The sequence below is a fragment of the Podarcis vaucheri genome, assembly GCF_965113315.1.
Source record: "Podarcis vaucheri genome assembly, chromosome: 2".
Taxonomy (NCBI): domain Eukaryota; kingdom Metazoa; phylum Chordata; class Lepidosauria; order Squamata; family Lacertidae; genus Podarcis; species Podarcis vaucheri.
The window spans coordinates 44,601,131-44,672,766 of NC_138760.1; the positions used below are offsets into that span (position 1 = coordinate 44,601,131).

The 71,636-nt window shown below is 45.3% G+C and overlaps 2 protein-coding genes and 1 long non-coding RNA gene across 5 annotated transcripts in view; 1 reads left to right on the forward strand and 2 right to left on the reverse strand.

The window, feature by feature from the left end:
- Positions 1-2,662: 2,662 nt before the first annotated feature.
- PMP22 (peripheral myelin protein 22) lies at positions 2,663-32,136 on the reverse strand. Of its 2 annotated transcripts, none has more exons than XM_082213903.1 (5): positions 31,917-32,136; positions 28,491-28,591; positions 27,294-27,393; positions 9,949-10,089; positions 2,663-4,358 (listed from the first exon to the last, which is right to left on the reverse strand). In XM_082213903.1, exons 2-5 carry the CDS (start codon positions 28,566-28,568, stop codon positions 4,192-4,194), a joined length of 486 nt encoding a protein of 161 aa, XP_082070029.1. In that variant the 5' UTR covers positions 28,569-28,591; positions 31,917-32,136; the 3' UTR covers positions 2,663-4,191. The 2 variants fall into 2 exon arrangements, with proteins under 2 accessions (XP_082070029.1, XP_082070030.1); XM_082213904.1 differs by lacking the exon at positions 31,917-32,136 and adding an exon at positions 30,284-30,427.
- Positions 30,462-34,503, forward strand: LOC309527249. Its single transcript, XR_014217151.1, has 3 exons — positions 30,462-31,072; positions 32,209-32,408; positions 32,927-34,503. It is a non-coding gene; the product is annotated as an uncharacterized lncRNA (long non-coding RNA).
- A 22,844-nt stretch (positions 34,504-57,347) lies between these two features.
- Positions 57,348-71,636, reverse strand: part of TEKT3 (tektin 3) — an 18,392-nt gene continuing 4,103 nt past the window's right edge. For both annotated transcript variants that reach the window (XM_082213858.1, XM_082213857.1), the window contains exons 2-8: positions 70,698-71,321; positions 69,726-69,809; positions 65,769-65,839; positions 63,576-63,719; positions 62,468-62,690; positions 60,215-60,369; positions 57,348-57,725 (exon numbers count right to left, since the gene is read on the reverse strand). In XM_082213858.1, the coding sequence (XP_082069984.1) occupies positions 57,509-57,725; positions 60,215-60,369; positions 62,468-62,690; positions 63,576-63,719; positions 65,769-65,839; positions 69,726-69,809; positions 70,698-71,276 (1,473 nt within the window). In that variant the 5' untranslated portion in view covers positions 71,277-71,321 and the 3' untranslated portion in view covers positions 57,348-57,508. The remainder of the gene's footprint in view (positions 57,726-60,214; positions 60,370-62,467; positions 62,691-63,575; positions 63,720-65,768; positions 65,840-69,725; positions 69,810-70,697; positions 71,322-71,636) is intronic.

Below are 71,636 nucleotides of genomic sequence, written 5' to 3' on the forward strand. Positions count from 1 at the left end.
TCCCATGGGCATCTGTTGGCAGAAGCAGATTTAGGGCAGTGCAACTGGTTGTGCCACACTGGGTGCCAAGCCTAGGGAGCACTGCAGGGCATTGCAACTATGACACATAGTGAACTGAGCAGAACATAAGGCGACAGGCAGGGGCCCTGAATATTGGTGTTGTGCAGGGCACTGCAGAAATTTGAAAGACCAAAGTCTGTAAAGGAGTGGATTCCTATTTGCAGAAAGCTTAGACCATTTCCCTGTGGTCTTATAGCTCCCCCCCAAAATATGCATTAAAAACAAAATTGTTGTAACGTTTAAAAGCTCAAAAGCAAAACCCATAACTTTTCTTCCCATTTCAAATTACATCAGAAAGAGGAATTGCTGATAGTGCCACCTTTCACCACGAGATGGCAGAGTTTCACCATCTTTCCCATTGATAAATAAAGACTTAAAGAGTTGCTAAATTGCTACAGCCAAGCATAAAGGGTTTTGTTTGCTTTTTGCTCAAGCATAAACATGTTTTTTCTGAGACACCAAACACAATTTTCTTCAGTGTAGCAATGTCTGTAATCCAGTCTAGTGCCTGCAAAAGGTGTATTGAATATCAGCCAAGCTTTTCCTCTGTGGAAATTCACAGATCAAACATTTCTGAATGAAAAGGGAGCATTTGAAAAGCTTCCCTCAAATACATGAGGCTCTATAATTTCCAGGAGTGTGCATGTAGGGCAGAGATTATGAGGAAGAAAGCTAGAGTTTCAGGAATTCCAAGTTCAGCCAAGATTTAAAGAGCAATTTGAGTGCATTGTGGGAAAATCATTCTTTGCCCAATCCATTATCAGATGTTTCAAAAACCAAATGACATATTGAATCTCCAGTATTTGACTCATAATTTGCCAGGGGCTGACAGGAGTTATAGTTCAGTAATATCTGGAAGGCCAAATGTTCCACATACAACCTGTTAACCTTATTTCTGCCCATGTGATGTTGAGTACACGCTTACTTTTTCTGATTGCCTTATAATAATGCCAGCCAGCCACTTGGAACATCAAAGTTGAAATCCAGCTTTCCCCAACCAATTAACTCCACATATGTTGAGCTCCCATCAGCCCCAGCCAGTAATGCCAATGTTAAAGGGTGTTGTAGTCCAACATATCCGGTGGGAACTAGGTTTCAGCAAGGCTTATCAAATCCATTAGTGTTAACCACTGTGAGGGCAACAGAAAGGCCAAAGGCCAAATGGAGACTCTTCGCATAAAGGTAAAGGTAAAGGGACCCCTGACCATTAGGTCCAGTCGTGGCCGACTCTGGGGTTGCGGCACTCATCTTGCTTTATTGGCCGAGGGAGCCGGCGTACAGCTTCTGGGTCATGTGGCCAGCATGACTAAGCCGCTTCTGGCAAACCAGAGAAGCGCATGGAAACGGCGTTTACCTTCCCGCCGGAGCGGTACCTATTTGTCTACTTGCACTTTGATGTGCTTTCGAACTGCTAGGTTGGCAGGAGCAGGGATCGAGCAACGGGAGCTTACCCTGTCATGGGGATTCGAACTGCCGACCTTCAGATCGGCAAGTCCTAGGCTCTGTGGTTTAACCCACAGCACCACCCGTGTCCCCTAGACTCTTCGCCTAGCACACCCCCCCAAAAAAAACCATCTTAAAGTGTTCCATGCTACCTGTACCACAGCAGATTGTAAGAGAGCCTGAGTGGGGAAAGTGCTGGCATTTTGGTGGAGCAATGTTCTTTCCATTTGGCCTCTTAAGTCAGCTGCCCCAATTTAAGCACAAAAACAGTGAGTGGAGCATCACCAGTTTTATTGACCCAACTCCACCCAGGCAGCCTGGTTCACAAAGATGTAGGAGGAGCCCAACCAACCCCATGTGGGATTTAAGTCATGACCTCTTGGCCCCCAACACCCCCCAGAGAGGTAGCCTGCATCAGCGGCCATATAAATTTCCCATTAAGATCCAGCATCACAAAGCAAAAAGACTACAGTCGTCTTTAGGCCTCTGATGAAGGCTATGGCTCAGAACGCAAAGGGTTACAGCAGGGGTCAGCAAACTTTTTCAGCACGGGGCTGGTTCACTGTCCCTCAGACCTTGTGGGGGGCTGGACTATATTTTGAAAATAAAAATGAACGAATTCCTATGCCCCACAAATAACCCAGAGATGCACATTCTACTCATGTAAAAACACGCTGATTCCTGGACCATCCGCGGGCTGGATTTAGAAGGCAACTGGGCTGGATCCGTCCTCCAGGCCTTAGTCTGCCTACCCATGGACAAGAGAATCATCCCATAGGGAAGGAAAAGAGGTCATACTATAAGCAGCCCTGAAATGTCTACCTTGTGTATCTCTTCTACCTGGCTTGTTTATTGCTTGTCTTCAGTATTGGGGAATGCAATGGGTGAGAGAGAGAGAGAGAGAGAGAGAGAGAGATATTTCCCTACGGAATGATTCATTGCAGGCAGCTAGTGGATATGCTAGCCCCAAATGGGGGTAACCAACAGGTACCCTTCAGATTTTGCTAGATGCCCATTTTCATCATTCCTGGTGATTGACCATCATTTGGAGGGTACCACATTGGTTACCCCTGCCTTAAATAAATACATACAGCATCTTATTGTTCTAACCACATATACTTGCGTCCTTCCCAAAGATATACAACCAAAGGCCAAAGCATGTGAGTTATTCTGACTTTTATTTTGTTGCTTCTTAGTCCACACAAGTTGGTATAAAATCAGAAAAGCAAAGCAAAATAATCATATAATAATGTCTGGAGTCTTAGCATCAAAAGGCACCGCTTACACATCTACACACGGCTGCCAATACAGTTCATTGCCAGACACACTTTGGGGGGGGGACACACAGAAAAGGGTTACAGAGGAGCTGGAAGGAGGGAGGGATCCTCAAGGGGCTAGAAGGTTCACTTACTTCCCTCCCGACCATGAAGTAAAAGGAGTGGGGGAGAGAAATACCTTGGTTATAAATGCTTTATTAAAAAATAATAATAGTAATAATAATAATGATGATAGCAACTTTCCTAAGTACAAAAGCAGTTACAGGCTGTATATATTACACAAGAATTATTTATCATTCCTATTCCTTGGTTTATCTCAAAATCGTTATCTGACTTTCCAGTGAGTAAGGTTAAATGGCTTAGCGATATAAGGAATGGTAAATAGATAGCACCATTTCACAGATTTGGTATTCAATTTTGTAAAAGGGGTTATGGAGAGGGGTGGGGTGGGGTCTGGAACTTAGAAGGGTTCCTTGCTTTCCCCTACTTTAGCTTATTCTTTCTGCCTATTGTCCCACAGCGGGCAAGGTTGGGGGGCGACACACCAGTGGGTAGTTACAAACCAACATGGCGGACTTCTTTTTCGTCCCGTGTCTCCCTCCAGTGTTTCTTCTTAGCATCAGTGCTCATCTTGGCCATCTCAAAGTACGGAGGAACGGACCTGATTTAAAGAGGGATTTATGAAGGACTGGTGACATTTCTGTGCTCCCAGGAGCTCCAGTTGTCATACGAAGAGGGGGGTGGGGAAGGTGGTGATATTATGCAGCTTCTGGTTGCATTGGTGGGACTATCCTTCACATACGACACCACAGCTTGACTAGCATTCCAAGGGGTTCCAAAGCTGGGCTCACCCAGCCATGCGTTCCTCATCGTTGACATTCCCCTCCCCTCTACGTGGCCATTGCAACCCATCTTTTAGTTAACGTGAGCATATGAGGGGCATAAGCAAACATCAGTGCAGTGGGCGGCATATCACACCTATCTGAGGACCAAGTTTATGGCTCCTGCCTTGTCATGTGGCTTGGGGATTGGAAGTGGAGAGCTATGGAGGAGGGATCCATTTGCTTCCACAGCAAGAGGGGAGGGGGAACGGCACTCTGATTATGCTGTTAGGAGTTAAAGAGTCCTTAGGCACTTTCTTTAGGCTTTAAACATGGCGGCAGGTCAAACAAACAAAAGCAAACAGTACTATGTACATATATGTAAAAAGTGTTATAAATAGGTTTTTTTTAAACCATAGATACTATATACATCTTCAATGAACACAGTAACCCTTCTTTCAGTTTGGTTGTTTTTTTCCTTGTTGATATTGTTTTGGTTAACTTCCTTTTTATTTGTTTGTTTCCATTTCCTAACTCATCAAGGCCCCCTTGTCCTGAGTGCTGTAGTCTCAGCGGCCGCCCTCGACACATCATTCGCGCTTCCTCAGGATGACGTAGATCACCCCACTAATGACGGCCAGCGGGAAGGCCACCCAGGCCAGGATGTACGAGAAGCCAAAGGAGATGCTGTCTACAGGGGGATGCCAATCTGTATGTCTCGCCGTGAAGATGGTGGCCCCGGACATCACGCATAGACCTGCGAAAGAGAAGTCAGCAAAGAATGTAAGCAAGCCAATCCAGGTCCAACATGGAAGATCAAGCTGGGATGTATCTGTTATAATGAACATCTCTCCTTCCCCACCTAACTCCTTCTGGACTTCCCTACCACAATATTTAACAAGATCCATCAGCTTGGGGGCCTTTAAATAAATTCATGGAGGACAAAGCACTCTCAATGTCTGCTCGCCACAGACCTTGACAAGATACGCCTCCGAATGCCAGTGGCTGGAGAAAGAGCTGTTGTGCTCATACCCTGCTTAGGAGCACCTCAAGACACCTGGTTTGCTACTGTGAGAATAGGATACCAGACTAGGCAGGCCTTTGGCCCAATCCGGCAAGGTTCCTCTTATGTCAAGAAATTTCAGGCTGCAAGCGGGTGTGAGCAGCCTTTTTGCCCCCAAGGGCCAACTGGGCAAGTGCTTGAGCATGTTTGCATGTGCACACATGCTCTTCTGGCTTTCAACGTATCTCCCTGTTGAGGAAGAGAAACCCAATAGGAAAAGAGACTTTGAAAGCAGGATCACACAGGTGCCTGCCAAAAAGAGCCTCACTTTCAAAGGTTCTTCAAACTCCAAGGCATCACTATCTTTTGCAGTTTTGTATTCTTCAATAGAAGGACCTTAGTTTTGTTTGTTTTTAATCAGCTTTGAGAAGTGAATTAAATTCATGCAGGATCAGCCTATCCTTCTATCTCCAGAAACACCACATCTTGGATTTACTGTGGTATACAGTACCTAAGTTTTCCTATTACAACTGCCACCTTAAAAGTTCCTCTTAACTGAAATAAATGGCCACCAATCCTCTTTTTTGAGCTGGGAGGAGTCTGCAATGCCCAATCGAGGAAATTGGATCAGCCCTCTCTTCCTATGAAGGACTGCTCCATTGCATTTCAACAGGTACGCTGGTCTGGCTGAGGCCCTACTCTATAATGTACTAGGGAATAATTAATCCTGCCTTGCTGCTAATAATTAAAGCAGAAGTTTGTCTTCTTTTTTTCCACTCTGCTGCCTCCAGTGCCCTAAGCCCCTGTGATCAAAGCGTGAGCAGGTCAAACCAGGCCCCCTTCCTGCACTAATGCCTCTAAGTTCAGCATCTTTGTATTGCCACCTCAGCAATACCAGCTCTAGAACTATTTCCTCCCTCCTCCTGAAAAGCTCAGCACCAGCGACTGCCAGGATTACACAATGGCTCTTCTATTCAGTGCCCAGAACAAGGCCTTTTCATTGATCCCAGCAATTCCACAACCTGCTCAATGTGCCACCAGAGTAGTCTCTGTTCCAAAGCCCTGTGACCTCAGGACCACCTACACCTAACCACAGTGATATTTGAGCTGTTCTTTCCCTCCACACTGCCCCCTTTGTTTGCACAAAAGTGCAGGAGTGGGAATGTGTTGAATTCAGAAGCTGCTGATGCAGCTCCCATTCTCTGGGCCATCGAGAGGACACCCACAGCCACAGCCACCAGCCCATGGACTGGGAGCATAAGCAATTGTCTCTCACTTTGGGTGGGATGGGGTGGAAAAAAAGAGCAGAGCAGTCGTGCCACAAATCACCTACTGGCACTAGACAAGAGAGTGTGGATTGTGCATGGGAAGAGCTGGGAAGGAGGAGATGATGATGGTGGTGATTTTGTTTCTGCTTGAAGTAACCAAATTTTTTTCACTGGACCTCCAACAAGTGTGGAGGGTAGGTGGAGAGAGAAGGCACTTAAAGGGGTAGGGAATTAATACAAATGTCTTCTGTTCCCATCTTGCAAAAGAAAATGGAAAGTCCGTTCCTAGAGACAGTATCTGATGCAATCTCCATGGGAGAACACCCACTGGTGGAGCAAAGGCCACCGGGTTCATCTCTGAACCAGAATAGAGTTGAAATTCCAGCACTCATTTGCATCTCTAGCAAAAGGAGGGCACACACAGAAGAAGTTGGAAGCACTATCCTATAGGATAGGAGAGGAAGATGGCACCAGTCAATTGATTTGGGCCTAACATAAAGTTTAGCCGTCCCAAATAATTCCCCCGCCCTCCAACTTTGAGCGTTGGAAGAAACTTCAAAGCAACATATTTGAGCCACTGGAAACACCAGGATAAGTTTTGTATGACTGAAACCTGGTGCTATGGAACGTTTGCATTCAAAGTCTAGAACTGGGAACCCAAACACAAGTGTTATTTTGAAAGTCAGTATCTGTCATGCACACAAATTGATCTTGTAATCTGATCTACTTCTGCATGTCTCTGCAGAAAAAAAACAAGCCCTTCAGATTTGATAGATTCATAACATGCTGTATTCAAAAGCTGATGGCATCTATCGGTCATTATAAAAGTAAAAAAAAAAATCTGCATGAAAGTTGCTGAATTTGGCATGATAAACCTATTATGAAAGCATATGCTCAAAACTCAGATTTTGTTTTCTAGTTACAATACTGTGTAACCATCATGTACTCTGAGACTGAGTTCAGTTTTAATTGCATTTCCTGGATAGTTCACTTGGTTAGAGCATGGTGTTCATAATGCCAAGGTTGCAAGTTTGATCAGCTGCATATTCCTGCATTGCAGGCGGGTGGACTGGATGAACCTTAGGGTCCCTCTCGCTGAAAGACTCACACAAAGAACAGAAGTACACCTAATATTTCCCAGACAGTTCCCGGTGATCAGCACCCTGCTCCTTCCAAAGATGCTGGAAAGTTACACATTAAAACCAGGCATATTTAAACTGCAGTTTATAAGCAGCACAGGGCTGAGTCACAGGAAGGAAGGTTGCCTTGGGGGCAAGATCATCTGCAAAGAAAGTGATTGACGGCTTGGAAAATGCTTTCTCATGGACTGGAGAGCAGGGCTGGCTTCCAAATGCTCCACCCAACAGAAAGAGAGTTTCCAATTGCTCACACTGAATTGGCCGGAGAGAATCAGGAAAAACACGAACAGGAGCTATCTTTATGCTGGCTGCTGAGGCTCCTAAATCTTCACAGCTACCAGCAATGGTATATACAAGGTATGGATTAATGTCCATAAAGCCCCAGGAATGTTATGAGGAAATGCAACCCTGACTTTGAAAAAGCAAGCCTTTTTGGAGGAATGCAAATTAATCTGAGCACAAGCCAAAACAGCTCCCACTCTGGAGGCTCTTAAACAGACTCCATCTCTCTCTCCCTAGGAGCCAGGGTGTGGAATGCTCACCCAATGCTAGGCTGAAGTGCAGTGAGATGAGGGACAGGAGAAGAAGCTGCTGACACAAGAACTATTCAGAAGCACACAGCAGCTCCCTTTCAAGCCTGGTGCTACAGCAGTCAGAACTGTGGACTGAGTGGGTGAATGGCGGTTGATGGTACTTCAGCCCTGGGAAAGTGGTTGGCAAGTGTGCCACAAAACAAGTCCAAGAGATGGTGCCATTGTAGAAGGCAGTACATAAGGCAATCCTGATTATCTTAGGACAGTGATGGCCAGACTTGGCCCTCCAGCTGTTTGGGGACTATTGAAGAGCATTCTTCTCTTCAAGGATCTGTGCCGGCTGGGATTGTGATGAAACATCAATGAGTTGCTTCAGGTTTTCAGTTTCTAAATGATACCTCTTCAGAAGGGCATCCTCATCCATAACTTCATTTATTATTGGGTGGTTTTTCATTTTTTTTGGCTGTACTAGCAAACTGGAGGGTTCTAAGAGTTTCTTCAACGGATGTCAGAGTGACTGTGCAGATTTCCACCCAGTGATTTGTGGAGAATCCATGTTAACGTACTGTCTCTGTAGTTAATGTTGTTAGAGGGTTTTTTTTCCTCTGGTGGCAGATGACAGAAACTATGACACCACGAGACCGGTGTAAAACAAATCAAATAACGGCTTTATTACAAAAACTACAAACAACAAAGCTTGTGGGTGTTTTCTCCCTGCAGGCAAAGTTCAAAGTGCAACTTTTCCTCCTTTTGTAGTCATGACCAGCTGTACCCAATCTGCCCAGAGCTCACAGAAACAGTTCTTAAAGGTACAAACATCTTTACTGTTTTTTGGCAGAATGATTCCCAAGAAATGTAGGTTCCAGTCTGATCTTCACAAAGTTTATTGATAATTTGGCTCAAGATGGAGAGGCTCCGGTTTACAGGTGAAACTCGAAAAATTAGAATATCGTAGAAAAGTTCATTTATTTCGGTAATTCAGCTTAAAAGGTGAAACTAATATGTGAGATAGACTCATGAAATGCAAAGTGAGATGTGTCAAGCCTTTATTTGTTATAATTGTGATTACGGCATACAGCTGAAGTCAGCCTCCCCATAAAGCTCATCTGTGGAAGAAAGCATGAAGTGCTCCAAAATCTCCTGGTAGACAGCTGCATTGACCCTGGACTTAATGAAGCAAGGTGGACCAACACCAGCTGATGACATGGCTCCCCAAATCAACACAGACTGTGGAAACTTCACACTGGACTTCAGGCATTTGGCATTGTGTGCCTCCCCATTCTTCCTCCAGACTCTGGGTCCTTGGTTTCCAAATGAGATGCAAAAGTTGCTCTCATCAGAAAAGAGGCTTGGGACCACTGAGCAACAGACCAGTTCTCTTTTTCTTTAGCCCAGGTAAGACACTTCTGGCCTTGTTTCTTGTTCAGGAATGGCTTGACAAGAGGAATACGACATTTGAAGCCCATCTCCAGGATCCGTCTGTGTGTGGTGGCTCTTGATGCACTAACTCCAGCCTCAGTCCACTCCTTGTGAAAGTCCCCAACACGTTTGAATGGTCTTTTCCTGACAATCCTCTCCAGGCTGTGGTCATCCCTGCTGCTTGTGCGCCTTTTTCTTCCACACTTTCCCCTTCTGCATAACTTTCCATTAATGTGCTTCAATACAGCACTTTGGGAACATCCAACTTCTTCTGCAATTACCTTTTGAGGCTTTTCCCTCCTTATGGAGGGTCTCAATGATGGCTTTCTGCACAAATGTCAGGTCAGCAGCCTTCCCCATGATTGTGCTTCCTACTGAACCAGACTGAGAGACCATTTAAAGGCTCAGGAACCCATTGCAGGTGTTATGGATTGAATAGCTACTGCACCTTTTCACAATATTCTAATTTTCTGAGAATGCTTTTTCCAGACAATGTTCCCTTTCTCAGCAAGGTCTGCATTCTCTCTGGCAGGGAGCAGGTGCACCCGCATGCAGACAGTTACAGCACCTTCCTCACACCATGCATAATGTTGTTCAATACAACCAGAGAATTCTTGTTGCTTACAATAGTAACCGGCCTTTTTCAATAGTAAGCATAATTATTAAATTATTAATAATTTAAATTATTAAAATTTAATTGCTAAATGTGCTGTGCTGTCATCTAAATGATTTTTTAAAAAATATTAAATATCCTGTAGTCTTTTAAGTTGTCTTGCCCTTTCTTTCTTTAGAATGTTGTGTAAGAAATTTAAGAATAATCCTACATACATGCAGAGCACATGACAGGTTAGAAAAAATCATGTTCTGCATCTTAACTTTGCTATTCTGGAGTCTCCCTTGCTTTCCATCATTAACCAATGCTCCATCTTGGACAATTTCCCATGGCAATGTTCCAGGATATGCAATTCCACTCCCCTTTACTTACCAGCAAGGATCTGGAAAATGCCAGTAAGGTAGAACCGTCCGCCCTTAGTGAGAGTGAAGAGCTGGCAGAAGAACAGGAACAAAGACAATACGCTGAAGATGATGGAGAGGATCATCAGAGCTTGGACACCCTGCAGCCATTCTGTAAAAAAAGGAAGACACACACAAAAAACCATTAGGGCAATGCAGACCAGAGGTAGAGGTTCTACAGATTTATCTGTGCAAGGGCAGAAAATTCCCTTCTCTGGCTGCTGAACATGTGATAGCAAAGCAGTAAAAAAAAAAAAAAAGATCCAGTGATTCTCTTTGTATGAAAGCTACAGTAGAAATTGATTGACTATCATAAACATATATATCAATCGTAGCCAACATGGTGCCTCCAGATACTGTTGGACTACAGCTCCTCAAATCTCTCACCATTGGCCATGTTGGATAGGGATAATGGGAGTCCAAAAAACATTTGGAGGGCATCAGGATAGCTACCCCTGCTATGTGTTAATAGAAGCCAAGCACTTTCAGACTCAGCTGTTGGGGCACATGTTTTTTCCTAGGAAGGTAACCAAGCAGTTCCAGAATTAAGGCACCAATAGAGTCTCTTGCAAATCTCACCTCAAGCATACAAGGAGGAAATTCAAGGGTGTTTTATAAGTGCTGTTTCTGGGATGAGCAGGAACTGAGCAATTTTTCTGGCCATTTGTGCCATCTCCAACCAAACCTTCAGTGTTTTTTATCCAATTTTCAGAGGATAAACACGGAAAGTACGACAAGGAGACCACAACTTACTCACTGGCTCACAACTCTCCCAGAACCTAATAACGAAGCAGCTGTTCATAGCCCCCTTTCTATCATTTCCAGAGCTAGCTTGCCTGCAGCTCTTGATATTTTACCCATTTGGCAAGGTTTGGAAGTTCCTGGCTGAGTCAAACAAAACTAATTGACACGATTGCCCTTTAGGGCTGCAAAGCAGGGCCAGCTAGAGAGAGTTAAAGGACCAGATTCAGCCTGCATTCCAGAGGTTCCCCACCCCAATTTTGTCACATTCCACAGTCATTTGCTAGGCGCTATGCCCATGACCCAAGATCGCTAACCACAGCACTTCATCTGAATGACCTGCAGTTGCTGGGAGAAGAATTGCAGTTTCCAGACCACTGATCTTATCAGTGGCTTGAGGAACCGAACATTTGCAATTTCTCCATGGCAGCAGTGCTTGCAGCAATATGCTGGCAAGAGGGTTTAGAGAAGCAGCTGTGCAATCTCCAGAGGAGGTAGAACAGCAGCTATTTAGAAAGGCCCCGACATGGCTGCTGCTGCTTTGACCGGGGTGCTAAGAAAGCTGCAAAAGTCTGAAATAACCAAGCATCGTTAAGTGACAGTCCTGTCCCCATTTGGAACCTTAGGCGAGCCACTTGCAGCCCAGCTGTCAAAAGTCAGGAGACTTACAACATGAGCTCAGTCAAAAGGCCATCCTTGATGTCTGAGTCAGAGCTGAACTATTTGCATGCCTTGTGGGTGGGTAAGTGTCCTTGCAAAACAAACACTACAATGAGCACTCCAAATACCACAACAGCGCACTGCTTCACCCCAGGAACCTTTAAGTTTCTCTATAACACAGTTTACTCCTGCAGGCGTAAAAGGGAGACGGCAGGGTTGGCTTAACCCAGTGGAACAGCTCCACCTATTTATAGCCCCCTGGAAGTTAGCAGACCAAGCAAAAAGATTGCTCGACTTGCACATGCAACAGACGGCCTTTCAATGACTAGGGCTCTTACTACTGCTGCTTTGTCTAGGAGGCATGGAAACCTGCAAACTGGTGGTCTAGCTATTCTAAGGCAGGCTCTGAGAATTTCATCAGAGCCCTAGCTTTGCATATTTTGGAAGCAAGAGGGGCTTCAATGGAACATCCTTTGGATGAGAGGCTTGTGTGCTGTCAAGTCTGTACCATCTACTGTTTCTGTTTATGGTGCCCAGGTCCTCTCTGCCTTAGAAGAGTTCCATCCTGACCCACAATGTATCCCATCTTCCTTAGCAAAACATGAAAGATTTGGGCATTGGGAATCTGGGTACATATTTTATCTAATATTGCCATGGTTCTTTTGAAATCACAGCTTTTAAAAGAGGTTTTGGCCGTAGCACTTGATTTCTTAAGCAGAAATTTACAATATCCTGATTATTCCCATGCAAACACCATATTAACTTTCATTTTAATTTACTGTAATCATCTCTCTCTTCCAGCCCCCATTTCAGCTACAACATAAACTTCTGCAAACAGAAGTCCTGAATATCCCCAAAGCTCAGGTTTTTAAAATTCTTTTCAATAAATGCATTGTTTATTAAGAAGGAACATAGTAATATTTACTCAGTATATTTAGGCCATAATCCCAAGAGCATTTACTTGGAGGCAAATTCCAGTGTTTCAGCATTGAAACTTTTGTATGTTTTCAAGAAGGCTTGTAATTTTTTTCTTGATTTTACTGTTTTATCATTTGTGAACTGCTTTGAGGGTTTTTGTTTTTTTACAATCAAGCAGTGTATAAATTTTATGAAATAAATCCATAAATATTTCCATTTCACCACTAGAGATACTGCTATGGAAAGAAGTTAGCCGGCAGCTCAGAAGACAGACTTCAATTATGTAGCAGTGGGAAAAGTAGGGCTTGTACTACTAGATAAGTCCATTAATAGGGTCAGATAAAAATGGTGAATATTGGGCATTCACTGTTCTTGGTGAGTCACTCACGTTCCCATCCTATGCACGCTTATTTGGTTTCAATGAGTCTTATTTCCAACCTAAGTGTGCTTAGGATTTTGCCCCAATCATGTTAGATATTTTACAGAAGCAAGGGCCAGCTGTCATTCCAGTATCCCAAATAAATCTCAACTCCCACACGTACATCCTGCTCCCTTAGAACTTCATCTGGAGTCATTCATCCAAGCAGACTGTCTATCACAGGAGAACGGCCCACACCAAAATTAATGGAAGCCAATTCAAACACTACCGAGGACAAATATAATTCGCTCTTCCAACAATACCCACTTTTCCAAAAATGTGTACAAACCACAGGGATGTTTCCTATGAGATTTCACATATGATTGTATATCTGAGGCTTCTGAAACTCTTGAAGCTATTTCACCATAAAATGGAGGATAGAAATATATGAAGTAGTTCCATACTGAGCAAGCACATTGGTCCATTAAGCTCAGCTTTGTCTAGACTTAGTGTCAGTGGCTTCCAAGGACATGTGATCTACCACTGAGCTTCATCCCTTCTCCCAAAAGATGTGGCACAATGCTACCTCTGATGGAATCCCAAGTCTTCCCACGGGCTCCCTTTTTATTGAACAGGAGCAGTCACTCTGCTGCTATTGCACAGCCAAATGCTGGCGGGTGGGTGCCTCGGCTGGTGAAAGAGAAGTTCTGGAAGGATTACAAAGTGCTGAAATGCAGAGTTTCCATAAGGGATTGTGACTCGATTCATGCACACTACTTTTCCATGATGTGATGGGGCAAGGGGAGTGTGAGAGAATGATGCAACAGGGTGGGTGGAGCGGATTGTGTGGGGCTTTCCTACAACTTTGATGCCTGAAGGCTGGGTGCCCATTTTATGAGAAAGTCCCACATGATCTGCCCCACCCACAAGTTGCAACTGAACCCCACAGCAGTCAGGGGGAGAGCTTTTACTCTTCACACACAGACACACACACCCTTTGAATAAAACTATCTGAGAGGAAGATAACATTTTGGAGATCATTTAGGTGGTCTAATGAGAAACCCACATGAAGGGTTTCGAATGCCTAATTACTTTATTTCTTTTAGATTAAAAAGAAAGAAAAAGGAGGAATAAGAATGATATGCACTGTGCAGGTTCTTTCAAGCCCTTTATCATTGTAGGAGCTTTCAAGAATGTAGCCCCAGGCAGATAAGAGCTATTACAAGTGTCACTAGTGTAAGCAACTAATAAATAAATGCAGCCGTCTCCAGATTGCAGGCTCTCAGAGGAAGAGAGCTGCAGTTGGAGGACTTTACAAGTGGCCCAGTTCATTTACTGACATGGTGTGCTTATTTCCCCCCGGGCACCAAGGGTCAAACACAGAGTGGAGCAGCAGCAATAGCCTAGTGGGAGCCAGTGTGGTGTACTGGTTAGAGCAGGGGTCAGCAACCTTTTTCAGCCATGGGCCAGTCCAGCATCCCTCAGACCATATGGTGGGCCAGACTAGATATATATATATATATTGGGGGGGGTGAACGAATTCCTGTGCCCCACAAATAACCCAGAGATGCATTTTAAATAAAAGCACACATTCTACTCATATAAAAACATGATTCCCGGACCATCCGTGGGCGGGACTGAGAAGGCGATTGGGCCGCATCCGGCCCCTGGGCCTTAGGTTGCCTACCCCTGGGTTAGAGTGTGACCTTGGTCCAGTCACTGCCTCCCAGCCTAACCCCCTTTGCAGGGTTATTGTGAGGGATAACTGGAGAGGGGGAGAAATGTGTATGCCACCTTGAGCTCCTTGGACAAAAAGGTGGGGTGTAAATGCAAGAACTGAACTAAATGCTTTGAAAGCATGAAGGCACATGAAAGATAGACTCATCCCTTATATACCCAATTGATCACTGAACTCTGCAAGTGGGGGGGGGGTTCTCCTGCAGGCATCATCTTATCAGGAGGCCCATTCCTGATTCCTCGGTGTAGGAATCTGGCCTTTAGCATGGCCACACCTACCCTATGTAATCCCCCCCTATGAACAGTAGACAGTTGGCGACTGTGTTGCCTTTTCACAGCCCCTGCTGAAGACCTTCCTCTTCCAAAAAGCCTCTTAAATAGAGATATTCCCCAGTCTGGCTCTGCATGGAATTGTTTTTCTAAAATATGGGTAGGCAAACTAAGGCCCAGGGGCTGGATCCAGCCCAATCGCCTTCTAAATTCAGCCCGTGGACGGTCCGGGAATCAGTGTGTTTTTACATGAGTAGAATGTGTCCTTTTATTTAAAATGCATCTCTGGGTTATTTGTGGGGCATAGGAATTCATTCATCCCCCCCACCCCAAATATAGTCCAGCCCCCCACAAGGTCTGAGGGACAGTGGACCGGCTCCCTGCTGAAAAAGTTTGCTGACCGCTGTTCTAAAATAAGTTTTTTTTCTGGTTTTATCGCTTGTTGCTTGCTACCCTTGGCTCCCTTTTGGAGGAAGGGCAGAATGTAAGTCAAATAAATGAAGTACAATGGTCTTGATTTCATTCCCTAGCAAATCTGATCCAAGCAAGACCTGAAGTGGGAGAAGGTCTGGGGGGAAACCTCTGCCGGAGAGCTCAGAAAGCCTAAATTAACTAAAGTCAACAATACTGAAATGGCAAAGTGCAGCTAATTCAGAGCATGACCCGCAGAGCGAGCAGCTTCAGTTGATGTACACCAGTGTGCCAGCTGACTGCAGCAAATGACAGCGAAAGAAAAACTCCTCTAAATCTTTAGGGGCAGAATAATAAGACTGTCAGAGCCAAAGAACTGGCCTCGGAAGATATAAGAGGCATGTTGATAAGATAAACACAGTACAGCGGTGAGGCAACGGCAGGTGGAAAGAATGTGGCATGCTTGGACTGATGGGGATGTCAGAGCAGCCCACTAACAATGGATAGAATGTGACATATGAATGGAAAATACATAGTAAAAATTGGCATAGACTACATCCGGTAGCCCAAACAGGCTTTTTTTTGGGGGGGGTAATAATATTAACACAAATGTGACAATATGCAGAAAAGAAGTAAACACAATTCCACAGCTAAGCTATTCAGAATGAGATAAGTAAGGATGCAGTGAATTCTCTCCAGGGCTGGATGATCTGAGAGGGTTTGGGACATTACTCTGCCTGAGCATCTAAGCCATCACAAGAAGGCTTCAAGAGGAGTTATGAAAAGAGACCATTTTGATGTTGTATGGTCTCCATTTATATGCTTTATAAATAAAAATTGTGCACCGCACAGGCCCCCAACAACACGTGCCTCTGTGTGGTGTGGAAGTTCTTAACCTGAAGCACTATTTCTGGGTTAGCGGAGTCTGTAACCTGAAGCGTATGTAACCCAAGGTACCGCTGTATATTTAAAAAGAAAAGAAAGTCAGACCGATAGACAGAAAGCTTGCAGTGAAGATTTTCCTCACCTTTGCATTAAGAGGACTGCTTTTTCACCACTTTTAACCACACATTGTTAAGGTTGCTAGTCCTGTACGCCTTTCCCCCATTCGTGGAACACTGAGAGAAGTGTTGTCAGCAGCATGTTTTGCATACAAGGTACCAGGTTCACTCCCCAGCATCTCCAATTAAGACTGGCCAGAAAACCTTGGAGAGCAGCTACCAGGCAGCATCAACCATACTGGGATAGAGGGAGCATTGGTTTGGCAGCCTTACATGTTCTTGACTGAACTTGCAGCCTTGCGGAAGCAAATGAAAATGCACCGTTTGATGAGTGGGCTCATACATGTTATTTGCCCCCCAGCAATCCAGTTTTGAGATTAGCACTTTCAAGATTGCCAAGCAAAAAGATCACTCACACACACAGCCCATATTCACAATGTAACATGTACTGTAATGACGCTAAGTACATGTGTTAACTGAAATACTATTTCCCTGTTTTCTAGGGGTGTGTAGCAGCTTCAAATGAATCCCAAGCCAAACCCAAAGTCTTTGGTGGAGTTCTGGGCTTGGCAAACATAAAGATAAGGTGCCCCAAGTTGAAGTGGGAACCCCACCCCTAAAGCACCTTGTGATGAGCCAGTAACTTGGGCACCACCATCACCCAAGAAATAGAGCCAGCCACATTAAGGAAATTGCAGGGAGGGAAGAGGGAGGAGACAGAGTTCTGTTGTCAAGCAAGGAATAATCCAAGGAAACAATTTTACCCAGACCCTCCAATCCCAGTATTTTGGCGGAGGAAACCAAATCCATTTTAGTTTTCCTCAAATCAATTTTAAAGATGGAGCACAAAAACCAGTGGGCTAATTTGTCGGCAATTTGGCAGCTTTCTTATTTAGGGGCACCCTCTCTCCTGCCTGTTCTTTTCAGACCAACTGTCCACAAAACACTAGAGAAGCAATTTAGACCAAGGCAGGTTGTTTTCCAAAGTGCACATTAGTGCTCCAGTTCCCTCGCTTGTCTCCCCTGCATTATAAGCCCACTGGAAAAACCTGGCTCTCTTGCACTTGCAAAACAAAAGAAAATGGCAAGTTGCAGGAATCTGTCATAACTAACTGGTGTGGTCTAACCTTGTGGATTTGTGTAACCCAATCTCACAATGGTGCCACTGAGCTAATCTTGCACAGGGCAGCATCTGACTATAGTTGGGCGGCTGGATGGGGGTGAGATGAATTGAGAGGAGGCTGCAACAAAACAGCTGGGAGGTCTTTTGCCATGGAGGGACTGAGTCACGGACAGGGGTCCCATTTTTCCTGGACTGCGCCATTTTGACAGCAGGTAGGGCACCACATATTTCAGGGATGGGGAAGCTTTGGCCGTCCAGACATTGCTGAACTACAATTCCCATCAGTTCCAGCAAGCATGGCCAATGGCCAGAAATGATAGGAGTTGCATCGTGTGTTCTTTTATATTCTGTTGGAAGCTGCCCAGAGTGACTGGGGCAACCCAGTCAGATGGGCAGGGTACAAGTAATAAATTGCTGCTGTTGTTCAGCAACATTTGGGGAACCAAAACTTTCCCCCACCTGAATATTTGAATGCCTCCACCAGTATAAATCCCACCCAAAGAGTGTCTGCATGCTGAGGAAGAGGACCCATGGTCGGAGCTTTAACTTAAAGCACTACATTACCAGGATCATATCATGCCCTCACACAATGCACCACTGTATCCACTGCAGTCTCCCAACGATGCCTTCATGCCCCTAAATACCATCAGCAAGAGGCTGGTTTCTAGCTCAGACTCCCATCTAGGTATATTCCAAGACTGATGTAAGACTTTTGCTATCTAAGCAGGCGGAGAGAATTAGATGTGGGAGGCCTTTCAGTTGCCTGTTTTGATCTGTAATTTTAGCTGTGTTTTATTTTTCCTAGATGTATTTATATATTACGGTCATGAGGTCCAAGCCAAAAGGGCAACCGTGCCATTTAAAAAGAAAGAAAAATAAGGGCGCTATCTTTTTGTTCTGTTTGCTATCTTGCAGTACCAGGCTCTCAAGCAAATTTCACTGAGAACTGAAATTAACAGACTAGAATTCTTTACTAGTGAGGAGGGGGCAGAGAAGCCATAAATTGAGATTCTTCTAACGAAAGAATGACAAGAATGCACTTGGGCCCTCTTCATGCAGAGGCTGCTTGCATTTGCAAATACACAAGATTTCTAGTTGATTGCAAAGCATTTTGAATTTTTTTGGGGGGAGAGATGCCTTCGCCTGCATGTCTAAATGAGTCACTTATCTGCTCCCTGCCTGGTGGCTTCTCCAACAAGCAAGGTAAGCATTTCCAAAGATGAGAACATCCCAAGGAGATGTTTGGCATGCCTTACATTTTTCTCCTGCCTAATTCTAATGCCCCTTAGGCTCCGTTGCAATGCTTCAGGGCATTTGCAGAATACTTCATGGTACTCCTAGGAGACAATAATCCTTGGCTGAGAAAGCATTCCACCCTAAATATCACCACACCCTAATTTATAGTGCTGCCACTGACTTTTCCGTACCAGGCCAGACATGCAGCTGATGCTTTGCCTAGAACAGGGATATTGTGATGGGAGAATCTGCAAACAAAGCAAGGCTGCTTTGTTTCTTGAGGCCATGGGTGTGAGAAACCTGTGGCCCTCCAGATATTCCTAAACCACAACTCCCATCCATCCCAGAAAGCACAGCCAATGGCCAGGAATTGTGCGAGTTGTAGTTCAGAAACACCTGGTGGGCCAAAGGTTCCTCAACTCTGGTTCAAGGGCTCCAGGGAACTAGGCAACAGGGCACTGATAGGTCAAGCAGAAGAATCCTGATTCCCACAACGGCCAACCAATGCTTCTGGGGAAACTGCAAACAGGACACGAAGGCAATAACCAGCACTGAGATGCTGAATACATCCCTCATGTAGCTAATAGCCATTGACAAGACTTTTCCTCCATGCATTTGCCTGGTCTTCCTTGAAAGTCATCTAACCTAGTGACTGGCACCCAACCTTGTGGCATCAAACTCCAGAAATTCACCATACATCATGTAAAGAGGTGTCTCCATCTGCCTGTTTGTATTAGGCACTGAAGCAGTCAGCTGTTTCCTTATATTCCACTCTCAGTTCCATGATGTGTAGCACTCCAGTTCTGCACAGCAGCAGAGTGGCTAGATTACCAGAGCGGGATGCTTGCCAAATTTGTGGCAGTGCTCCTCTGCCTTTAAACAGCTACAGAACAAACAGATTCAACAGGTGCTGTTTCACCATCCCCACATTTGGGGGGGAGGGCACAAGAACCTTGTCAGGAAAAATATGATCATCCTATGCACCGGTAGAAGCTAGCCTAATCCTGTCCTGTTTGCATCCAGAGTACAAACTAAAGCAGATTCAGGAGCTGAGATATTTCTATTTAGGGCTATGTACCATCATCACAACAAATTCCATTCTAAACAGGTTCTGTATTCACAGCAGCAGCCTGTCATGAAGAAATTCAAATAGATGCAATGACCTGCAATGAAATTGCGCCTGATGGATTTCCGCTTGTTATGCAAACTATTAAAGGCATAGCATGTCTAGCAGGGGGGAAATATGGCAAAAAAGCTTCATTCAGTCCTGTGCTCACAGTGCAGAAACAGGGTTGATGAGAAGAGGTAGCACACCTAGCTCCATGGTCTTGTCAAGGCTTTGAAGACCTCAACAATCCCAAGACTCTGGATTCTGCAACCATGTTGAGAAAGTAAGAACATTGAGAAGACAAGGGTGTGGGGGGTGTCCCTAGAAATGTAATTTGAAAAATGCTATATGGGCTTGATCGAGAGGCTATACTTCACCAACTGCAGCGGCATCACTTCAACAGAGAATCTGACAGATATTCATTTTGGTACGAGTGGGATTCAGTTCTGAATTCCTTAGATAAGTCCGCATGAGGAATGTCTGGCAGAACAAACTAAACTATGACCAGAACATTTGAACATGCAATGACCGCATACTGATCAGCTAATTGAGGAGTTATCCTTACTGGGGGAAATGTGCTCAGATCAAACAAGCTTGTCCCAGACATGAAAGGCTAAGGGAGGAGGGCATTCTGCTTAATTCTGTAACTCCCCCTCCCAGTGTAGAATTCAGTCTTCTGGCAATGTTCTGCCAGAAGCAAGGATACTAATTGTGTTAGATGAGGAAAGGCAGGTGTAGACTTTTGAAAGACCACGGTCAGCAACTATTTCTCGACCTGGGACTTTTACATTGCTACAGCAGTCCTGCTGGGTGTTGGCAACTGCCTCAGCTTCCCCCTCTTATAGAATAAGTACAATGCTGCCACTGGTGATGTTTTGTGGGGAAGGGTGGTTTCAAAAAAGAAAAAGAAAGAAAAGGTGTGTGAATGAAAAGCACAACTGGTAAAATCCATTACCTATAGGGCTCAATAGCAAAAAAAATCCTACAGGCCACAGAACCGGAGACAAGAAGGCGATATTATTATTAATGCACACACACAAACTACTCATGGCACATTTGTGGTTGACAAGGGAAACCAAGACGTCTTATCTGCAGACAAATCACTTGAAACAGTTCCAGGTTCACAGCAGCTTCTTGAAAAGGGGTGCTCTTGATTCCCTCAGGAGCTTACCAGAACATATATGGATCCCACAATTGCCCCTGGGAATTCTGCCAGCTTTGCATTGGGGAATGGGGAATAGAATACCAGATCTATATCAGCTTACACCACATATGAGCTGGCAAATGGTACAGGTACTTCTCACAGAATGAACTGCAATCCTACCCCCCCCCCTTAGTGTTGGCCATGAACTGAGCATACTAAAACACACCTAACCATTCCTCAAGGCCTTTCTGCACCACACCTATAAGCATCTAGAGGCCTGCTCTTCTCCAAGCCTCCAAATGAGAGGCTATGCATGGTAAGCATGGAACCACATCCCAGGATGTGAGGACTGACTGGTCACCGATACCCATTAAGTGAAGTAGGGGTGATCACCTCCCTCTGTGGTCCGTGCAATATGTACACACACAAAATGGCTGGGTGCACTGCCATGTGTCCCGCATGCACTGGGAAGGAGATGCTATATGTCTTGGCAGCAACCAGCTCTCAGGGTGCAGGTGGGGTTTGGGTTTATTACAGGGCGGAGCAGAAAACACGCAGCATTCTGAGGGACTTGTGACATTCTAGCCTTCAATACAATTGCAGCCTTAGCATCAGTGCAAGATAGTGAGCCACACTGTTGCAGCTGAGAGCGTAACAGTGTCAAAGTGAAGCTGACGAAGTAACAGAAGTAAGGAGGCAGAGAAAAGGAATCCAAGTTTTGTTATGGGCCATCCCCCTGCTCTCACAATTTACTTATCCAAAACAAAAGCCAAGTGATAGCTCAGTCAGTAGGGCATGAGACTCTTAATCTCAGAGTTGTGCGTTCGAGCCCCATGTTGGGCAAAAGATTCCTGCATTGCAGTGAACTAGTTGACCCTTGCGGCCCAACTCTATAATTCTTTATTATTTAATTGTGGTTATACTTTGGGATAAGAAATGTACAGTGGTACCTCAGGTTAAGTACTTAATTTGTTCCGGAGGTCCGTATTTAACCTGAAACTGTTCTTAACCTGAAGCACCACTTTAGCTAATGGGGCCTCCTGCTGCTGCCACGCCACCGGAGCACAATTTCTGTTCTCATCCTGAAGCAAAGTTCTTAACCCGAGCTACTATTTCTGGGTTAGCGGAGTCTGTAACCTGAAGTGTACGAAACCTGAAGCGTATGTAACCCGAGGTACCTCTGTACTTCTTTCCCATAAGTTAGTAAAATCTGGGACATCCACCACTATAAATTTACATGGCTAATAATAGTTTAGCCTTTCCCTGCTGTGCTAACAGGCACCCCCAATTTGCAGGACATAATTAAGAAGGACATCTTTTATTGGAAACACAAACACAGCCAAATTCCGCCATGCATGAGCGACTCTGAAACGGCTTGCCTACCCTGCACATATAGCTATGCCGAAACTAATGCCACCGAATGCTGATTAAGGATATCGCTGCAGCCGTGTAAATCTGCCACATTGTTACACAGATGTACCCAGGCGCTTGCATATGGAGCTGGCACCACTAGGGGCCAGCAGAGAGGCACAAAACAGCACCATCCACACCCACCCACACCCATTTTGCAGAGTTTTCTCTTCTGGGGGAAAGAGCAGCCATGGGCCCTGAAGCTTTCAGGATAGTTTAACATTCCGGCAGAAGCCTCCACTACTACTGGGCTAGTACTGGGCACCTAGGGATCTTTTAAACCCAGGGTATCACAGAGCTCCAGCATGAAATATACTGCAGCGATTTAGAAGGTCACACCAGTTCCTTCATAAACTTTCCACAGAGCAAAAGCAGCTCATTGTTTGCAACACACAACATGCTCTCATTTACTGAAGTCAAGGATTCTAGAGAGGAAATGCTGCCAGAAGCATGTTCATATGGGCATGCCACACCAGTGAGAGAAGAATAAAGGTCCATATTTAAAAACAAAAATGAAAAACAAGCAACCAGTAACTGTCCCAAACTATGCAAGTAGGCAACCATGTCTCCCCTTCCCAAGCCTCAGGTCTCCAACTCATCTTGTACGTCAGGTATGGGAAACTCTGACGCCCTCCAGACATTGCGGGACCCCAGCTCCCATCAGGCCCAGTGAACATGTCAAATGGTCAGGGATGATAGGAGTCAGAGTTCAACTACACCTGGCAGTCCATAGGTTGTATGGAAATACCAACCCATTTTTAAATTCTGCTTCTATCCTTTCCCCCTTATTCTTCATATTTTATATACCAGTTAATACTGTCATTTCCAATACAAGAGGCATACATGAAGGATACAACATAAAAGCAATTAAAAACCGGGGGGGGGGGAAGAATCTCACTTAAAATGCCCACTGATGTGTTTTTAGAAGTCTTCAATAAGTGCCAGAAGTTGACATCAAACACGCACCTTCCCTGTTCAACTGGCAGGGAGTTCCACAGAATTGAACTCACAATACTGAACACTCCTGGTGGAAGTGAGCTATGCATCTGAACCATGGAGAATCACTAACACTGACTCCCCTGAAAACCTCAATAATCACACTGGATATAAGGTACTGAGCAGTCTTCAAGGTATCCTGGACCAAGTTGTTAAGGAACTTATAAATGAATACAAGAAGTGTGACCTTCCACAATGCTGCCACATCACAATTATTATTTAATTCCCTACCTGGGTGATGTGTGGAGTGACTGAACTCCAGTTCCTATCAGGCATCAATTCCTAGATTTGCTTCACCATTAATGTTGACTGGCCAGTCCCACCAATTGTCACAAAGCTCTCCTTCAACCCATGAGATTTCCAGCTCCCATGGAAACACCAACTATCATCCTACCGGAGTGAGCTGTTCTAAACTAAGAACAAAAATGATGGCCTACTGCACAACCACAATTTTAATATTAACTCTTAATCATTACATAAATAAATGCCAATTTCAAGGCACTGATTTGAGAACATTTCAACTCTATTCAGCTTTTGAAAAAAATGTGCCTGGAGGGGATACAGAAGTGGAGCAATTCACATTGCATGACTATGCCTAAAGAAATGCTTTGGGACTCCTAGTGTCTCATTGAGAAGATACTCAAAGTGGCCAAGTTATGACTGGAGGAAATCTGCTCTTCAGTAACTATGATGGAATAAGCAACATCTGTAATCACTAAGTGCCCTCAAAGCCACATGACCTTAGGAGACAATGTGATGCAGGAGGCAACAACTATGATATGGATTTGGCACTTGGTGCCATTTCCTTAGGGGGCATCCTCAGAACAGAAGCAAACCACAAGTAGAATGGTGGTTGATAGCAGATGCACAATATCTTAGGAAACACCATCTTTGCCACACCCTAAGAACAAACAGGAGAGGTCACTGCAATTTTGAAACACTATCAGCAACTAAGGCGTCAAACAGCCCAATCCTATGCATGTCTCCTCAGATTAGTTCTCAGATTAGAGTGTATAGGACTGCAGCCTACAGCAGCTCCCACAGCTGCTAAGAAATTCCAGGACTTGAGCTGGGTAGAAGAACAATCTTAGGAGAGTGATTATTTACAAACTGAAATGGAAAAGGGCTCAGTTTGGGTCATAACTCCAAAACGGTTTCTCCCTCTCCACCTTCTTCCATGGGCAAAATTCAGCTTCTGCTTACATCATCTAGGTTTAAGATTTTAACTCTGGAGAATGGGAGATGCTTTGCTCCCACACAGTGCAGCTGCAAATCTACAAGTACGTAAGGATAGTCTTGCTGTATCATACCAAACATTCATCTACTCCAGTGGCCAACAAAAGCTTTTAGAGGCCTTATAAGCAAGGCATGATTATGATCCCAATGGGAGAGCTCTCCCCCACCGATTGTTCCAAGCACTTAATATTCCTCCAGTGAACTCAGAGGTTCCATTTTTAGCTACCATGTCTAACATAATAGCAAATGCAGGTGGTTGTGGGCCACTGCCTATTGCTTAGGGGGTGCAACAAATGTAAGGAAGTGGCTTCTACATACTCAGAGGACTCCCCAGATATTCAGAAGGTTGTGAATCAAAGTTCAATAGTCAATTAATTCATTTAATAGAAAGCAAGTTACACTCCCTCCACGCCTTCCTTAAGGGAGAAGAGCCCTGTTGGATTAGACTAAAGCAGTGGTGGCCCTTCAGCTGTTTGGGGACTACATTTCCACTGGTCCTGTTAGCTAGGGATGATGGGAGTTGTACTCCCAAAACAGCTGGAGGGCCAAGTTTAGCCACCATGGGACTAAAGGATTCCTAGTCCAGCATCTGTGGTGGCTGGTACCCATTGGGACTGGTGGGGCGGAAGGCAGGGAGTCCAACAGTAGGTGGAGCCAGAGCCAATGAGAGGCAGAGCTGACTAGTTCTGCCCCCATCCTCCTCCCCACTGTGTTCTACAATGGCAACATTGAAACTAAGGAAGAGGAAACTGACAGCCAGTGCCATCCTCTGGGCTGGATGTAAGAAAGAAGGCAAAGAGGAGGGAGTTGGCTGAAGGGAGGTGAAAGTTGATGGGGTAACACCCCACTTGATAGACCAGCCTCCACTGTTGAGCATTCTGTAGGTCATCAGTGGGCCTCACTACTCACAAGTAGGGCAGGAGCAAAACAGAACTTTCCTGCTCATGAGCCCCGGCAACTGGTATTCAGAGGAATATTCATACTCATATTCAAAACAATGGGCTGCAGCCATTATTAGTTTTATCCTCCATTAACTGGTCTAATCCCCTTTTAAAGCCATCCAAGTTAGTGACCATCTTTTGGACGCAATGCCCCACCCTCAAATTCTTAAACATTTATTCAGATGAAAAGATAGTCCATCCCCTCATCATTTTAATTGTGGAGGTTTTTGTTGTACCCTCTCTAGCTCCATAATTTATTTATTTATTTTGTAAAAAATTATATAGAGTGAAGAAAACAGTGATACAAACTTGCTCCAAAATCTAAGCTGCCATCTTTTCGTCCTGTCAACTGGATTCAAAAGAGTCTTTGATACCTGCATGGTATTTTGCTGTCATAAATTTGAGTAGATCATCAGTGGGCTTGACTACTTCCTTGTTTGCCTCTAGTTCCAGACAATTCATGAAACAAGTATAATAGCTATGGTGTCAATATATCTGTGGCACCCATCTGTCCATTGAGAAAACTTGATATTTATGCATGTTCCCAGACTCCTGCCTTAACTAGTGACTGGCCTCTTAGCAAAGGATTCCTTTTTGTAGGAAGAATAAAATGCTGCAAAAGAATCATGGTTGCCTTACAATAAGCCTTTCTCCATAGCATTCACATCTAATTGGTTAATAATAATGTCAGTGGTGTAAATTGTCTTGAGTGCAGAAGATTTATGATTCACCAACTTCTGAATTATCCAACTCCTGAGTTGTGGAAACAAGATACCTCTAGCCATTAAGCCATGGAAGTATTTTGCTACAAGCCAACATGAGATGTGTGAACAAGCTGTATGCAGTGATAGTAACAAATACAAATCAACTGCAAGCAATAAAGTAAGCAGAAATGTTTGGATACTTAGAGATGAAACAAAAACCAGCAGCAACTCTGTGGCAAGTTAGGAAAGTTGCCAACTTACATTGCCACTGGGACTTTCTTGAATATGAATCCTCATTTTACCTGCTATTAACAGCTTCTACAGCTTAAGCCAATGCATGTTCACTGACCAGTTAAGACCTACTGTGTACAATAGGGCTTCCTCAAAGGTAAGTGTGCACAGGACTGCAGCCTTAATGTGCCAAATATATTACAGTTCTTTCTAGCTTATCTTCAAAACACAACTGTGATCCAGCCTGTAGAATATTCTGACCCACAGAGCTGTCCATTATGCCACTAAGAGTGTGCCACCTATACAGGTTTTATTCACAACCAAGACTCAAAACACAGCATGTGAGGCTAGATTTTATATGTTGACATAAGCTTATGCCAAGTAGTGAGTGGGTGAGTAGGCAGAAGTGGGTGGGTAGGTAGCCAGAGTACATCATACACAAGATTATGTTTTAAGCAGCCATCTCTGTATTAACTATTCATGGATAATATTTTCTTCTCTATCAGAAAGCCAGGCAACAGAAGGGGAAGAGCCATAGCTCAGTGGTTGACCACATGATTTGCATTCAAAAGATCTTGGGTTCAACCCTCTGGCATCTCCAGGTAGAGCAGAATCCATGAAGCCCTGAAGATGTGCTCCAAGGGTAGACAATACCAAGCCAGATGGACGAATGGACAGACTCGGTAGTTTCACACATTCCTGTAAGTTCACATGGTCTTAAGAATGGTGGGCCAATTCTTTCTTTCTGTTTTAAAATAATCTTACAGATCGGACTCTAGGTTTTCTGAAAGGTTTGGCAAGAAGTCAGAAGATGTAGGTCCTTAGAATCATAAAGCTGGAAAAGATCCCATGGGGCATCCATCTCAGCAAAAGCATCCATGGCAGATGGCCATCCCTTGAGCAACATGGAGGAGAACATTGCCACACACACACACACACACACACACACACACACACACTGATGGGACTGGGGTGCAGGATTTCACCCAAACTGCACTCAGAGCAGGCCCTGAGGACTAGCTCATTGTCCAATCTATTTCTAAAAAGGTATCATAGGAGGCAAAGTGAAGAAAATGTGACAGAATCCTTACCATCTGCAGATGTTTTGGCACACTGAAACGAACTCAGGGACCCCTGGAGGGTGCAGTTCTGCCAAAGGGCTGATGTGTGCCCATCCCAAATGAGCCATTGCTGAAAGAGAAGGACAGAACACAGTGAGAGGAGGGGAAGTTTAAAAGGAGCAGGGCCACATACAAACTAAGCACTGAGAGAAACCATGTACTAAAAGTGATCCATTTCCTGGTGCAAGTTCATCTACATGTCTGTTCTTGCTTAAGGACTGAACTGAATCCCTGGAGCAGTAAAGAGGCACTTTAAGCTTTCTTAAAAATAATAAAAAAACTTTTGTGCATAACTAAAAGGGGAAAGGGAAATCCAGTTCCCCAAGCCTCACCTCCCTCTCCCAACACATCCATTGGCTGTTTTTTCTTTTTATTCTTCTTCTTTTTTTGTAAGACCTTACTGAAAAGCATGCAAATGAAACAAGCTGCTCACACAATTGATTACAATCAGGAATTCATTGACACACCTCCGCCTAAGGTAACAGATTAGCTAACAGATAGATATGGAAATGTGAATGCATCCAGCAGCATAGTAATTATTTCTCCTGAATGCTGAATATGTAGTGGCTGACTGTATAGGCAAGTCACTTAGTGGAGAGGGAAATGTGCTCTGTAGATTTTCAGGCTCTCTCTCTTCCCTAGAACTTAAAACCAGTTCTGGGACAGAGTCCTGGCTCAGATTTAACAAAGCTTTGTGACTCTCCTAGTTTGGCTTTTCTTTTTAACTAGCAAAGACTAACATTATTTATAAAGATTTCATATGCTTCAAGATGCTCACACGCTCCAGAAACCTGATCTCCGAAAAAACAAACGGTTCTTCAGCTATTCTTGTGACGCAAACAATGAAGTCATTTGGGAGACATTTTGGCTGCAACAGCTTCCTTTTTCATGAGAAGCTATTGGATCTCCATCGTGATCAGTTCCATAAAGAAGCATTGGGGTTGCAAACAAAAACAGCCTAAGCCTAACATGTTTGCTCAGACCTTTCACTGAGTTCAATGGAGAAAGTGCACTTTTAAATGCAAAGTAAACTTCCACAGATCCCAATGGAATTGCATCTACAGGGAGAGCGCGTTAGGACCAGAGTTCAAAAGCTCTGGTTCACCCTCCTGCCCTTTAGCAGCTTGGAAGGGAATTGGAAAACAAATGAGGAGTGTTCGTACTTACACTGACAATTGTTGAGACGAAGAGAAGGACAAGCACTGAAACATGGAGCACAATGATTCCCAACAACAAAAGGAGCATTTTGGCAAAAGTGTTGGATAGATCTGGAAGGGAAAAAGAAAACACACACACACATTTAAGTAAAGGGAGAAAGGTTACCAGTGAACAGCCTTCTACACGATACTGGGATGATGAGGCAAGTCTAATTTTGAGACACGAACAGCAGAGGGTGCCTCTGAGACAGAAAATATACACCATATGGTTTGACAAAGCTAAATAAATGCATGAAAAAATAATATACATCATATATGTGTGTGTGTGTGTGTGTGTGTGTGTGTGTGTGTGGCAGGGCAGGGAGTAATTAATCTTGCATGTCTGAAGAAATCCAACCAATTTGGCAGGTTTGGAAAGTAAAGGGTGAGATTTGAAATAAACCAGACCCAGAGCCTGGTGCAGTGAACATACCCATCAAAAGGCAAACAGAGCTGAGGGGATCAGAATAAATGATCTGAAACTCCCCTCCAAGCTCTCCCTAAAATATCACATCTTTTAGATTATTTCCCTTTTCAGGGCTGGATTCCTTCCCCTCCCTGCCCCCACCCCCAAGATTTGGAAAATGTATGGTGACTATTGGCATATGGAAAAACTCAAACGACATCACATTCCTCAAAGTTTCCATTTTATGGGGGGGGGGTGCACTCTGCTCCCAAACAGCCAGCAGATGATGAGGTGAGATATACATATATCAAGTATCTGTTTTCTAAATGAGTGCTTAAGAAAGCGCTCCAAAGCAGAAAAGAGTCTAAAATAAAGCAAGAAAACAGCCACCCCACTTGGACTAGACCTCCACTGGCTCAGGAGGCGGGAAATGGAAACCGTTATGCCACAAAGCCACCATTCTCCCTTGAATAATCAACATTTGGAGCCCATTAAACCACCAGCCCCACAAACGCAGCCCGCCAGCTATCTCCCCCACAGCTTCTAAATAGAATGGAAACTGTACAAAAATACAGATATTGCATGAAATTCACAAAAAACCATGGGTTTCCCTCTTTTTTGGGTGTATGGGGGGCGAGATTCCTAGGCGGCCAATTGTGGGAGAGATGGGATTTGGGGAGCAGGCACAACGATCAAGTCCTGCGGATTCGGAGGGACTAGGGGATCAGTTATTAGAAATACTGTTGTAAAAAGTTTGGGTGGGGGGATCTTTATAATCAAATGGGAGAAATCTCTCTAGGCAAGTTTTCTTTCACAGAAGAGCGCCATGCACTCTCCTCGCGCTCCCCTTTACGCACACTTCAAAATCTGCCAAGCGACTGTTATGAGGAATGGAATTCTTCCAGGGCCGGCGGAGTGGGGGGAGAGGAGGGGGAAAGATCTACGTGCTAAAATGTTTCAACCCGTTTCTAATTATATCAGCCCCAGCCTGGAGTAGCGGACTTTCTCAGCGGCGCGAAGCCTTGGGGAGAGCTCTCCACCCCGCTCTCACCGCTAGACACAATAGTCCTACAAAGTGGGGTTTAGTGCAACAGGCATCAAAACGCAGCGAGCCCCCGATAAACTTTCTGGGGAGCTGGGTCGAGTAGGGTCCCGCATCCAGGGGTCGAAGGCTGGGTGGGGCTGCTGCTGACGTTATTATCCAAATCTAGAGTGCGCGCACGGGCCGGAAAGGGGCCATGGGGCCGGTTGCGAAGAGGGGTCCCAGGGGGCGCTTCAGTGGAAAAATCTCTTGCTCCCCTCCACCCCAAATATCTATCTGTAAAAGAATGCGCTGGGAAGACAGGCGGGTTACTTACTGGTCTGCAAAAAATTAAAATAAAAGCTCGCGCTCCCTCTGGCAGGCGACCTGGCCACTCGCTCTCTCCGACGAAGTCTGCGCGCCGAGTGCGGGCGCCCGCGTGCCTCCCCGTCCGAAGATCGAGTGAGCCCTCGAATGGGCGGGACCCCAAGAACAACGCCCAGTGGTGGCCGGGCGCCAAGCAGGGCGAGTCCAGGGCGCCGGCGTAAACCGACGGGCAGGAGAAACGGGCGGGCGTCTATAAATACTTTCCCGGACGGGAAAGGAAAAGGGAGAGCGCGCGGGCGATCGCTTTACCAACGGAGCGGCCGCCTTGGATCGTGGGCCCCAGAAATCCAAGCCCGGATAGCTACAGTTCCTCTTCTGGGCTTTTCTTTCTTTCTTTCCTTCCTTCTTTCTTTCTCATTCCCAGTGGAAAAGCGGAATGCAGGGGTGCCAACTTGAATAAAATATTGGGGGGCCCAGGTAAGCCCCGCCCCAGATAATTGATTACAAAATGAGGGGCACCCACACCATAGGAATAGCAATGCCCACCAACTCAAATATTTTAGGGGGGGGCAAAGGCCCCTACGAGTTGGCTGCTATGGCGGAGGGCATGGGAAAGATCGTGGCCCCGCGGTACAAGTACTCTCCCCTCTCCGGTCCTGGGAAAGCGATGTTCCTTGCTTAAACGCAAGGCGGGTCAAGAGGCTGCGGCGGTGGAGATCTTCGCGTCCGGTCGTCCTCGGATGGCTGCGGATGCAAATCCCTCGAAGAGAGGGGCGCAGGACGGGGGCGCGATGGCCAGGTAGGCGCAGCTACGATAGAGCCGCTGGTGGGCTCCGGGGATCCAGAGGAAGAAGAGGCCGACGGCCTGACGTGCCTAGGGAGCTCAGCTAGACACGATGGATTCAACACAGTCCATCCACGCCAAAGTCCATTAAGCGCCTCCTTTTCCACACTGGGCTCGTCTCACTGGGGTGGGATGCGGTGCGTGGCACACAACACACGCGCAAGGCGTTCCATCGGTAACCCCGAGAAGAGACCGCTGCCCTACACTCTTCTTATAGCTGCTCTTGATTCGATTTCTGGCGTGTTCCCGGTGGGTTTTTTAACCGCTCTGTGCCCCCCCCCAGCTGATGCGTGCAAGAGCAAGCTGCGTCCGATTGCTCCTGGGCCAGAAGGCTCAGGTTTGTCCCGGCCACCCTCACCCCAAAACCTGTTGTTGCCTATGTTGCGCGAGCTCTCTCAAGCCGATCACATGCGTTCCTCTCTCGATTTTATTTTTCTGCATTTGTGTACTGCTCACCCGACACCCAGAGAGGAATCCGACGGTGGGGGTAGCATACCTCACCCTTTAAATTGATTGCATTACTAGGATTTCACACCTGACAGACCTCTGCCACCTGTCTTCTTACCACCACCACCTCCCGCCCATAGTAACCGGAGCAGTGGAAATCCAGCATCAGTTCTAGAGTGTTGTATCGGTGGCAATCCGAATTAAGAGAACAGCCACCGCGTTTCTCGAAGTTGTGCTCCGCGTGAATCTTTGGCACCCCCAAGCCTGTAAGAGGAAAGCCTGTCCCAATACTGATGTCTGCTAGATCTGAGCGTTTATTAATTAATAAATAATAAAAAAACAAACAACTTACCAAGGCCAAAGAGCTTGCTCTTTTTCCCAAGCAGTATTCCCTAGAAAGCGAGAGCCAGGTGGGATTAAACTCCAGTTGCTGGATCTCGGACAGAAGCAGATCTGTCTCTAAACTCCTGTGCGCGCCGAGTGAGCCCTCGCTGGTTGCAAACCCTTTACTGCATCCGCAGGTCTCGTGCTCGCCCCGTTTATTCAGCCCCCGTTCCAACGCCCAGATATGTCATGGTGGCCTGAGAGAGAACACCCTTTACTATTTAAAGGGGCAGCGCCTCTCTATCTTTATCCTCCGGCAGGGAACACCGCCAGCACGCAGGGCCTATTTAGGGTGAGCAAAGGATTACTCCGCCGCGAGGGAGTGGCCGGCTTGACATCTCCGTGGTCGGAAGCCTGGATGAAAAGTCCGGAACGATGTCAATCATTCCGTTGGCAGCTGTCGTTCAAAGACCGAAGCAAAAGGAGACCGGACAAGGTGTCCTGGGACTCAGTGCTAAAGGTGATGGAACCAGGGGCTCTGATTTTTTTCCGTGCCATACAATAAGTGGCTTCACTGAATAGATTTGCAACATCAGTTTAGCCCACCTGGTTGTAAGAATGGGAGATGCATAGCCTTTAGGGACTTTCCCCGCTTTGCATTTCGATCGCACAAGGGTTTCTCCTCCAAGCCACAGTGCCATCATCCCCAAAGACTGGCTGATTATGTCCTTGGTGGAGGTGGGGCAGATGTGTGTTCCTTGGGTACTCATCCTTAACACCTGTAAGTTTAGTTACAGGAGATGCCTTCAGTCAAACAGGAGAGAAGAGGGGAAAGTCACATTTACAGGGATCCTCATTTACAGGGATCCTCATTCTCCCCCTCCTCCAAAGAACCATCAAAATGCAGGCCATGCCTGCTGCCATGTGAAAATCACAGATCTATCCCTGCCATGGAACATCATGGATTCTGTTTGGAGGGTGTTAAATCGGAATTTGTTAATTCCACTCTACTGACTGCATCACGTTTATTTATCCTAGGAACAACTTATTGAAGGAGGCTTGTTTCTTCGCTGCTGAGGAAGATGGACAGAAGATAGCCAACGCTTCCAAAGCTAGGATCTGAACCCAGGTCCCAGCCCACTGTTCAGTCCATTCGTGACCAATTTAAGGTCTGATGCTGAAAAGTCCTTTTAGATAGCTAGCTTGTTCACTTAACTTCAGAAGATGAAATCTGGTCTGGTTCATCTGTCCCTACCTGCATCTTTTACAAGGGAGGTTTGTTTTGCTAAATGTGTTTTCTGTCCAGCTTGTAGGCAAGGGGAACTATTTATTTTGAATACTGCTCTTTTGTGCAAATGCATTTCTGTCTAAAAGAGGTGTTTTAATTGTAAAAATAGAAATACCATAAATTGTCCCTTCAGCACCTGGTTGTGGGAAAAGGTAGACTGCAGCCTTTACTTTGGGCGGATGCAAACAAAATGGAAGTAGAGGGCATGGAGGGAGGCAGCATCCAGCAAAATAACACCATGGGCAAGGCTTTTTTCCAGCCAGAACTCACAGAACCACAGTTCCGGCATCTCTCAGGTGGGCACCAATGGCATTCTAGGAGAACAAGGAAGGTGTTTCTGTTGATTTCCGGTACATCTTTTTCTATAAAAATAGCACTGACCACAGGTATATATATTTAAAAAACCCATCACCAACAAACAGGCAGTATCCCAATCAACCCCACCCCCAAACACCACATTTCACAACATAGGACTACTGTGAGTAGGGGCTGGGCACACCACATTGGAGATCCCATGTGGGCAAACTCATCCTTTCTTTCCACACTGTGGCTCCAGTCCAAATCGCTGGCCTGGCCAGAACGGCTTTCATTTTATACCTTCTGAGCTTGATGAGGCATGTGAGCCTCACCTGTCCTGAGCCTACTCCAGCTGAGGAATCACACACCTCCTCCCCGAACTAGAGAGCCCCACTTGGGCTGACAGCTGTAAGTTCTGGAATCCTGAGGTACGTCCCATTTTGAGGCAAAACAAGAAGTGCCACCCAGCTCTGCTGCACCACCACCCGTGGGACACTCACCACCACTGCGCCACCTGTCGGTGGCACTGCAGCTGTACCACTAGCTGTGTCACCTCCGCCACTTGTTGAGAAGCAGTGCTGGCATGGGTGCCGATTCCGTGAAAGAGCTTTCAATATCTCACCCAAATCTCATGAGATCATTTGCTCTCCTTGACATCTTGCAAGACCTTGCAGGAGATCAGCACCTATACTGGCACCGCTTCTCTGGCAGAGGTGGGGGCTTGGCAGGAGGTGCCTATGAGGGTGCTGACTTGGGGGCTTCTAATTCACACCACTTCGTGGGTGGGCTGACCTTCCCTGAGGTCATTATGGGCGTCCACACTGGTAACTGTTTACCTGTAAGCACAAACCTTTATTTCTTTTTTTTAATACAAGTTTCTCAATATAGCAGATTTGCACAAAACATCAGCTCTGTGTGTGGGTGTTGCTCCAAGCCCAGGAAACCTGAGATCCATGGGTATTTGTTTACATGTGCACGTACACCTTTTGTGATCTACCATGCTTGCAAAAAAGAGCAGTCCAAAAATGAAAATAAGTCATGCCTCATTCCAAACTAGGCATGGATTTGGAGTTGTTCACATGAAAGGCTTCCTGTTACTTCATTTCCTCCCCCTTTCCTCCCCATCTCCTGTACCCATGGGTGTAGCCGGGGGGGGGGGGCAAGCGGGATCCACAAATATTATTCAAAAGCATTGAAAGTACTCAATTATCTGAGATTGCCCCCTGTCCCGTGCAATGTCCTATTTATGGGGTATTTTTATCCGTGTTTTCCTAAGAAAAGCTCAACAACTGGATTTCCAAAAAACCACAAAAACCCCTAACAAAAATCTTGGCTATGCCCATGCTTTTTGTTGCCATCCAGAACATGATGGATAATACAGTACCAGCAAATCATGTAGGAGAAGCCAGAAATGGGGAATCATGCTGAACAAATGGTATGGTGGCCTTCACATTTGTTCCAGCTCAGCAATTTTATGATGTTGTGCAATAGTCTGGAAGAGTGCAGTGCTATGCATGCTTACGTGGGTGGGAGTAAGTTTCACTGAGCTTACTTATAAGTAAGCATCAGCAGAGTTGAATGACATATACTCAGGGATATATACTCATGGGGTATGCCCCAATGCGATGAGTGACACTAGGAAAGCAGGTGTTTTTGGATTTTGCCCCCCCCCTTACCTTGGAAACCTAACCATTTTTTTGGTCAATGGGAGTCCTCAGTAATATTTTCTTATGTCCTTTCTGATCATACATTTCAGGTCACAATTTGTTAGGATCTTTGGTTTAAGTAAAGTGCTAGAGAGACAAATGAGGAGACATCCAAGTGCCGTGGAAAATCCAGCAACCTCAGTGTTGCTTTTAGTGAATTATTATACAAATCAGAGTTTTCTTAGGGTGTGCATTTGAATCACGTGTTCATCAGGGTAGAAGCAGGTTCTGATCTGAATTTTTATTATTATTACTACTATTCATATTTATTAAATTTGTATACTGCCCTTCATCCTTAGATCTCAGAGCGGTTCACAACATAAAAATGCAAGATTAATGAATCCAAAAACTCCCCCAAAAGTTTATCAGCACTACTATCTGAGATCTATTTGAATAAGAAGCTGCCTCTCTCCTACCTCCTTTCCCTTCACACACACACACACACACACACACACCCTTTCACTTCAAGTATTCCATCCATAAGGCATTCCAAACATGGGCATGTGCTCTCCAGGGGGAAGAACTCAAGCACTCTTAGTTTCTAATGATGTGCAGATAAAGTGAAGTTTGTTTCGAAGACTGAGTAGGCACTTTGTTCCTTATGCACAATGCCCACTTTCTTGGCGTTAGTGTTGTGCAGAGTAATTGGCCTCTAACTAAGAGTCCCGAGCAGCTGCTTGAAAGGGAGGGAAGAGGGACTGCTGGAGGGCAGCCTCCCCCAACCTGGTGCCCTCTAGCTGTTGCTAGACTACAACTGCCAACAACCCTGTCCCCCTTGACTGCGCTGAGTGGGACGTCCAGTAAGATACCAGACTGCTGCTGCTGTAGGGGGAAATCAGCTGAGATTGTTTCATATGCAGCATTAAGACATGTGAGGAAGGCATTGCACAGACTTACTAGAATTTAATTCCTGGTTGGATATCAATATTGAATGTTTAAAATAAGTGCACACACAAAAACACCCATGTAGCTATTTAGGGCACAATCCAATCCCCAGGCACTGTCTGATAGGACTTAGTGAAATGCCACACTACCACTGTATTGACAGCCCTGCCACTCACACTGTCCAGGACAGACAGTAGAGAGGCAAGTCAATGTCCTAGGTTGGAGCTGGTGCAGCAATCACACCCAAACCAGGCCCGTAATCCAGCCCGTCCCCATCCTGATATGATACTTCTGCAGTGTGATTTGCCAGTTCTTTATTTGTTGCTTTTGTATAAGGTGCTCAACAACATGCATTTTCTAGAACAGGGGTGTTCAACAGGTCGATTGCGATCTACTGGTTGATTGTGGGGTGTCCCTGGTTGATCCTGGTTAATCGCAGGACCCCAATCAGCCCCCCATTAAAAAAACTCAACAACTTCGACTGATGCTCCCCCCAAAAGCTCAACAACTTTGGCTCAGCCTCCCCAAGAAAAGCTCAACAACTTTGATGGGTAGATCACTGCCAGTTTTTTTTATAGTGGCAGTACCGTAGATTGCAGTCTCATGGAAATTGGATGTGCCTGTTCTAGAATGTGTGTGTGTGAATTTTAAAACTAGCAAATGAAAAAAGAGGGTATAGATATACAACATAACAGACCAGGAATTGATAGGCTAGATAACTAGATCATTGGGTCGGTGTGGCTGGCTGTTAACCAGAAGGTTGGTGGTTCAAGCCTACCCAGGGGCAGCTGTGGGCAGGATTCCTGCATTGCAGGGAGTTGGACTAGATGACCCCGTGGGGTCCCTTCCAACTCTACAATACTATGATTCTTTGAAAAGGGTGAATAAAAAGGTCTGGCAACGAAAAGACCATAAAGAAGACGCCAGCTGAGCCTGTCCGAGAGACTGTTCCATGGTCTGGGTGTGTCCTCCTGCCTCTGAAAAGGCCTCAGGCTACTTGGTGAAGACACTTGGAGCAGCATCTTAATCCGTGTCTCTAGGATCACTTCAAGGCTGCATGACTCAGTGACCAGGAAGAACCAATGGCAGGTGTCTATCTATACCTCCAAGTCACTGATCCACCTGATATATTCAGTCTTGTTTGGATTCAGTCTCAGTCAGTTCACAGAACTGCTCCTTACACCAGGGGTAGCCAACATGGTGATATTGTTGGACTCCACTTCTCACCATCTCTGGCCAGCATGGCCATTGGTTCAGGAGATGGAAGCTGTAGACCAGGTTTGCCATCCGTGGCTTGCAGTCCTTGAGCAAGCATCAGAGTGAAATGACTCCCCCCACCATCACCACCCCTGATGTTAAGGATAAATAGTTGGTGGTGTCAGCGTTATACTGTCCTGTCAGAATCCATATCACTCTATGATCTCAACTTGGAACTTGAAAAAACACTTGGAACAGGAGACAAGGCTAGGTGAGCTCCCTGAAGGACTGAAAAGGGGCAGTTTAGGGGAAATAATGGACAATATTGACTTATTGAATCTAGGCATAGTTACGAAGACGGGGAAGAGCCAAAACTCAGTGGTTCCAGATTCAATCCCTGGCATCGCTGCATAGGAGTAGGAACACCTTTGTCTGAAACCCTGGAGAGCCACTACCACTCAACACCAACAATATTGAACTAGATCAGAGTTCCCCAAACTTGGTTCTCCAGCTGTTTTTGAACTACAGTTCCCATCATCCCTGACCTTTGGTCCCGCTAGCTAGGGATGATGGGAGTTGTAGTCCAAAAAGAGCTGAAGACCCAAGTTTGGGAAACCCTGAATTAGATGAACTAATGGTCCAACTTAGCATAAGACAATTTCCTACGTTCCTACGAGGGTGGAAAAACTTTTTTTTTATTTAAAAAAACCAAACTGCTTCCAGTCTTTAAAAATGATGTGTGTTGCAACAATGTGCTTTGACACACGTTGAGGATTGCCAGCATTTGGTTTCCTTCACCTCCCACTTCATGCACTTCAGGCCTTCCATGAGGGAGCTGATTCAGCAAGTCGCAGTGGGAAAGCACCCCAGTTACCACGTTTCAATAGCCTTCGATCCCATTTTGCATGTTACCTTTGACCATTTCCCCCCTCTTCCCTCCATTCACAAGAAAAAGCCTATGTACACAAGCTATTTAATCTGTGAGCTGACATCTCACAGCTGCAGCAACTTCTATGGCCAAGCCAATGCTGGCCTCATCATGAGGCAGTCTGAAATCTTCACCTCATCAGGCAGCTAATTTGGGGCACAGTTTAAAGACAGCCAAATTCTGGACCAAAATATGTTGTTCTTGGCCTGATGCCTAAAACCCTGAGTTCAGCCTTGTTCCAGGGTTATTCCTGGGTTAAGGAAGCTCCAAAATGCATCACAGATTATTTTTTAGCTGGATAAACTGAGTTGCTAGCTCATATATTACCAGTGTACTTCTGGGCATAGTTATGCAGAGGTGGGCCTCATGTTATTCAGTGGGTAAGTGTGTTTAAGAGTGCCTCAGTTTTGTTCTGATGAAGCACCACATTTTGAACTTTGAATACTTGCTCCTCAAATAAAAACACCAATAATGAATGTCCCAAACTGTGAAAAATTTAGATCCTAACGGAGGAACTACACATATGGCATGTGTGCTGCAAAGAGAGGCTACGTCTTGTCCTTTATCCAGAAGAAATTGGCCAGGGTGAGCTTCCTTTCTTCCCCTTATGCCAAACACAGCTTTTAAAGTGAGAAATATGCAAAACCTAAACACAAGTTCAGCGTAGCCTGGGGCTAAGGAAGATTCTTCTGGCACAATCTTATAGATTAGGAAATGAGAAGGAAATGCATACATGAGATCCCATCCCACCCGCTAGCCTGTCTCAGACAAAAGGTTTCTCTCTCTTTTTCTGCCTTGAAAAGCAAAGTGATCCAATCAGACTGGGGCCCCTGGACATATTTATTACGCATGTGGTTTCCATTATAGCACCAGGGATTTTAATACTGTGCTGCCTCCAAATATTTTTAATCATGTGAACAAGCCACAAGGAAAGCTATTCTGCCTGCCTTCAGCAGTGAGAATGCATTAGGGGGCATGGCTGTTCCGATTTTACACTGGCAACAGAGACATGCTTACATACCCAGACACGTGGAAGAACCAATTTCTCTGAAATATGCATGCACTTTTCTAGAGGTTTTCCTTTTCTTTTGCTTTTCATTGTGCCCGCATAAAGGAATTGGCATCACAACCCCAGCCCATATATGTCGCAGATGGGAGTTTGCTGGGGAAGCAGTCCTGTTCATGCACACAGGTTTTTCACAGGACGTCATTGGCATCGCAATGTCAGCCTGTACTTTCTCTTTGCATTTCATCCACATTTCCCCTCAGTGTGGAAAAATAACCTGTTACATAGTCACAGTTGCTGCGGGTGCAGAACTTGGTGAAAGGTTGCATGTGTGTTTTTGGTGGGCAGTATGCCATGTGTATGGCAGATGCACCCACCAGCAACTAGGCATGGAGGAACTTTCTCCACACAGTCCACCGGAGGGATTATCTCAGAGACTGCAATTGCAGCACATATATTGATCCTTAGGAATAAATAAATGAATATATGCAGAGGCCTAGTACAAAACCGCTTTGTCACTCTTGCAAAGGGACACGGGTGGCACTGTGGTTTGCCAATCAGAAGGTTGACAGTTTGAATCCCCACGACAGGGTGAACTCCCGTTGCTCCGTCCCAGCTCCTGCCAACCTAGCAGTTTGAAAGCACGCCAGCGCAAGTAGATAAATATGTACCACTGCGACAGGAAGGTAAACAGCGTTTCCGTGCGCTCTGGTTTCTGTCATGGTTGCACCAGAAGCAGTTTAGTCATGCTGGCCACATGACCCGGAAAGTTGTCTGTCGACAAACGCTGGCTCCCTCAGCCTGAAAGCGAAATGAGCGCCACACCCCATAGTCGCCTTTGACTGGACTTAACCATCCAGGAGTCCTTTACCTTTACCTTTTTACATCACTCTTGCACAAGCCTTATACAAGTCAGATAAACATCTCCCTTGCACAATACCTCAGTTTATTATTATTTTTTTTGAAAACCAAATGGAAATAAATATCGCCTCCCTCTCTCTCACACACACACACAAAATCAGAAGCCTCAATTTTGCCCATTGAGAATATGATAGCTATCCAATGAAATTGCCATATAATGGTTAGTGCAAGGGCTTCCATCTGTGCAATGGGACTTTTGCTCTGTCTCCTCTGCCTGGGTGCCCACTTCCATCTGCTCCAGAAGGTTGGGGAAATCCCCAAAACAGATGTGGGGGACACAGAGAAAAAGGAGACAAAGATGAAGTCTCATTGTACAAGTGGAAGTTTTTGCACTAACGGGACAATTTTGTTGGACACAACCCAAGATTTGTTCTTGTGCTCTTGCACATTTCCTGCATGCCCCTATGATCTATTCATAGACCCAGTTTCAGGACACCTGAATGACCTGAACTTGTGCAGTGATGGAAGAAGACTTAGCACAGACCAGGGGCTGTACAGATAATCTAAAAGCAGGGTCCTTCCCATCCTACACCCCACCTTCATTAAGAAATATTATGTGTAGGCTGGTTTACCCCATAGGGTTTTCTTTCTGCTTACATGAAGAGTCCTGGCCATCCTTCAGTAAATGCCAAGAAGGAAGAATGCAATGTGGGAAGTGATCACCGATTGCTGCCTCTGTTATTCTAGTTGCTGCTATCCAGGGAATTGCCATAGGCTCTGTAATCTTACCCAGCTCACATGCCATTCTTCTCTGAATGACAGAGCTTGTGCACCAAGAAGGTGGGGCTTGTATACACTATATAAAGATGGAAACATTATCTCCTGAAAACCCAGCTTTGGATGCAAGGAAGGTGCTGGCCGAGGGCTATGGGAACATCCCACACAGAAGCACTTGCACACATCTTCAAGGTGTGCGGAATGAATGCATCTGACCCCTAAATGTAGCCCAGAGGATTGGGTTTCATGCGTTGTGTGGAAAAATAAGTTTTAATGTAACAGCCTTGTTCTGCCACCAGAAACTTTGGAATGGTTTTCTCATTTCCTCTGCTGAGGATTAAAACCATACAAAGCAGGGGGATGGGGAGGGGGGATGGAATGTGTTTGAGGAAGGGGGGAGGGGGGAGGCAGAAGTCTAGATTGAGGTCAGAAAACATGGAATTCATAAAGGGCTTGGAAAATGGGTGGATGTGAGTGGAGATGGAGAGGCTGCGGAAGTAGCTTTTGTTTAGATAGCTGGACAGGCAGAAATGTATATTTCTGTACTGTGCTTTCGGATGCGAAATCCAAATGTTGATTAGCCTGCACTCTGGATTGTTGCAAAGTCTGTTTGGGAACTGGCTCAATATCCCTGCGTGAGCTCCCCTCCCCTCTGTCTGAGCTGGGATGCCTCCCTCAGTCTCACCAGAGCTGAGGTGAGTCAGTTGCTCAGCACTGGGAGCTTCATAAAGTTTGCATATTGTTACGGAGATTTAGAAACTGTTAACACAAATCACATATTTTTTTGTTATTGGGCAGCATAGAAATGCAGTCTATCAATCAATATGAAAAGAAAAGCATTCATATCCAACTGAGAAATTGTATACTCCCTCCCCCCCAAAGAAAAATAGAATCCTACGTTCAGATAATTCACTTCTTATGCAAGCCTCATAAATTAGTACATGTGTTGTTGATTTTACATCTTTGAAATGTAAAGACAACTAAGAAGTACTGCAAAGCTATGGCCATCATTGTCTGCTATCTAGTTGCTGAAAGAAAACTGGAGCTTAAGAAGATGGAAATAAGATCGTATGGATATTTAAACAAGGATCCCAAAAAGATCCATAAAGTGGGACAGTAAGAAATTCATTTGAAATGGTTTTGATATCTAAAGGTCTTGGAAAAGCAATTTCCTCAATAGCTAAGTACAGTGGTACCTTGGGTTACAGATGCTTCAGGTTACAGATGCTTCAGGTTACAGACTCCGCTAACCCAGAAATAGTACCCCGGATTAAGAATTTTGCTTCCGGATGAGAACAGAAATCGTGCTCCAGCAGCAGGGCAGCAGCAGGAGGCCCCATTAGCTAAAGTGGTGCTTCAGGTTAAGAACAGTTTCAGGTTAAGAACAGATCTCCAGAATGAATTAAGTTCTTAACCAGAGGCACCACTGTAACACAATTACTGAAGAGGAAATTCATTGCAGTCACTGACCTAATCTTAACTAGGTGGCCACAAAGTAAGGGCAGCTCCAAATGATGCTATCTATCGTTTGACTGAAAAGTCTCCCAGGTTCTGCCCTTTCCTTGAAGGGTGAAACCTCTGGTTGGAATCCTAGCAGTCATCGTCCTCCTCTCCAACAAGCCCCTGCAGGTGAGTTGCCAGGCCAACACAGGGATGTGGGTCCCTTGTCAGGTTTTTTTTGGGGTGGTGTAGGCTCTGAGGGCATGAATTCGTGAGGCCCTTATTCTCAGGTCTTTCGTTCAAGAACCCCCAAACTGATGGGCTTGGGCTCAAAGTTTGATCATGATTCTGCGGCCTGAGTGGGTTACCAGTTACTTTGCCACTAGTACTGTTCTGATTGGCTCCTTTCAGACAGAGACAGAGCCCAAGCTGCTGCTCAGTTTGGGGGGCCTGAAAACCACCTTGCATGTTATATCTTATGCTTGACCAGCACAAAACTAATCATAATCTATTGAGTATTCTGCTGAAACACCAGTGAAGTAAACTGGATAGCTCAGTCAGCATATATCCTGCAACATTTTTCTGATGAAAATTGGGATGTCGTGTTATTATTACTGCAATGCGCTCTACGTGGGGCTACCTTTGAAGGTGACCCGGAAACTACAACTAATCCAGAATGCGGCAGCTAGACTGGTGACTGGGGGCGGCCGCCGAGACCACATAACACCGGTCTTGAAAGACCTACATTGGCTCCCAGTACGTTTCCAAGCACAATTCAATGTGTTGGTGCTGACCTTTAAAGCACTAAACGGTCTCGACCCAGTATACCTGAAGGAGCGTCTCCACCCCCATCATTCTGCCCGGACGCTGAGGTCCAGCTCCAAGGGCCTTCTGGCGGTTCCCTCATTGCGAGAAGCAAAGCTACAGGGAACCAGGCAGAGGGTCTTCTCAGTAGTGGCGCCCGCCCTGTGGAACGCCCTCCCATCAGATGTCAAAATGATAAACAACTACCTGACATTCAGAAGACATCTTAAGGCAGCCCTGTTCAGGGAAGTTTTTAATGTGTGACATTTTAGTGTATTTTTGGTCTCTGTGGAAGCCGCCCAGAGTTGCTGGGGAAACCCAGCCAGATGGGCGGGGTACAAATATTAAATTATTATTATTATTATTATTATTATTATTATTATTATTATTATTATTATTATTACCTTCTCCTTCTGATTGGGTTGCCCCAGCCACTCTGTGCAGCTTCCAACTTACATGAAAACACAATAAAACATTAAACATTAAATCTTCCCTATACAGGGCTGCCTTCAGATGTCTTCTAAAGGTTTTATAGTTACTTATCTCCTTATCTCTTATGCTTTTGAATTATGGTGCTGGAGGAGACTCTTGAGAGTCCCATGGACTGCAAGAAGATCAAACCTCTCCATTCTGAAGGAAATCAGCCCTGAGTGCTCACTGGAAGGACAGATCGTGAAGCTGAGGCTCCAATACTTTGGCCACCTCATGAGAAGAGAAGACTCCCTGGAAAAGACCCTGATGTTGGGAAAGATGGAGGGCACAAGGAGAAGGGGACGACAGAGAATGAGATGGTTGGATGGTGTTCTTGAAGCTACTAGCATGAGCTTGATCAAACTGCGGGAGGCAGTGGAGGACAGAAGTGCCTGGCGTGCTCTGGTCCATGGGGTCACGAAGAGTCGGACACGACTAAACGACTAAACAACAACATCTCCTTATCTCAGGGGTCACAGAACTCTATACCCTCCAGCATTTCTCAGATGAAAATAGGGATCTCCTACAGAAATGTAGGACATTCCAGGATCAAATTAGAAAGTGGGATAGCTTCTGCAAATCTGGGACTGTCCCTGGAAAAGAGGGACACCTGGAGGTCTGTCAGTAGAGCATGAGAATAATAATATCATAGTTGCGGGTTTGAACCCATGTTGGGCAAAAGACCCTCACGATCCCTTCCAATTCTATAATTCTATGATTCCAATGGAGATCACTGGCTCATTCTCTCCCTCCTCTGACATCTTGGATGCACTGTTTGAGTTTTACAAGTGGTTTGGAATTGTTTGAGTCAAACAGGAAATTCTGTGCAATTTGGAAGGCCATGGAAATATACTGTGGCAAGATTATCTATTGTTGGTATGAAAGTGGGCTGGGTATTTTGGTTGCAGCTAGGATAATGAGGGTGATAATGACTCAGAATAATTTCTAATGTGGGTAGTCTTGCTATATATAGATATGACAGGCTGCTGTACAAAGTGGGATTGCAGCAGCAGGAGTGGATATCCTACAGTCTTGCGTGGTTTTTTAAAATGCCAGATTCAAGGGATGGAATTCATTCAGTCTGCTTTCTGTCACTCTCATGGGGATGTAAACACAACCAGGTCACCTGCTGCTCTAGATTTTGCGATTTAGAACTTTGAGATTAAAGTCATAGAATCATACAATTGTAGAGAGGAAAGGGAACATGAGAGTCATCTAGTCCAGCCCCTTGCAATGCAGGAATCTTTTACCCAACATGGGGCTCGAACTCACAACCTTGAGGTTAAGAGTCTCTTACTCTACTGACTGAGCTATCTTTTGACTTTGGCGTGCAGAAAGTGTGCATAAAACTGCACATTTTATAAATGGGAAAAAATGCATATTTTCTTGAAAATAGTGTACTTTATAGAAAAAATGCCTACAAAAATGTGCACAAAATGCATGTCATTTAAAATGCAGGAAAAAAACCCAAATCCCTGCACAAAACAAGATAGAATGGACCTATGACTGATTGCCATCAAAACTGAAACATGACAGAATCAGGCTGCTCAGTTCATCCCCACCAGAATCCCCCATGGTCCTCTGTTGTGTTTTAAAGTTATAAACACACCGTGATCAACTCCCACCCAGAAACCAATGTCCCCACTGTGGAAGGACGTGTGGGTCCAGAATTGGCCTCCACAGTCACTTACGGACTCATTGTTAAAATCTGTGTTTTTGGAACACAATCTTACGAGTGATCACCAAAGAGGAGGAGTAAGAAGAAAGTTATAAAGCAAAGTTATAAATCAGGATGATGATGATGATGATGATTTTTATAACCTTCAATTTACAATGGTTTTGTGGCTTTGGGATTCTAGACTGATTATGCTTATGCACAAGCCTGACAACTTTCCAATAGTTACATTATCACAGGAATTTTCTTTACTCAAGTTACTATAATAACAAAAAAGAAAACAGCACAAGAATATACCCAAATGACAGACAAAATAAGCCAGCAGGAAGGGTGGGGATATGGTTCTGGGATAAATGGGAATTTCCACAAACTAATTATATCAGCCTGGCTGGCTGTTGAGAAAGTTTGCTGTCCTGGTGGCAATAAAAACAGCCTGGGAATTCCAGGAATTGTGACAAGAAGCAGAACAGGAAAGCTTAAAGAAAGGAATTCTGAATGGAGAGGGAATGCAGAAGATTTGGAAAACTGAGCTAGATGTGCACAAGGATTTTTTAAAAAGAGTTATTTGGGAACTAATCACAATAAGGAAATGGTGGCCAAAGAAACATGGCAGTAACTACTGAGAGGCTGGCACAGCTGGGCCCCCCGAGTGAGAGGCTATAAGATCCCCATCTTTTCCCATTGTCCGCTCTTTCTTTATTCATTTATTTCACTTATAGTCCATATTTTCCCTCCAAGGAGCTCAAGGCAGCATACACGACCCCCCCCCCTCTTCATTTTATCCCCACAACGTCCTTGGGAGTTAGACTGGTGTAAGGTAGCTACCACACCTAGACAGCTCTATTTTTTTCCTTTTTATAAAATGAATTAATCACCTGTAATAAACATAATTTAAATTACAATAAACACCAACAATATCAGTCAGTCTGTCATTTTTTGGAAAATGGCTTTACAACAGGCTAATAATAATAATAATAATAATTTATTTGTACCCCGCCCATCTGGCTGGGTTTCCCCAGCCACTCTGGGCGGCTTCCATATCATACATTAAAAGCTTCCCTGAATAGGGCCGCCTTAAGATGTCTTCTGAATGTCAGGTAGTTGTCCATCACCTTGACATCCAATGGGAGGGCATTCCACAGGGCGGGCGCCACCACCGAAAAGGCCCTCTGCCTGGTTCCCTGTAGCTTTGCTTCTCGTAATGAGGGAACCGCCAGAAGGCCCTCAGCGCTGGACCTCAGTGTCCGGGCAGAACGATGGGGGTGGAGACGCTCCTTCAGGTATACTGGGCCGAAGCCGTTTAGGGCTTTAAAGGTCAGCACCAGCACTTTGAATTGTGCTCGGAAACGTACTGGGAGCCAATGTAGGTCTTTCAAGACCGGTGTTATGTGGTCTCAGCGGCCGCCCCCAGTCACCAGTCTAGCTGCTGCATTCTGGATTAGCTGTAGTTTCCGAGTCACCTTCAAAGGTAGCCCCACGTAGAGCGCATTGCAGTAGTCCAAGCGGGAGATAACTAGAGCATGCACCACTCTGGCCAGACAGTCCACGGGCAGGTAGGGTCTCAGCCTGCGTACCAGGTGGAGTTGGTAGACAGCTGCCCTGGATACAGAATTGACCTGCGCCTCCATGGACAGCTGTGAGTCCAAAATGACTCCCAGGCTACGCACCTGGTCCTTCAGGGGCACAGTTACCCTATTCAGGACCAGGGAGTCCTCCACACCAGCCCGCCCCCTGTCCCCCAAAAACAGTACTTCTGTCTTGTCAGGATTCAACTTCAATCCATTAGCCGCCATCCATCCTCCAACCGCCTCCAGGCACTCACACAGGACCTTCACCGCCTTCACTGGTTCTGATTTGAAAGAAAGGTAGAGCTGGGTATCATCTGCATATTGATGGACACCCAGTCCAAACCCCCTGATGATCTCTCCCAGCGGCTTCATATAGATGTTAAAAAGCATGGGGGAGAGGACGGAACCCTGAGGCACCCCACAAGTGAGGGCCCAAGGGTCTGAACACTCATCCCCCACCACCACTTTCTGAACACGGCCCAGGAGGAAGGAGCGAAACCACTGTATAACAGTGCCCCCAGCTCCCAACCTCTCTAGACGGTCCAGAAGGATGTTATGGTCGATTGTATCAAAGGCCGCTGAGAGATCCAGCAGAACCAGGAAACAACTCTCACCTTTGTCCCTAGCTCGCCGGAGATCATCAACCAGTGCAACCAAGGCAGTTTCAGTCCCATGATGAGGCCTGAACCCTGATTGGAAGGGATCCAAATGGTCCGCATCCTCCAGGCGTGCTAACAACTCTTAATAGTGCAGGAGCCCTTGTCCTTTTTTTGACTTACCTAACCTACAGCATATAGGGACGCGGGTGGCGCTGTGGGCTAAAGCCTCAGCGCCTAGGGCTTGCCGATCGAAACGTCGGCGGTTCGAATCCCCGCGGCGGGGTGCGCTCCCGCTGCTCGGTCCCAGCGCCTGCCCACCTAGCAGTTCGAAAGCACCCCCGGGGGCAAGTAGATAAATAGGTACTGCTTACCAGCGGGAAGGTAAACGGCGTTTCCGTGTGCGGCTCTGGCTCGCCAGAGCAGCGATGTCACGCTGGCCACGTGACCCGGAAGTGTCTCCGGACAGCGCTGGCCCCCGGCCTCTTGAGTGAGATGGGCGCACAAACCCCAGAGTCTGTCAAGACTGGCCCGTTCGGGCAGGGGTACCTTTACCTTTACCTTTTACCTACAGCATAGATTAATCAGATTTAGCTGGCTTCTTGGAAAGTGGGCTGCTGTTGCTTACTGAGAGGTAGAGGGGCAAGGTGATGGAGAGGCTGGTGTGGTGCAAACTCACTGGCAGGAGCACTGGATATTTGTTGGGTTCCCAACCTCCATCAGCCCCAGACAGCATGGTCAGTGGTCAGGGATGATGGGAGTTGGAGCTGAGTACCTTCTGGAGAACCCACCCCTGTTTTGCAACACCATAGCTTTGACAGGACAGATGGTTATGTACATATTGACAACAACTTCCTGAGGGGTGGCTATGTTGCAGCAAAAGCAACAAAAGGTCTTAGGATCATATAATCATAGAGTTGTAGAGCTGGAAGGAACTCCACAGTCATCTGGTCCAATCCCCTCCAATGCAACAATCTCAACTAAAGCATTCATGACTGACGACTGTCCAACTTCTGCTTAAGAACCTCCCAAGAAAAAGGGCCCACCACCTTCTAAGGGTGTTCGTTCCGCTGTTAGACAGCTCTTATCATCAGAAAGTTCTTCCTGATGTTTATTTGGAATCTCCTTTTTTGTAACTTGAATCCATTGGCTCAGGTCCCACCCTCTAGGACAGGAGAAAACAATCTTTCTCCATCTTCCACGTGACAGCCCGCAAGATACTTGAAGATGACTATCATATCTCCTCTCAGTCTCCTCTTTTCAAGGCTAAACATACTCAGCTCCCTCAACCTCTTCTCATAAGGCTTGGTTTCCTTTATCATCTTGGTTGCTGAAATATACTCGGAGTCCTGTAGTGATTTCATGCTCTTTATTGCAGCTTGTAAAACAGTGATTGAATTGCCCCCCAAACCTCAGGCTTTTATATACATTATTTACACAATGAGTCCTGTCTGGTTGGCTGATTCTGCTTTCCTTCTGGAGCCTGATTGGTCTTTTCCTGCAAGCCAATCAGTTGTTGCATTCTAGGATCCTACTTGCCTATTGTTCTAGGATCCAAGTACATAACAGTTGCCCTCCTCTGCACATCTTCCAGCTTATCAGTATCCTTCTTAAATTGTGGTGCCCAGAACTGGACACAGTCCTTGAGTTTTAGGGACAGAGGCAGGGGACCAGAAGAGTGACCCGGGAGATGGGACCTGTGATTTGTGGGATGCTACAACACCTGCAAGGCAAGAGCCAGAGGGAGAGGAAAAGACAGGGCAATCTGAGGCATAGGAAGGCATGCAGGACATGACGGAAGATGAAGGGAAAGTTCAGGCAGAGGATGAGTTCATAGATTCCCTACTTTGCCCTGCCCCACTGTCTCCTAAACAAGGAGGAGCTTGAAGTGGGAAGTGTATATAAGACAGCGGGGGGGGGGGTGTCTCCCAGTTGCTGTAACTCTTTCAAAGGGCCTAGACCTGTGGACAGCAGCCTAGAGGCTGTAAGTGTGCATGTATGTATCTGGAGCACCATGGAAGCAGCTGCTGTATTTCTCTTGACTATAGTTAACTATCAGTCCTGTGCCTTCCTTATCTGGGATGTGACTGTTGCTGTCAAAAAATGCTAGGTGTGGCTTGGATTCAAAATTCCCATTAGTAGAAAATCCCCACTGAAAACTCAGTTTCCTCCTTCCCCCAGAAGCCTGTTGTGCCCATAAAAAATCTCCTCAGGAGTGTTGTAGGGGAGCCTTCAAAACAATGTGGAAGATATCCCTGGGGGGTTGTGGTGGGGGGACTGCCTTAGAGGGCGGCAGAGGACTTTCCATTGGATCCGAATTACTTCCACGAATGGAAGGAGCACTCTTGTTCACAGAAGGTCAACTCAGGAGCCTAGCCTGGAAATCAACTGATCATTCACAATGTGAACTGTAGTCAGTTGCTCCTGCAATCATACCACTGTTTGATCACACAACCCACTTGAAACTTTGCAGTAATTCAGTAAATGGGCATGGCATGTTGAAGCAAGACTGATGCCAGCTCACGGCAAGGTCAGCCTGAAGTTTCACTGAAAGTATGAATGCAAGGAAAAAGTAAAGACTAGACGGTTATGATTTATTCTTTAAGGGAATGGCTAGTGCTAGAGGAAGAGACTCTGGTTGGAAAGAATGTGGAATTCCCCAAGGAATAGGTGGATTTTTATAATGGATTAAGCATCTGCTGGAGAAAGGAGGCAGGGCATACTTTGCTGGAGCATCGGAGAGGTTGCAAAAAAAAAAAAAAAGCAGAAGTGAATTTGAAAGCAGTGCAATGCAGAATGTTTAAACAAGCATGGTGGACAAATGCTGCCTTATTGAAAATGCCAAACAGGCTGACATTCCAAGCTGAGAACAGGGACAGGGCATTCTGGTAGTAGTACCATCAAATTTTTATCTACCTCTCCATCCCATCCCCATCTACATCTAGCTCAGTATTGCTACAATCAGTGCTTTTTTTCAGGGGGTACTTGCTATGTACTAAGCTTGGATCCTAGAACACTAGGCTGGTAAGGATCCTAGAATGCAACAACTGATTGGCTTGCAGGAAAAGACCAATCAGGCTCCAGGAGGGAAGCAGAATCAGCCAATCAGACGGGACTCATTGTGTAAATAATGTATATAAAAGCCTGAGGTTTGGGGGGCAATTCAATCAGTGTTTACAAGCTGCAATAAGGAGCATGAAATCACTACAGGACTCTGAGTATATTTTAGTACTGCAGAGTACACAGCACCGGAACCTCTTTTTCTTTCTGTTAAAAAGCTTTGGCACTTACTGTAACAACTTCATGGTGAGTTCCAGAACCTATTTTTCTAGAAAAAAGCACTGGCTAAAATGAATGCCTAGCAGCTCTCCTGCATATTAAACAAGAGTCATACCAAGCTGTACCCAGAGAGGTCAGGGAATGAACCTGGGATCTTCTGCCTTCAGAGCATGTGTCTTACTACTGAGCTATGGCTCTCCCTTGAACATGTTTTCCAGGGAAAGAGATCTTGCTGCTGTTGTGCACCTCCCTCCCAGAGTGCTGGTGAGACTTGTAGGGTCAGTTTCCTTTGAAGATGTAGGGCTTTGCGAAACAAGATGGTTCTCCACAGATTTAAAATTGATACAGATAAATTAAGATATGAGAGATTAGGAACCGCATAGGGTTAGAAGGAAGTCATCAAATAAATCAAGGCAACAAACCAGAAATCAGTTACAGAAAAGGAAGTGAGAGTACTGAGGATAAAAAGGTAAGACGACAAAATGAGTTCTTACTGGAAATATGTGTTTATAAAATTATTGATGACAGTTTGTACTCCTTAAATAACTGTATGTACTGGACAAGATTGTTTATGTATTTTTCTTTTGTTATTGCTTTTCTTTTTTGGGCGTTGTTTTTTGGCTCTTTTTTCTTGTATTTTTTATATGTATTGTTGAATTTGCAAATAAATAAATAAATAATAAATTAGTCCCAGAGAAATTCAGCGGTCTTCAAATAAAAATTGTGATCTTTGCCATCTGTTCGTGTTTACAGCTGCTCAGTCAGATTGAGCAGCAGTTCTCAGCCCTGACATTCTCCTCTCACCTTGAGAGAGACTGCTTGCTTCTTAAACTGCAATTGTCCCTAAAAATTATAACAAGCTGGGGAGCTTTTTGCTTCCTTTCCATATGGGTAGGTAATGGAGTGGGAGGCTGGATGAAGACAGGGCCAGAGCCACCTCTCTCTCTCTCTCTCTCTCTCTCTCTCTCTCTCTCTCTCCTGATTCCTTCCTTCCTTCCTTCCCTCACTCTTTCTCATATTTCCTTTCTTTTTCTCTCACTCCTCCCCAAGTCTTTAAGATAGCCAGAAGCAAAAGAGGACAAGTTTCCTGTGCCATTTATAGCTGAATAATAACAGCACTTCCAGACTGTCACTGTTTTCAGGCAGGATTCAATCACACACCAGCAAGTTCAGGTTGCACAACTGCAGTTGGCTGGGAGGCCTTGGGCAACAAACCTGGATCCCCAAAAGATCAGGCTGTTCTGATAAGGGAGTCAACAGAAAGAATGCAGTAGAAAAGTGTGGGACAACACTTGCTTTGACCTAAGTTCTGTCTAGCCTCCCTGCCAACTAATCAGAGTGAATGCTCATTAAATAGCCAACATCACCCAAACCCTCTGCAATCAGATAGGATGAATACTCAATAAACAAGTCATCTGGAACTGCCCTAAGAGGGAATTTCATCCGATTATACCTGCTGATGTTCCCTCTTTGAAATAATAATAATAATAATAATAAATTTTATTTATATCCCGCCCTCCCCAGCCGAAGCCGGGCTCAGGGCGGCTAACAACAATAAAAATAGTTCAACATTCTAAAACATTCATTATAACATTAATTAAATCAAATTAAAATCAAATTAATGGCAACCATCAAGCAAATTTTTGTGCAGATTGCCAGAGGAGGGGGTCAGGCTGCGCCCTGACAAAAGGCCTGGTGGAACAGCTCTGTCTTGCAGGCCCTGCGGAAGGATGCCAGGTCCTGCAGGGCTCTAGTCTCTTGTGACAGAGCGTTCCACCAGATTGGAGCCGCGGCCGAGAAGGCCCTGGCTCTAGTTGAGGCCAGCCTAACCTCTCTGAGGCCTGGGATCTTTAGGGTGTTTTTATTTGCAGACCGTAAATTTCTCTGTGGGACATACCAGGAGAGGCGGTCCCGTAGGTACGAGGGTCCTAGGCCGTATAGGGCTTTAAAGGTTAAAACCAGCACCTTAAACCTGATCCTGTACTCCACCGGGAGCCAGTGCAGCTGGTACAGCACCGGATGGATATGATCTCGCAGCGAAGACCCCGTAAGGAGTCTCGCTGCGGCATTCTGCACCCGCTGGAGTTTCTGGGTCAGTCTCAAGGGCAGCCCCACGTAGAGCGAGTTACAATAATCCAGTCTGGAGGTGACCGTCGCGTGGATCACAGTGGCTAGGTCAGGGCGAGAGAGATAAGGAGCCAACTGCTTAGCCTGGCGGAGATGAAAAAATGCCGCCTTTGTTATAGCTGTAATCTGCGCCTCCATAGAGAGGGAGGTATCGAAGATTACACCCAAGCTCTTCACGGATGATGCTGGCACTAATTGCACCCCCGCAAGAGACGGGAGTTGCCCCCTCAATCCCATATCGCTCCGTCCCAGCCAGAGGACCTCTGTCTTCGAAGGATTTAACTTCAACCGGCTCCCACGTAACCATCCAGCCACAGCTTCCAGACATCTGGTCAGTGTATCTGGGGCCGAGTCAGGATGGCCATCCATCAACAGATAGAGTTGGGTGTCATCGGCATACTGATGGCAGCCCAGCCCAAAACTCCGGACAAGCTGGGCGAGGGGGCGCATAAAGATGTTAAAAAGCATCGGGGAGAGAATCGCACCCTGAGGCACTCCACACACCAAGGAGTGGCGCGATGACAATTCCCCCCCAAGCGCCACCCTCTGTCCCCGACCGGAGAGAAACGAGCGCAGCCATTGAAGGACTGTGCCCTGGATCCCCACGTCGGCAAGGCGGCGGTCCAGGAGTTCGTGATCGACCATGTCAAAGGCTGCTGACAGGTCTAGAAGAATCAGCAGCCCCGACCCGCCTCGATCCAGCTGCCTGCGGAGATCATCTGTTAGGGCGACCAGAGCCGTCTCGGTCCCATGACCAGCGCGGAAGCCGGACTGGAATGGGTCGAGAGCAGATGTTTCATCCAGAAACCTACCAAGCTGTTCAGCAACCGCTCTCTCAATCACCTTACCCAGGAACGGAAGATTCGAAACCGGGCGGTAATTGGATAGATCTGAGGGATCTAATGATGTTTTCTTTAAGAGCGGACGCACCACTGCCTCCTTCAGTTCCCCTGGGAATATCCCAGTGCCAAGGGACAAATTGATGATATCACCCAGGGGGGCCCGCACCTCATCTGGACACGCTCTAATCAGCCAGGACGGGCACGGGTCAAGAGGACAAGTGGTGGGCTTTCCAGCTTGGAGGAGTCTGTCCACATCGGCTGGGGATATCCGGTCAAAGTGGTCCAATACTGGACCCGAGGACAGTCGAGGGGCCTCCAGTTCCTTCATTGTATCCAAATTGGCAGGGAGGTCATGGCGGAGCAACAGGACCTTCTCCGCAAAAGAGCTCGCAAATGCCTCGCAGCTGTGTGCCGAATTGTTATTTAAATTTGGCTGTCCTTCGAGGGACGTTAAAGACCTAATTATACTAAATAATTGCGCCGGGCGAGAGCTAGCGGAGGCAATGGAGGCCGAGAAGTAGGACTTCTTAGCGGCCTTCACTGCCATCTCGTAGGTTTTCATAAAACCCTATAAGATGTTCTTGAAGCTCCGTCACGGGCACCCCGCCATACTCGCTCTAGCCGTCTGAGGTCCCGCTTCATTTTCCGAAGCTCCTCGGTAAACCAGGGAGCCCGGTTTCTGCGGGGTCGCAGAGGGCGCCTAGGTGCGATCTCATCGATGGCTGCCAGGAGCTGGATATTCCAGCCCTCAACAAGCTCAGTCAATGAGTCGCCAGGGGGAGCAAGGTCCCGCAAGGCCTGACGGAATCTATCAGGGTCCATCAGCCTCCGCGGGCGAGCCCAAATTGGCTCGCCACCTAAGCAGGGTGGGGGTGGAAAATCAATCCTGGCTTTCAGTGCATAGTGATCAGACCATGGCACCTTCATCGAGGGAGACATGATCACATCTATACCGGCGCCAAAGATCAAATCCAGCGTGTGGCCTGCTTGATGTGTGGGGCCCGAAACAAACTGGGAGAGCCCTAGTGTCGCCATGGAAGACACCAGGTCCAGAGCCTGTGAGGAGGGAGTGGCATCAGCATGGATGTTAAAGTCCCCCAGTACCAATAGGTTGGGGAACTCCAAGGCCCAGCCGGCCACCGCCTCCAGCAGGCCTGACAGGGTGGCTGCTGGTGCGCTAGGTGGCCGGTACACCAGCCAGACAGCCAAGCTCTCCTCGGAGCCCCACACTAGGCCAACACATTCAATGCTTCCTTACATATCTTTCTGCTGCCCACAAGAATGGAAACATTTAGCAACTTGGCCCATGCTAAATTTGGGAGCCCTAGCCCCCAAAGCAGTAGCAATGCCTGAAATTCCTGAGCTTAGGAAATGTCAATTAAAAACACACATCCCTGTCCAAAACAAACAAACAAAAAGGAACACTGCCACATATTGCTCCCGTAATATCAGTTACCAGGAAAGTTAAAGGTCTAAATGGATTAGAGTGGTCTTAGATTTATTTCTGTGTAGGCAAGAGATTCTAAAAGGACAAGCAAAGGCTGAATACACACCATACATTTAAAGCACATCCCTTCAAAAAAAACCCAAAAAATAAATCCTGGGTACTGAAGTTTACCTGTCATAGGACCACAATTCCTAGCACCCTTAAACACCACAGTTTCCTAGGATTCATTGTGGGTAAGGGGAGAGAAGTGCACTTTAAATGTGTTTTAAATGTATGGTGTGTATGTAGACAAAGAGATAGTAGGAAGATCTTAATCCAAAGAAGGACATGGAATATTGGGCCAGACAGCCTTAAAGAGAAAAATCTGCCTTCAATATGAATAAGCCCTGAAGTTATGTATAAAACAGAGGGAGGCTATATTTAGTCGACAGGAGATCCAACTGCTGGTGCAAAAGGTCGCCAAGAATAATTACTTCCTGTTTGGACCTGCTGTCCCAATAGGACACTCTGCCAAAATGCAAAAATTGTGGGACAGGATTTTGCCAAGGGCAGTGCTTTGGCATAGTGCCAGAGGGACAACAAGAGGCAATAAACAACAGAGGCGTCTTCAGACTAGACAACTAAATAAACATTTGTGGCTGTTCTAGGGTTGGAGCTTGGTAATCCAATTGAAAAGAAAAACCACCTGAGATTTCAGCCAAGAAGTAGAAAAGCAGAAATGTGTACATGGAAATGTGTTTACTCAATGCAGTGGGCAATGGGAACCCACCTGCTCCATCCTTGGCCCCAAGTCACTTGTAGATAGCTAAGACAGATACAGGGCTTTTTATTCCAGTCAGAACTCACTGGAACTCAGTTCCAGCACCTCTCAGGTGGTCATCATGGTCATTATAAGAGAACATGGGAGGCATTCATAGTGAGCTCTGGCACCCCTTTTTCTAGAAAAATAGCACTAGATAGACATGTTGTTGGACATATTGTGGCAAGTGGTGCCCACAGAATAGAGCCCAGTATATGCAGGTGTAACAACATGTGAGCTGTTTGAATTGTCTCAGCAAGGAAGAACTGACTTATTGAGAACCCAACAGAACCTAGCTACTTTGCATGACAGCAGTCTACAGAATGTTATACTTATTATAGGCCCATTTGGGAATCAAGGGATTTGTTGGCGATTTCTAATTACAGAGGGTGGATTTATAAGTGGAAGCCTTTAAGTTTCAAATGTATCTATCCAAATCCACCAAAATAACTCTGGCTGCACTCTCCAAATGAGCTGGGCTTGTAAGCTCATATGGAAAGGGCTTACTGTTTTTAAAATAGGACGGGCCAGTCTGTTATATCTTCAGCTCCCTTCTGAGATGCCTCATTGTTTATGCCAACATAGTAAGTGCAAAATGTTTCCATGAGGATCCAAGCTGAAGTTTTGCTAAATTTACCTTGGTGCCCGTGCTGATGAGCTGCCAGGTATCATCAGTCACTGAAGCACATGCTTCTGCTGTGTGGTGGTGCACAGACAGTGTTATAACAATATTACACCAGATATGCAGAAATTTCCATAGAGTGAGGAAAATGATGAAGATAAACATAGACATAAAAGTCTGATAGCTTAGGACGGTATATATTGGGAAGTTTCTTTATTTGATGTCACATCATTCATGCTTATCTTTCCATGTCCCTAAAAATACAAAATATATATCAGCACCGAATGACACTAATTGCTAAAAAAATTCAGACACCTTTGTGCCATCTACCCCATTCAAATAAAACAAAGGAATGTTGCAATTTGAGATGCCTAAAATTTTAGGCTGAGATGACAAGAATAAGATCTGGCTCTGTCTGGTCCAGGAGCTTGCGCTGCACAAACACAAAAAATAATCAGATAATCTGTGTTCAGAATCCATCATTTGCTTGGGTGGAGGGAAGGGAGCACATAAGGCTGGATTCAGTCTCCCTTCCTCAGTCCACTCCATGAACAGACAATTGGCAGTTCTGAATACTAACAGACTAGCTTCAGAATCAAGCTCTCAACTCAAGGAAAGAGGCACGCAGTTGCCCTTCTGCACACACTTTTCTTTGTATTCGATCAGGGCATAAGACACAATCCTATGCTCACTTACTTGGGAGTAAGCTTCATCGAACTCATTGGGGCTTACTGCCAAGTAAAAACATGCATTGGATTGGACTGCATGACATAGGCAGATCCCATAAAGGAAAGAACATCAGTATAGAAAACAGGGAAGACACATCAAATAGAAGATAGCTAAATTCGTGTGCAGAGCATGCTTTAATAAATGAAAATATAGTCATATCTTCAAAAATAAACACCTCAAAATTTCATAAAAGTGCAACAGAGCAAACCTCCCCTAGACATACTTCTTTAGTAATTTCCCATCCCCCCACGCAATGTCTTGAGGGTTAGCTCCAGCCTATGTATATCCCACCAGCCTCATTGTGTTGGGGAAGGTCTTCCTCATCCCCATGCATTTCTCCTGGTCAATGAAGAGTGTATTTGCTTTGACAGCCAGGTCATGTTCTAGATTGGCTTTGGTGTGAACCAGTGCCTGGAGCGTATCTTCTGCATCTCTTAGCCTCTGCTGAAGGTCCTGGATGGTGTCATCAATTTCATACACTTCGTTCACAAGGCTGCATGGAACATAAGAAAGAATGTTAGCAAGTTCTCCGCTTTCCATTTTTCTAGGGAGTCCTCCTTCCATGTTTCTAGCCACACCGGTACCCTCCAGATGTTGTTGGACTCCAAATCCCCAATCAGCATGACCAGTGGTCAGGGTTGATGGGAGCTGTAATTCAACAACCCCTGGAGGGGTTGGCTAGTGAATCTTCCGTCTGCTTCTTGGTGGCATTCAATACAAAATAAAATAGTTGTGATCTCCTTGCTCAGGATAGAGCTCAGCAGGCTCTCTTTCCATTAGGGAGCGAGCACAGTACTTTTTAGCAAAGTCGTAAATAGTCCTTTCCCCCATGAAATGAGCAAGACAAAACTTTAGAGTGAATTACGGAATAAGTCCATGCGACAGGCTGTACCACTTAGGGGGGAAAGAGAAAAAAAAGAAAGAATGGAAAGTTGTGGTTTCCTGTTCTCATTTTGGCATTCTGGTTTGTCAGTGTGTTTTTTTATGGGGTTCACATTCCTCTGACAACTAATGTGAGTAGGCAAAACCCAGCAGAATTCACAAATTAAAGAGTGGTGAATAAATGAAATGTAAATAAAAGCACTCAGTGTACCAAGGGGGCACTCTAAGGTGAGGCCCATTTGTTTCCAGTTAGTGAACCTTAGAATACCAATGTTGGTTTAGACGAACAATCCATTTAGCCCTGTTTCCTGTCTCCAGCTGTGGCCGGTCCAAGGAGGTCAGAGGAAATGTGCAAGAAGAAACAGTCGTTCTTTGTTACTGCTATATAAGATGGAACCAGCTGATCTAGAATTCATTCACAATACCTAACCAGTCAGAAAGTCAGGATAACCTGAATATGCGCTTGCATCTTCTGGCTGTGGGTTAGATCCAGAATAAGTTAGATGCTCACAGGCCTCACTTAAATCCACTAAGGAAGTTAACATAAATCTTTGCAACTAGAAGAGCAACTCTAGGAAGGGTTAGGAAAGTGCAGAAATGTTAAGGTGGGGCACCCCCCCTCTTTTTGCTGCATCAGCTCCAGCAAGTGTTGTTCCATTTGGAGCTGTGCTTTTATCTAGCTGGTAGAGGGGTAACTGCACTGCATCCTAACTACCATCACTTAGCCATCAAAATAGGGGAAAGAAGGTGGATGTGCAGCCTTAGACAGGATCTAACCCTATGTGTCTCCCTACATCAATTGCAGAGTTTGGGTCCGATTAATATCTTCCTAGTCTGTGCACACACACAAAAAAAAATGTGATGAAGTAGACCAGGCATAGGCAAACTCAGCGCTCCATATGTTTTGGGACTCCAACTCCCATCATGCCTGACCACTAGTCCTGTTAGCTAGGGGTCATGGGAGTTGCAGTTCCAAAACATCTGGAGGGCCGAGTTTGCCTATGCCTGAAATAGACAATTAAGTTCAGAGGACTAGTCGGCTTTGCTGGCTGAATTAATGGCAAGTGGAGATATAAGGGTTAATTTAGAGGTGACATACAAGTGCATATAACAAAAAGAAAAGCTGCAAAACCACTGGTGTGGAAAAGCCTAAGCACCCCTCTCAGTCTCTACCATTGATCCAGTCCCAGTCATGTCTCTCCCCCGAAGCAGCATTTACTGTTTAAAGCAAGGGTTGTTGGGGTAACACTACATGAAATTACGTGCATTACATCTTGTTTGGCCCAGGACCAAACTGGACTTCTGCAGGAAAATATTCTGGCTTTCACAGATGATGTGAGTAAATATACTCCTTCATCATCTGTCCAAAAGGATTAGTTGTTTCCAGAAAACAAACAAAAACAATCTAGCATTTTAATTCTTAGCAATAGGACCCATCTCCTGCAAAGAGATGTGTGATTGAAGTTCCTGTTGATATTGGTGAGCACTGATGACACCTTCAACATTGCATGGCAGGGGACAGTCATAACGGCCCAAGACCACACCAGAGCAGATGGAGAATTTGTTTCAGTGCTTTGTTTCCAGCAGAGGAAGAAGAAGGAAACTATTCCAACAAGTTTCCTGAGAAGGTACAAAGGCCTTGTGGAAGGTCATTGCACTATTACCATAAGCCCAGGGAGCTAATTCATCTATGGATGATTTATGAATGCACTTCATCCAAATGTGTGGCTGGACCCTTGATGCCTCTAGGCATAAAAGACTGTAGACATCAAAGGAGAGCTAGTAGGGCTGGTTACTCAAGGGAGGGATTGTAGCTCAGTAGTAGAGCACATGTTCTGCATGCAGGATGCCACAAGTTTAGTCTCTGGTGCCTGCAGTTAAAAGGATGAAGTGATGGGAAAGATCTCTTGGAGTGCCACTGTCTGTCAGAAGATACAATACTGGGTAAGATGAACAATTTTCCTGTACTGTAGTATGTGGCTGATTCCTATGTTCTTATTTTCAAAGGGCATGGAAGGCTGTAGCAATTTATGAGACTCATCAAACAGCATCACATTCCCGCCTTCCCCACAATGAAGCAAGATGGCTGCCTTTGCTTACCGTAATTGGGCAGAGTCCCGGCAGAGTTCTATGTTGGGTCTACGCAAGCGCTCATCCAGACGTGTTTGGGCAACCTTCAAGGAACACCCTTTGTCCTTGATGGCCTTACGAAGTGCTTCTATAGTCATCTCTGTCTCAAAGATTTCTTGTAGAGTCTGCAAGTTGGAGGAATAAGGGGTTTGAAAACCCAACAACAAATGTCTTCCTGTCTTAAATACAGAATGTACATTAGTAGAGATTTCCCCCACTGCATGTTTTTTTATTATTGCACTTCTGTAATAAAACCTGAATCCATCCAGAAGCTGGTGTGTTGACTCAATAGAGTTCCCCAGACTTAGTGCAGTGACTCATTGACTCAATGGTCTTCCATCTGAAAGCCCCTTGAATAACTCTCTAAAAGCAGTGGATCCCCAAGAATAATGAGGATACTCATCTCAAGAAATATACAGCATAGAACAGTCTGCCCCAATCTGTTGTCCTCAATACATATCTGAGGTTCTGCACCCACTAACAAAAATCCTGGCTATGCCCATAACTTGGAGATGAGTTCTTTTGAGGACAGAGTGAAAGAATATGGCATGTTTAGCTGACCAGAAAGAAGACTGGGGAACAAGAAAAAACAAATATTGTGCTTCTCAGGAAAGGATGAAAGAGAAGATTTATGTTGAACATTCAAGAAGAACTTTTTAATTGCAATAACAGATTTACTATGGAAAAAGCTGCCTGGAGAGACTATGGATTCTTCAACACTGGAGGCTTAAAAATACATGGTTTTTTTTCTCTTCTTCCACTCTCCCACAACCCCCATGTTGTGGGGGAGGAGCCCCTCTTCAAGGCATGAACTCTCTATGGACTCTTTCCAGCTCTATGTTTCCGAGATTAAACAATCTAAAAGCCACATCAATTCATTATCTCACTTTGCTCACCCAGGGGGAAAAGGGAGGACCTTCACCAAGTGTTGCTGTCTCCCTTTAAATATATTTTCTGCATGTAGCTGTCAAAGTCCATCTGGATCAGGCCAATGGCCCATCTAATCCAGGATCCTGTTCTTACAGTAGCCAAAAACATGCATGTGGGAAGCCCACAAGCAAGACACAAGCATAAGAGTCCTCTCCTGCTGTTGTTAATCAGCAACTGGGATACTGCTTCCAACAGTGGAGATAAACCATAGGCATAATGACTACCAGCCATTGATAGCCTTATCCTCCCGCAATTTGTCCGAGGCCCTTTCAAAGCCATTTAAGTTGGTGGTCATCCCTATTTATTGTGGGAGCAAGATCCATAATTTAACTATAAGAATGTACCATTAGGCTGCCCCTGTTAATACAGAGAACCAGAAGATTACAGACCTCCTCAACAGACTGGACAGTACCCCTTTCTGTTCCAGAAAATGTTGTTTTTTATAGTGAAATTCAAGGAATAAAAAATGCAATCCTGTGCATGTCTAAGCCCCACTGAGTTTAATGGGACTTGCTTCCAGGTAAGTGTACATTTAACCAAGCAGCACACACCTCCCCCCCCTCCAGACAACAGTTTTATTCCCAGAACAACCCTGTGAGATTGGTTAGTCTGACAACTAGGGAATGACTAAACAGCACCCATTGAGTTTCGTGGCTGAGTTGGGATTTTAACCCAGATCTTCCCAATTCTACACTCTAACGACAACGCCACACTCAAATGCTGCCTTAATCCATAAAATAGGACACAAAACATAAATCCATTTGAAACATGCCTTGTAAAATAAGCAGGAATCATGTTGATGTTTTGGAGGGCTGGTGGAGGAAAGGTTGGATTTAGGCTTCTTACTCCCCACCCAAAATTGCTCAGTACAATGATAGCTTATTGTTCAGGGCTACAGAACTGCAGCCCTAGCTGTATATACTGTTGCACAGGTGTGTGGGATGCCTTGTGAAGGCATCATGCATTTCTTATGCAATTTATTGTGCTTTCAGTGCTGGGCACATAGAATCAAGGATTTGTAGCAGATCTGCAGTAGGCTGGAGAAGGCTGTGGTGTGTGTCACAAGCTGATAGCAGGCACAAGGAAGAGCAACAGTAGCCAATCACGTGCAGTCCTGGTGTCGGATTGGGACTCCCACCAACCCCAGCCAGCCTAGCCAACAGTTTTGGATGCCTTGAGCTGTAGTCCAGACACATCTGGGGGGCACAACATTGGCTTATCTCCAGACAATTCATGCAAGGAGTCAGGGGAAGGCAGTTAACCCCAAATCGAAAGTTTGGAAATGAATCCCACCTTAGCCAGATGGGCCTGGATCTTGTTTTTGGCATCAGCCGTTTCAGAGATGCGGTTGGTAAGGGCGACATTCACTTTGTTGAATTGGTTCCACATCTCATTGGCAGTCGTCACAAGCAGCGTTTCAATATCATCCCGGAGTTTGCCGGAGGCAGCCCGCTCACTCTGGGAGCGCATAATGTTATCATCAGTAAACTTGGCCCAGGATTCTGGCACAGAAATCCTGGGAAAGCACAAAAAGAGACAAACAAAAGAGTTTGTACACATCGTTTGCATGGGACTTCCTGAAATAATAAAGCTTGGAGGATACAGAAGGAATACCAGCTACATTTGCAAAATATTGCACGTTTTAACATTTCCACGAGTACTAGTTGAACTTTTGTTTTGTTCTTTAAACAAGTGTAACTGCTTTAAAGTAGATTTTCTGGATGCTAATTCTGGAGCATCTTTTTAGATTACTTGTGGAATTCGGGATGGGAAATAGGGAGGGAAAGGGGTTTAAATGAAGAAGAAGAAAAAGCAGAAGCCAGAAACACTAACGTTGCATTTGTGTCTCCATTCCATTTCCCCTCCCACCCACATTTTGCCTCCACACCCACAACAGCCAGCCAGCATTCTGTGGCTACTGAGCAGGCTACTGTGGCTACTGAGCAACCCACCCTTCTGCAAACCTGGGGCTATCCCAAGCCTACTGATACCTCCCCTCTTGTGCATGGATTGTGCCATACGCAACAGCACTTACAGCCTGATCTTTGGAAATAGAGTGAATAACAGATGGTTGCTTAGGACAGCTCAGATGGTTAGAGCATGGTTGCTGATAACACCAAGGTTGCAGGTTCGATCCCTGTAAGGGACAGCTGCATATTCATGCGTTGAACCAGATGATCTTCAGGGTCCCTTCCAACTCTACAGTTCTATGCTCCCAAACTAGTTTGGGGCTCAAACACACATGTGTTATCATCTGTACCAGGCGATGGTCTTCATGGATGAGATATCAGAGGAAACCTGACATCGCCCAGTGTCAGCTGTAGCACAATACTTGTTTCTGTTGACATGCCTTCTACAGCTAGATCTGGTGCTTGTACACCAAGCTCCAGGTGATACTTACGTGGCATCAACTCGCTCAACGCCTCGATAAAAGGAAATGCCATCAGATGTGTTCCTGAGATGGTGGCACTTGTCATCGATTCGTTGAGCTGCTTGCTTGTCACTCAGGTCTTTCTCCAGTTCATGCTGGGCTGCTCTATTGGCTCTGTAATAAAATGGGTCAAAAGATGCTCAAGGGAAAAGAACCTGAGTGGTCACAACATAAATAGCCACACACACCCCCAAGACCACCTTCTCAACCTTCTATTTCCCCTTCATGACAATGGTAAGATGTTCAGTTTTAAATCCTTGCTTCATGTTTATGGCATTCCTATGATAAAGAACTCCAGTATTGTATTGGCAGATCTGACTGCATACATCATCATCATGTGTACTAGGGCACAAGCCAGAGGTTATATTCCTGGCCTTACACCATGCATTCATCTCCTGTAGAGACAGCACATTTTGCACTTGGAACATAGATATGGTTTCTCTATAGACAGTAAATCTTCTGTAAAGAAGTTAACATCTCATGCAGTGTCTGACTGGTTAGACACTGACCATTCAGGCAGAAGAACTTAAGACGATTCCGTACATTATTACTAGGGCTGAGCCGAAGAAGCACATTGCTCGCTTTCAAGTGACTTTATGGCAAGGGTGTGGAACTTTCTTGAGATTGAGGACCACTTTCCCTTCTGGGGACCACATACCTGTGGGTGGGTGGGGCCAAAGTTTGACAGAGCAATGAGTGTAAATGTTAGCTTTGTGCAGTAGGCTGGTATCTTTACACTCGGCCTTATCTGTCCGCCATCCAGGGAAACATTATCAGAGAGCAAGGATGCATACAAGCTAGGAAGAAGTGCTCCAGGTGGGTGCAAAAGTTGGTCAGTAGGGGTGGGCGGCTGAGGAGTGGTGGGGGGACTCCAGAAGGCAAAATAGAGAGGCTTGGAGGTCTGCATTCACCCTCATAGACCCGAGGCTCCCCTCTCCCCCTGTTTTACACCATCATATAGCCAAACATTTCAATTCCACCAAAGTGCTAATTCCATACCAAAGTTACATGTAGGTGGATATTTGGCACAGATGAAATTGCAAATGCTGCAGCAAGCACAAGCACAAGCACACATGTGATGTGCATACACACATGTACCCACTGTGTACCCACATCTAACCACTAATCCAACACTCCAGAACATGAATTTTTGAATTAGAAAATGTTATACTTTGTAGGATAGATAGTTAAAACTTGTTGACTAATTTTATGGTATCTATATCATTTTTTAAAATGTGGGTCTGATGAAGGAGAACATCAGCTGCTTTATATTGAACTAAAACAAGCTTCAATAATCTGGATGGGAGACCACTGGGAGTCCCACCTAGGAGCAGGATATGAATATTTTTTAAAAAAAATCTGTATTTTTGCACTTCACTTTTTTCAACAGTAACCATAATTGGGAATGTTGAAAAGCAGTTCACTTTAGCAATGAGAGGCAGATGTCTCTTGTAAAACTTAACAAGTTCAGTATATGTGGAGACACATCTGGATCAAATCTGTGCACTGCTATCAGGGTAGCTTTTTGGGCTGCTGGAGATTATTTATTGTCCTGATTTCCCTTGCCTTTCTCTCTGCTATATCTATCCCTTCTGATTGGCTGGATTCAGACATCATGCAAAACTAAGCTTAGTGTGATGAGTACAAGCCCGTGAGCCCTGGGTATATGCATCCCCCCTTCCCCTCTGGCACGGCTACATGGAAGAGATTAAAAGCTTCTGCTTCCATTAAACAGTTAAGTGTTATGTCTGAACCCTAAAACTGTGGTTAATCTTCACTATGGTTAATGGAACCAAGCCAGCTTTGTAAACCATAGTTTCACATTCTTTTAGTTCCCTGTTCCTATAAGGTGGCATGCACACTGGATTTGGCAAGCTGTTCTCCCATAGGGAATTTCCATTATCCCCCTAGGTAAAAAGCTAACTTCCAGGGTCCTCTTTAATCTTGCACATCTGCCTTTTAGTATGTATGTTTAGAAGGCAATTTTGTAACTCTCCCAGACATTTGGTTTCTTTCTGGTCTTGTTGAATGAAAAGGCCAAGAAGCATATTGGAGACTTTTCTCCCCCTCAAGTTGCACTACAGGGAAAACGGATGAGGTGCTTGCATCAAAATTTGTTTTTAAAGATCTTTTGAGAAAGGTGGAGATTAAAATTTTCCTTACGCAAGTTGGGCCGCTGTCTTACCCAGGTATCTTCTCATTCTCTCTTGGCATGATAGGATGACGTCAACCTCCTGATCAAGTTACAATAGCAAAAAATCCTGTCAACATTTCCCTTGATTAATGAAGGATAATGTGAATTACAGCTTTAAGATCCACTCCTTTATGGCCTCCTCAAGCATCGGAAGAAAAATGCAATTCAAGATGGTTAGTAGTTTGCCATTCTATTAGCATGGGAGTAATCAATGTTGCGCTCTCCTGTTGTTGCTGGAATACAAAACTGTATCATCACTGACCATTGGACATACTGGCTGAGCAACTGGGAGCTGAAGTCCAGCAACATCTGCAGGGCATCACATTGGCTATCCCTGTTCCAGTAAAAGAGTAAGTGTCCTCTCTTTTAAGATTGTTTGGAAAGGACAAACGAAAATTCCTTTCTATTTGTTGGGTCAGATTGGTAGGTGGGCACTGCAGGGATTCACATTTTGGAATTCCCTTCTGCAAGAGACTCAATTTGCAGACTGGTAATACAAGGTCTTCTTAAGACCACTGCATGCTCAGAATAACTTGAGTCATCAGAAGTATTCTTTTGGACTGGAGAGCCGTTCCCCCCTTGATATTTGCAATAATTGACTAGGTAAAGATAAAGGTACCCCTGACAGTTAAGTCCAGTTGTGAACAACTCTGAGGTTGCGGCGCTCATCTCGCTTTACAGGCCAAGGGAGCCGGCGTTTGTCTGCTCCACAGTTTTTCCGGGTCATGTGGCCAGCATGACTAAGCCACTTCTGGTGAAACTAGAGCAGCACACAGAAATGCAGTTTATCTTCCAACCGGAGTGGTACCTATTAATCTACTTGCACTTTTTGGTGTGCTTTCGAACTGCTGGGTTGGCAGGATGGGAGCTCACTCCGTCGCTGGGATTCGAACCACTGACCTTTTGATCGGCAAGCCTAAGGCTCAGTTGTTTAGACCACAGTACCACCCGCGTCCCTTATAATAACTGACTAGAGCTTTCTAATTTTAACTCTTGCCATGTTTAATTCTTTTCACCCTTTACATTGTATAATAATTGCATTTCATGATATATTATATCTCTGAGCATACATGTTGTAAGTTCCTTTGAGAAGCTTGCCAGAAATTCAACATATAAATTAAGGCTAGTAATTTTAATGCTAATGTAACAAGACAGATGGGCCATTTGCTATCTGTTCATACAGAAGGCTTGGTCCCCAAAACAGGAGTGATGAAAGTGATTCTGCTTCTCATTTTCAATACATTGGGCATAGCCAATTTCTTGACTGTGCAAAGAAATCCAAACTGTAACCAATCCAGTGTTTGTTACAAAAGGTGAATGAGCAAACTAGCCTATAGATCTTTTCCTGAGCAGTGGTGGTTAGTACAGGGAGAGAACCTTGCACACATGTGGCCACAAGGGCCATCGAGTCCAACCCCCTGCCAAGCAGGAAACACCATCAGAGCACTCCTGACATATGGTTGTCAAGCCTCTGCTTAAAGACCTCCAAAGTAGGAGACTCCACCACACTCCTTGGAATTTGCTGCCAAGGAGTGTGGTGGAGTCTCCTACTTTGGAGGTCTTTAAGCAGAGGCTTGACAACCATATGTCAGGAGTGCTCTGATGGTGTTTCCTGCTTGGCAGGGGGTTGGACTCGATGGCCCTTGTGGTCTCTTCCAACTCTATGATTCTATGATTCTATGATTCTATGTTTCTTCCTTTACTATCCACTTAAGAACACAAGAACAGTCCTTATGTAGGATCAGGCTATTGGCCCTCTAGTCCAGCATCCTATTTTTACAGCAGCCAACCAGATGCTCCCAGGAAACCTGCAAGCAGGACCTGAGTGCAGCAGTACTCTTCCCTTCTGTGGTTTCTAGCACCTGGCATTTAGAAGCATACTGCTTGCAACATTGGGAGTAGAACCATCATCATGGTTAGTAGCCTTTGGTAGCCTTATTGTCTATGGATTTGTCTAATTGTCTGTGATACATTCTCAGCAAACCAGAGTCAATTTTGCTTGACTTTGGTTTCCAGAAACACATTTAATGTCTGAAGCTCTCCTGATACCCACATGCCTTGGCTCTGGCAAATGAAGAAACAGGCAGCTCCCAAGGACTGGATTTTTCCATGTGGCGCTCCCTATTGGAAACTCCTTATTTCCTTTGGATGACAGCATCCTCCAGATAGCTTGTGGCATCCAGCTGTGCTGTAGGTTGCTTGCTTTCATGAGCTAATAAGCACCTTGGAACAAATGACAGTAGGGCTTGGCCGGTGCTATTTCTAAGGGAACAAAATTTGTGCTCTGGACAGAGTGGCAGGAACATTGATGGCTTGGAAATGGGCTGGTGCTGCTGTTATTGACGTCAGTGTGAAATCTTCCATCGATGATCATGGGAGGTGACGGAGGATTTTAAAATAACATTGTGAGAAGGGACTCTGCATTGCCCAATTACCTTTCTTGCCGGGAAATGTTGTGATGAAGGAAACACCATGCAGAAGACCTGAAGCACCTCAATAGTCAGCAAGGGTGGGCCAGAACTGAGCTACATTGAGAAGTTCCTGATCCAGAATCTGAGCTCAATGCTCTTCAGCAGGACTAGCACTGTATGCATGTACCATATGTTTGAGGGGAATCAGTAATTATAGGACAAATCTTTATCAGAGATCACAGGGAAAAGATGTCACAGGAAGAAAATGAAAGATAAGCAGACAGTTAATGTGGCAAGGAACACTAGTGGTGGTGGATGAAGAAGTAAACACTGGAGATAAGGCAGTGCAAATACAGGAAGACTAAGAGGCAGGATGTACCATGGAAAGCAAGGCTGGGAGGCACATCCAGGTTAGCACTGATAAATACAAAATTGTTCTTCCTGCCTGATTGGGCTCCAGCGAGGTTCCTAAATACTGTCCAGGAACTACTGGAAGAACAAAAATAAATCACAGACAGGCTGCTGCTGAACTGATTCGGATGGTGGACTGCCTAGTCAGTACTTTTCTATCCTCCATTTCCATACTAGTTGCCTCTCTACTAAAAATATATTTCAACATGCAGCACTATAGCAATATACTCGCTGGGCATTTATCCCTTGTAATAGGATGCTACACTTATTTCCATGCTTATTTCTCATATGCCTCCACTCCTCAACTTTCAATGGCTGAGGTTAATGTGAAGTTACCTCTGTGTAGCCAGCAAAGGCTTGATGTGGATATTCCTGACTTTTTTTATTCTGTACCTGCTCTTGACCCTGAAGACAAGCATTTAAGTGAAGTACACTGAAATGCTCCTCCTCTCTTCCACAGTATTGTTAACAGCTGGAGAAAGAGATGACAAGGACAACACCGTTCAGACCCAGTGCCAGATTTACGTATAGGCTAAACAAGCTATAGCTTAGGGCCCCACTCTCTTGGGGGCACCAAAAAAATTAAAGAAAAAAACTGGATGTGCATTTCCAAAATATAAGATAAAAAACAAATAAAATGGCTTTATATACCTATTAGGTCCATAAATTACCATATAGCATATATTCAACAACAAAAAACACTGACAATTAGTTGTTGACAAAGGACAGCTGGACATATAAAGGGCCCCATTACCTTCAGTAGCTTAGGGCCTCATCAAACCTAAATCTGGCCTTGTGCAGACCACATTTAAGACTCCGAGACCTCCCCTGTTTTAAAGGTCAGGATACAAACTGGGAGTGGGGAACCTGTAGTTCTCTAGAGATGCTGCTGGACCACAACTCTCATCATATGTGACCACTAGCCATGGTGGCCGGAGCTGATGGGAATTGGAGGTCCAATGGCATCTCACAGAACAAAGGCTTCCCAACCCTGCTATAAACAAACACTTGCATATATGTTCAAAGCTACTTACTATACAACATACCACTAGCCCACAGTTAAAAACTACAAATTTCATGTTATGTACTAAACGGGCAACTCACTGTCATTAGTTGTTTTTCCACATCATCATGAACAAGGTCAATGCCCATCCTCTTCTCTCGGTGAAGCAGACATTCCTGGGCTACCTGTTTGACATTACAGGGGAAAATGGTGAAAGTTATCTTTCTCTGTTTTTAACATGTAAAGTGGTATAAAGTAGTATATTATGGAATAAAACAAGAACAGTAACTTATCACTGTTACAAGAACACCTTGCCCATCTGGCTAGGTTGCCCCAGCCTCTCTGGACGGCTTCCAACAAAATATAAAGGAAAAATACATAAAACATTAAAAGCTTCCAGAAACAGGGCTGCCTTCAGATGTCTAGGAAATGCACGGTTTGAACTTCAGCCGCGAAGCCCAGCCATAGATGCAGTAGGAGTACCGGTGTTTGAAAGGCAGGCTTCTTAAGCCTAACACAGCTCTGGTGTGCTCATTTGCCAAAAGAGAGAGCATATATTGATGATTTGGATCGTTGCCTAATAACCTCAAATGGGTTCAGGTGAACCCTAAGCAGAGTTTTGCATGGCTGTGTTTGCATGGCCCCTATTAGCCTGAAGGTAAAGGTAAAGGGACCCCTGACCATTAGGTTCAGTCACGGACGACTCTGGGGTTGCGGCGCTCATCTCGCTTTACTGGCCGAGGGAGCAGGCATACAGCTTCCAGGTCATGTGGCTAGTATGACTAAGCCACTTCTGGTGAACCAGAGCAGTGCACAGAAACGCCATTTACCTTCCTGCCGGAGCGGTACCTATTTATCTACTTGCACTTTGACGTGCTTTCAAACTGCTAGGTTGGCAGGAGCAGGGACTGAGCAATGGGAGCTCACCCTGTTGCAGGGATTTGAACCACCGACCTTCTGATCGGCAAGCCCTAGGCTCTGTGGTTTAACCCACAGCACCACCCACGCATTACTGCAACCCAGCCAGATGGGTGGGGTATTAATATAATAATCATCACCATCTGCCTGTTTACCTGGAGTTGCCCTTCTGTTTCTAATATGGCTCTTTCAAGTCGTTTCTTCATATCTGAAAGAGCATTTGTCTCCCCAATCATTCCATCAATCTCGTGGTTGAGCTCTGATTTCCAAAATATGATGTCATTGACTCGTTCTCCTAGATTTCTTGTTGATTCCGTTTGGGTTTTCCTTATCTGCTGGTCCTTGTCTTGAATCATCCGGGAAGTGTCCACTCTCAACCTCTCGGCATTGTGGCGTGATGCCTCTGATTCCTTGAAATTTGTTAGGTTAGCTCTATACCAGTCTTCGGGAGTGTACCTAGTGAAGAGTGCTGTTCTGTTGGAAACATAGGGGAGCATGTTGCATGGCGTGAGCCCTTGAGAACTCTTGGAGAAGGGGGCCAAAGTTGGAGTGATAGCAGCGACTTTGTAATAGGCACTAGGTCTCCAAGGAAGGCTCAAGCTGTGGGTCAGGGCATAGTGAGGGAATCTGTTCTTATAGCTCGATGCCATGGTGCTGATGGCCGGCAGAAAATTTGAGGGCGTTGGTCTTGGATGGGCATATGTTGCCGTCAAGGTGGAGCCTACAAGCTCCATGATTGAAAATGTCTATCCAATCAAGTTTCCTATATCAAAGAAGAGCTAGAAAAATAAAACACATTTAATGAACACTTGTGCAGGTAGTCTAGAGAGGGTTCATGTCTATGAGTGTCTAAGCAACCATGACCCCCATATATTGCTTTTCTTACCACTATGCACCCAACTATAGCAGCATTTTGCTTGGTATAACAGAAAGTGGTGCATTTCATACAAACAACTTCTCCAAAGAGGACAAACACACCTCTGGTCCAGTTCCATTGCAGCTCTCATGGCAACAAGGTGGTCAGTCCCATGATGAACCCAATTTTAATGCAAATTCATAGAAAAACAATGGGTTAATCTGGAGAGAGATAGAGC

Coding starts and splice junctions, on each gene's coding strand:
- PMP22 (XM_082213903.1), bottom strand. CDS start 28,568: ATGCTCCTTTTGTTGTTGGGAATCATTGTGCTCCATGTTTCAGTGCTT. Junction 27,394..28,490: donor TCGTCTCAACAATTGTCAGT/GTAAGTACGAAC, acceptor CTTCTCTTTCAG/CAATGGCTCATTTGGGATGG. Junction 10,090..27,293: donor TGCCAAAACATCTGCAGATG/GTAAGGATTCTG, acceptor CTTTTTTTACAG/AATGGCTGCAGGGTGTCCAA.